The sequence below is a fragment of the Rhamphochromis sp. 'chilingali' genome, assembly GCF_963969265.1.
Source record: "Rhamphochromis sp. 'chilingali' genome assembly, chromosome: 20".
Lineage (NCBI taxonomy): Eukaryota > Metazoa > Chordata > Actinopteri > Cichliformes > Cichlidae > Rhamphochromis > Rhamphochromis sp. 'chilingali'.
This window is the reverse complement of record NC_137947.1, coordinates 10,081,020-10,145,211: the sequence shown is the minus strand read 5'-3', so window position 1 is coordinate 10,145,211 and position 64,192 is coordinate 10,081,020. Positions and strand designations below refer to the sequence as shown.

The 64,192-nt window shown below is 40.8% G+C and overlaps 2 protein-coding genes and 1 long non-coding RNA gene across 5 annotated transcripts; all 3 read left to right on the top strand.

Annotated features, from left to right (window-relative positions):
• Positions 1-5,797: 5,797 nt before the first annotated feature.
• LOC308388772 (uncharacterized protein) lies at positions 5,798-13,537 on the top strand (the record flags this gene model as incomplete). The annotated part of the gene is made up of 8 exons (XM_080869666.1): positions 5,798-6,026; positions 6,866-6,917; positions 9,776-9,914; positions 12,067-12,230; positions 12,354-12,486; positions 12,571-12,638; positions 12,726-12,768; positions 13,445-13,537. 8 exons carry the CDS (start codon positions 5,798-5,800, stop codon positions 13,535-13,537), a joined length of 921 nt encoding a protein of 306 aa, XP_080725792.1.
• A 4,797-nt stretch (positions 13,538-18,334) lies between these two features.
• Positions 18,335-19,592, top strand: LOC308388822. Its single transcript, XR_013970171.1, has 5 exons — positions 18,335-18,486; positions 18,610-18,742; positions 18,827-18,894; positions 18,998-19,093; positions 19,320-19,592. It is a non-coding gene; the product is annotated as an uncharacterized lncRNA (long non-coding RNA).
• Positions 19,593-34,741: 15,149 nt separating this feature from the next.
• Positions 34,742-59,135, top strand: LOC308388820 (interferon-induced, double-stranded RNA-activated protein kinase-like). 3 transcript variants are annotated; one of them, XM_080869762.1, is made up of 13 exons: positions 34,742-34,936; positions 42,397-42,529; positions 42,630-42,719; positions 43,706-43,770; positions 43,964-44,027; positions 46,207-46,280; positions 46,383-46,499; positions 46,619-46,744; positions 46,816-47,017; positions 47,289-47,432; positions 52,722-52,817; positions 52,910-52,972; positions 53,444-54,486. In XM_080869762.1, the coding sequence occupies exons 1-13, from the start codon at positions 34,836-34,838 to the stop codon at positions 53,579-53,581; spliced, it is 1,413 nt and encodes a 470-aa protein (XP_080725888.1). In that variant the 5' UTR covers positions 34,742-34,835; the 3' UTR covers positions 53,582-54,486. The 3 variants fall into 3 exon arrangements, with proteins under 3 accessions (XP_080725888.1, XP_080725887.1, XP_080725889.1); XM_080869761.1 differs by having other exon boundaries at positions 52,719-52,817; XM_080869763.1 differs by lacking the exons at positions 52,722-52,817; positions 52,910-52,972; positions 53,444-54,486 and adding an exon at positions 58,984-59,135.
• The last annotated feature ends 5,057 nt before the right edge of the window (positions 59,136-64,192 follow it).

The following is a 64,192-nucleotide window of genomic DNA, read 5'->3' as shown; positions in this document are numbered from 1 at the left end:
TATGGACTTCTGCATTCAGGACACCTTTGGGTGAAATTTATCTTAATTTCCAATATGCAGATTTGATTAAACAGGTTCTGCTTACCTTGTTTTTTGCCGGCAATAACCTCAGTGTCCATTCCGCTTCAGCCAAGGTCCAAATGGAGATCAACTACCAAGATCCGGGTCACGGCACCAAATTGTTGAGACAACGCCGGTCTCTGCCATTCTTTTAGTCCTGGTAGAGATCACGCTGAGATGTTTCCATGTTTTACACAATCCTTTTATTACCCATTATTCTTACAGATGCATCTGGAGATCACCACACTGCATTCTTATGCAGTCCTAAAGGCTGATCTAAAGAACTCCACACAACAGTTACAGTTATAACCTCTGGTCTCCTCCCCCCTACAGTAAACACCCCCACAATGGAAATACACTAGTACAGTGGCCAAAGGTGCTGACACCTTGACCCCCATCTCCTTCTATGGTAGTGCCCGTTTACCCTTTGTCTGCTCCTCACCCTCAGTAACTCTTTCTACTGTCCTGGGGGTGGGGGTTGATTGTCCTCCTGCCCTGTACCTCAGTTCTTTGTTCCAATCCCAGGCCTTTTTTTTCCCTATTTTGTATTCTTACACTCATTAACCGCAATATTATAATGTTGCAAGCAATCACAAACTATATTCTCTTTAACTTTGATGTACATGTTAATTTTATGAATACATTTAAAAGTTGCTTCGTCTGATTTATTTCAATCCGTGTGTTTTGAGGAGGGCATACAAATCTCGACAGGTACAACACCTGTAGGTGCTCATTTTCAGTTTCGTTTGTTATAAAATGTGAAAATCCGCGTAGGCTATGTGAAAACGAAACCTATACATACACAAGCTAGCTGACTCAAAATCAGATGGTGATTGTGTAATAAACGTATGAACATGTATTTATAAGTTACACTTTTGTTTGAATCGTGCAGCTTATCACATTTGAGTTCCATGTGTGACTGAGGGACCCACTGCTGCACATCATCTGTGAGGCTTTGCACCCCTGATGATCCACCAGGACAAACTCAGCAGTGTGTGAGGAAGAGGAGGAGGAAGAGCCAGCAGCAGCTGACAGATGGAGAGAATAGACAGACTGTTCCCTGTTTGTGAAGGACTGCTAGAAAAGTTTAAAATCACTAATTGTCTGTCCTGAATCAGTCTTATTAGGTAATGTTCAAATAATTTTACCATTCCAGTGTTTTCAGTGTGGGAGAAAGTACTCAGGGCCTTCAAGTTACACACTATGAAAGGCAGCAACAAGTTTAATATTCAGAAACCTAAAGTATGTATCAGCAGCAGAATGGAGCTAAAAATAAATGTTTGTTTCAGTTCTATGAAGCTTTGAGTATTTTGGATTAGTAGCACTGCTGTGTTTGTTGCATCATATTACTGTAATTGTTTATATGCTTTATATATTCTGAGGTAAGTTGATCTATAGTGTTACATCATATTCTATAAGGATGTTATGTGTTTGTATACTTTCTGCCCAGTTTGACCCATTTAGCAGAAGTCAGCCTGTTTAAGGCTCTGATATCTATTCTTTATGACTTAAAGCAGTTATGACATGGTGTGATTTTCTCACCCAATAAAGGAATATTCAATATTTTCTCTTCATTTTATCAGACACAGTTATCACAGCTTGTACATTTTATTTTTACACATATATGTAAGCATTGAGCCAAATGTAATAATGCCAACAAATTAAACGAACAATATTTGTCTGTTATATATGATACATCTATATATACACTGTCAAAAATATTTGTCTTTGAGTGAAGATTTAAGGTGATAGGAAATATAAATAAATGCAATTTGAATCTTTACTGAAGCTCAGTATTTGACACAGAGTTCAAGTTCACTGCTGTAATAACTAATAATGATTACTATAATATTGGCCATATTATATTTACATTACCAAAGTGAGATGACCTTAGTCTCATGAACAACATTAGCTAATTGTTATTTACTAACTAATCTTATATGACTGTTCAGTACAGAAATGAAGCCCAACAATCATGTTTTTACAGTCCTGTGGTCTCAGCCTCAGATACTCAACAAATCAAAGTGATGCCATGACAAAAATGAATGAACAAAAAAAACATTTTTTGTCCTTCATTTCTGTCAAACAATGCTGTATGAAACGTTACTCGTGGTTAGTATGGTTGTTAGGCAACCTGAGCAGCGCAACGAAGGCTAGACTGTCCCATTTCACAAGCCTCTCACCAGAGGTGGGACCAAGTCATTGTTTTGCAAGTCTCAAGTAAGTCTTAAGTCTTTATCCTCAAGTCACAAGTCAAGTCTCAAGTAATGTCAGGCAAGTCAGAGTCGAGTCTTAAGTCACTGGTGTAAAAGTCCGAGTAAAGTCATAAGTCTGAAATTTTGAATTTCAAGTCCTTTCGAGTCTTTAAAAAAAAAAACGAAAAAATAATGTTGCAGTTATGCTAAATGTAAATATTAGACCATGTAATTTTTAAATCTGTGTTTTTCTCAACACATGACGAAATAGTGAACGTAGAAAATATACACAAATTGTGAAATTGCACCTCTTTAAAATGCAGCTCAATTAAACTTAGCTCCAAGAATAATTTTCACCGACGGTTCTGAGATAAGCTGCATGTTATTCTTGGATGCGGTTGTAGGACCAGCTTTAAAATCGCATGACAAAAATATCATACACATTTAAAAAACTGCATCACCAACGTAGCCTGGACAACATTTGCTAGTTAGATGAAGTCAGCTATCTCATCGTAGCATATTTATATGCATATTTATAATCATACGGTTCTTGGAGTGAGTGCATACACTCGTGAAGTTTAGTAACTTCAGGTCACTGCAACAAGCCCAGGTACAGTTTACCGACGGATGGGTGCAGGACCTTGAAATGCACCGTGTAGAACGAAAGACCATCGTACGTATCATAAGTTTACCAGTCTCACAAATCGTCGTCATAAATACACATTCGTTAACCGTTTATTAATATAACCTTTGAGCTCAATGGTAATTAATTAGCAGTGGAAATAATTTCTGGTACGCGTTACAGAAATGTAGCAGTGACAATAATACTGTATGCTGTAATCGTACTGGGCAATTGGTGATACAAAAAACTGTTTTATCCTGTGAATAAAAGTATATGTTTTTGTCAATGTACCATAATAACAGAAGCGAAACGCAATATTGTGTCAGGACAATTCACTATTTATGCACAATAAATAAAGGAGCATAGCGCGACAATTTCTGTTCAGCGCCAGACTTGCTTGTAACCTATATCACCAATTATGTTAAGAAAAATGACGCATTAACTACTACAGCAGACTGACCTTTGTGGAAATGCTTGGAGCAGACTAACCTGTGAGCTGGAGTGTTCTGGGACGTTATAATTGGTCTTTGAATGGCTGCAATCCAGGCCATCCGTCGCCTCTTTGTTACTTCGGAAACATGGCTCGAACAATTTCTCTTCAACGACGTAATCCGATAACAACCGATCTCTTTACCCGTCGGCTTCCCATGGCTGTCATGCGACCGGCTATTGCAGTTAATAATACAACAGCTTCTTGACATTTTTGTGTTTCTTTTTATCGCTGTGTAACTGATTTCAATTGAAAGCCTGCGTACGCTAGTACCTCTTGCCACGAGTTCCCAGAATCCTTTGCGATTTTACCCCTGAATGACGTCACATTTTCAATCTCTATATAATATGCATGTTAAATTTTATATTTGGGGTGAAATATCAAGTCTTTTCAAGTAAACCGGTTCAAGTCCAATTCAAGTCCCAGGTCATTGGTGTAAAAGTCCAAGTCAAGTCACAAGTCTTAGAACATTTTTTCAAGTCAAGTCTAAAGTCATAAAATTAATGACTCGAGTCTGACTCGAGTCCAAGTCATGTGACTCGAGTCCACACCTCTGCCTCTCACTTCCGCACTTCCTGGTACACGCCGTAACTAGTACACGAACTGCGCTTACTCCAGAGCGTGAAGTCGCTGGATTGGGACACAGCCTTTGTGAAGAAACTGTAAGTTTGCTTTTTTCCTCCTTTAACAGTTTGACTCTTTGCTTCTGTGATGTCTGGACCAGATGTTCAGCTCTTAGTTCAGGATAAACTTTGATCACTGTTGTGTTTGAAGACAAATCCACATGATTATAAATTATTGATTGATTTGAATCAAACAGTTTTATTTTATTCGCGTGTTTGATTGATTACTTCATAAACAAACGGTGCCTTTTTATTTCTTGGAACGAAAACATTGTCTCACTATTAAATCACATACATCAGTGTCCAACTGTTTTCTGTCAGGCCTTTCAAAATAAAATGACATAAACGTTAGTTGTAATGTATTTGATTGCAATCGGGTTATAAATCATTGTGTTCCTGTTTGATTTGCATCAAAGAATCAGCCAACAAACTGGAGTAATAGCCTCTGAAAATCTGAAAACAAAGACAAAGTTGCTCCACACTGATAGGCCCAGATGAGGCACATCCTCATTTTTCAGGTGTGAGTCAGACAGTCAGACAGTTGAAACCATATCAACAACAATCTTTATTTATAGAGCACATTTAAAAACCAGCGGTATACCAAAGTGCTTAACATAAGAGACAGAGAAGTAACACGAGTATTATAAGGCCTTAGCAAAGTATCAAATATACTCACAGGTCAATGCCACTAATACACAGGGGTAATATAAAATGCATATCAAATAAAAACATAATTAAAGCGAAAGCCATAAAAAAAATATATATATATAAGGAAAAATAGAGTAAGTCTAAGAGTCAGGTGCGAGCATTAACAAGCAGGAAAGGCGAGATTAAACAAATAGGTTTTTAACCGAGATTTAAAAGATTGGATGGAATCGGATGCCCGGATCACAATCGGAAGGTTATTCCACAACTCTGGTGCAGCCAGGGCAAACGCCCGGTCACCTCTAGACTTCAGCCGAGATCTAGGCTGCACCGAGAGTAACTGAGTAGATGATCTTAATGCTCTGGCAGGAACATACGATTTAAGGAGTTCCTTAAGGTAGCTCGGTGCTGTGTTGTTGGTAATTTTTAAACGTAAGCAGCAGTATTTTAAATTGGATGCAGTATTTATGTCAAAACAACTTAGCTCTTATCATGTTCCTGAACCTCCTAAGCTGGCTCTCTGAGAGGGTGCTCAGGTTTTTTGAGAATACCAACACAGAGTGGAAAAATCCTCTCACTCCCTCTTCTCCCAGCTGGCTGGGTCACTTAAATACTCAGCACCAATCCATCTGTCAATCTCCTGCATCCTCCCCTCACTCGTAAACAAGACTTGAGATACTTAAATTCCTCCACTTGGGTAGTAACTCATTGGGTATTCCACCATTTTGGGTGCTGAATCTCATTTCCATTACAAATGAGAGGTGAAGGCCACCACCTGATGAAGCCAACAGAACCACACTAACTGTGAAAAGCAGAGATGACATTCTGAGACCACCCAAGCGGAAACCTTCTGCCACTTGGCTACACCTAGAAATTCTGTCTATAAAAATTAAGAAGAGAATCAGTGACATAGGGCAACACTGATGGAGTCAATCACCCACTGGGAAATAGTCTGACTTTTTGCCAGCAATGCGGCAAAAAGGCCACAAAACACATGTAGACTGGTTGGTGAAACTCACATACACCTAAGTATCCTTGAGAGAATAAAGAGCTGGTCCAGTGACTGGGACGAAAACTCCGTCTTTCCTCCTGTATCCACAGTCAACTGATACTCTCTTGTTCTTTCAGATGAAAATGCCCTCTCGTTTTTTACAGATAAATGATGGCGACGTCTGTTGCATCACAACTCCTGGAAATGCTGGAGAATCTGGGAGAGGGAGAGCTGAAACTTTTCCACTTTTACCTGCAGAATCAACCTGTACGTGGTTTCCCAACCATCAGAAAGTGTCGTTTGGAGAATGCAGACAGGATAAAAACAGTAGATGTGATGATACAGAGTTATTCAGATGATGCACTGGAGGTGGCAAGGTCGATAATTATGATAATAAATGGTAAGTGAAAAAAAAGACATGAAAACAACAAAATAAACACAGGTTTATTTTAATAAGCATGTTGAGAGTCAGGTTGTGTCAGTTTATGTTTTTAAATTTCTCACGTTTCTCCTGAATTAGAGGAAATGTCCTAAAGGTTTTTTTGTTTGTTTTTTGTTTAAGCCATGCAGGTTATTTCTAGTTTTATTTATTTTTCACCAATCCCAGTTACTCCCTTAATAAATAGCATGCCATTAATTTGTTAATTGTCCAGCCAAACTTTTAATACATTAAATAATAACATTTCTAAAAAGATTATCCTGTTATCCCTGTTTTACCTTCACCTCTCCAAAAACTGCATCAAGAAATTCACACTTTTGATTTCTGATATTTAAGAAATTCATCTTGCTTTTAATTTCATTTTCATAAACTGACTTTCTTAGAAAACATGCTATACCCAATGTTATGTTTTTACTTTGTCTACTTTTTATTATTGAGCTTAAATAAAGTTATAAAACAGTTAGTTCAGTGGTTCTTAACCTGGGTTCGATCGAACCCTAGGGGTTCAGTGACTCAGTCTCAGGGGTTCGGCAGAGCCTCCGCCATGACATGCATGGTTCATTTTGTGCACCAGTAAAAAAAATCACATTTTATTTTTCACTAAAGAGGGGTTCAGTGAATGCGCATATGAAGCTGGTGGGGTTCGGTACCTCCAACAAGGTTAAGAACCACTGAGTTAGTTACTACTGCAGTTCTCTGTGCTGTACATAGTTAGCAATTCAATTGAAATACCTTTTTTAGGTGTTGCCCACTGACTAAATATTTTTCTTTCTATTTTCTTTTTAAATTTAAAAATTAAGGAAGGGTGCTGAATAGTGGTCTCACTCAGGGCAGCAAAGTAACCCAGAAACGGTAAGTAAAGTTCAAAAATCCATTTTCTCTGTCACTCAATAAACTTCTCAGATGCAGACGTGGACAAAATCGTTGGTACCCTTCAGTCAAAGAAAGAAAAACTCATAATGGTCACAGAAATACCTTTAATCTGACAAAAGTAATAATAAATAAAAATTCTATAAATCTTAGCCAATGAAAGTCAGACATTGCTTTTCAACCATGCTTCAACTGAATTTGACAGGTACAACACCTGTACGTGCTCACTTTCAGTTTCATTTGTTATAAAATGTGAAAATCCGCGTAGGCTACGTGAAAACGAAACCTATACATACTCAAGCTAGCTGACTCAAAAGCAGTCACAGAGACAGGGAGGAAGAAGAAGACAAAATTTAATCTTGGGTGGTGAAGCGTTTTTGAGCCTTAACATGTGGAAATACATAAAGACTCAGCAGGGATGAACCGTTTCTGAGCAGACACGATATTTGTGCACCGCCAATTTAAGTTTGCCGATGCAAAGATTTTTCACTAGAAGTGACCAGAAAGGACAGTATGAGTAAATCAAATGAGTAAATCAGAGGGACAGGGCAAGGTTGAGATGGTTTGAACATGTACAGAGGAGGAGGATAGTGGATCTACAGTGGCTTGCAAAAGTATTCGCCCCCCTTGAACTTTTCCACATTTTGTCATATTACAGCCACAAACATGAATCAATTTTATTGGAATTCCATGTGAAAGACCAACACAAAGTGGTGTACACTTGAGAAGTGGAACGAAAATCATACAAGATTCCAAACATTTTTTACAAATAAATAACTGCAAAGTGGGGTGTGCGTAATTATTCAGCCCCCTTTGGTCTGAGTGCAGTCAGTTGCCCATAGACATTGCCTGATGAGTGCTAATGGCTAAATAGAGTGCGCCTGTGTTTAATCTAATGTCAGTACAAATACAGCTGCTCTGTGACGGCCTCAGAGGTTGTCTAAGAGAATAATAGGAGCAACAACACCATGAAGTCCAAAGAACACACCAGACAGGTCAGGGATAAAGTTATTGAGAAATTTAAAGCAGGCTTAGGCTACAAAAAGATTTCCCAAGCCTTGAACGTCCCACGGAGTACTGTTCAGGTGATCATTCAGAAATGGAAGGAGTATGGCACAACTGTAAACCTACCAAGACAAGGCCGTCCACCTAAACTCACAGGCCGAACAAGGAGAGCGCTGATCAGAAATGCAGCCAAGAGGCCCATGGTGACTCTGGACAAGCTGCAAAGATCTACAGCTCAGGTGGGAAAGCCATTGTTAACAGAAAACCATAAGAAGTTCCGTTTGCAGTTTGCCACAAGCCATGTGGGGGACACAGCAAACATGTGGAAGAAGGTGCTCTGGTCAGATGAGACCAAAATGGAACCTTTTGCGCAAAATGCAAAACGCTATGTGTGGCGGAAAACTAACACTGCACATCGCTCTGAACACACCATCCCCACTGTCAAATATGGTGGTGGCAGCATCATGCTCTGGGGGTGCTTCTCTTCAGCAGGAACAGGGAAGCTGGTCAGAGTTGATGGGAAGATGGATGGAGCCAAATACAGGGCAATCTTGGAAGAAAACCTCTTGGAGTCTGAAAAAGACTTGAGACTGGGGTGGAGGTTCACCTTCCAGCAGGACAACGACCCTAAACATAAAGCCAGGGCAACAATGGAATGGTTTAAAACAAAACATATCCATGTGTTAGAATGGCCCAGTCAAAGTCCAGATCTAAATCCAATTGAGAATCTGTGGCAAGATCTGAAAACTGCTGTTCACAAACACTGTCCATCTAATCTGACTGAGCTGGAGCTGTTTTGCAAAGAAGAATGGGCAAGGATTTCAGTCTCTGGATGTGCAAAGCTGGTAGAGACATACCCTAAAGGACTGGCAGCTGTGACTGCAGCAAAAGGTGGTTCTACAAAGTATTGACTCAGGGGGCTGAATAATTACGCACACCCCACTTTTCAGTTATTTGAAAATTTGAAAGTTATTTGTAAAAAATGTTTGGAATTATGATAAATTCGTTCCACTTCTCATGTGTACACCACTTTGTATTGGTCTTTCACATGGAATTCCAATAAAACTGATTCATGTTTGTGGCTGTAATGTGACAAAAAGTTGGAAAGTTCAAGGGGGCCGAATACTTTTGCAAGCCACTGTACTGTACAACAGATGTTAAAGATCGAATTGACAGGCAGGAGGAAAACAGGAAGACCATAGAGAAGATTCATGGATGTAATGAGGGGCGACATGCAGAGGGTTGGTGTGATAGAAGAAGATGTTTCTGACAGGGGAAGATGGAGGCAGCCGATCTACTGTAGTGAGGGCAGCCAAAAGAAAAAAAACATTTGTGCAATCGAGATTCAGTTTTTCACACAACTAGATATATTGCTTCCCAAAGGCTGAAACTTGCAGAAGAACACCTCTGGGACATTATGTTTCAGTGGATCTGTTACCACCAGGTTGCGCCTCAAACTGTCCAGGAGCTCAGAGATCTGGTGACCTAGTCCACATGTGAGAGGAGAGCCCAGAGGACACCAGCCGTTGTATCATTAGGAGCATGATGTTGTTTGTGCATAAGAGCATACAAACTACTGAGTTCCATTTTGAGTCGCTGCAGTGAAACTTCAGTAAGTTCACTGGCGTGCTGCATTATTTTTTCACTTAAATTTTCTGCATATCTATGAATTCAGCTCATCAAATGATGTGGCATCCTCTCGTTCTTAACACCTTGCCCAGCCCACATCAGTATAAATATGCAGCATGTTTTTTTCCTTTGAGACCTGGTGTATTTTCAAATTGTTCCTATACTTTATTTGAGCAGTATATAACAAAGCTCTCATGTCTTTACAGATTCAACCCGAGTCCAGTCACAGATGGTAAAGCCTACCCCAGTGGTGAGGGGAAGACCAAGAAGGAAGCAAAGCAAAATGCAGCAAAAAATGCTCTGGAAAGCGTGTCTAAGCTTGGTCATCGGGATTCAGTGGAATCTGTAAGATAATGTTCATTTTTGCTCGAGAGAAATGAAAACCCAACCTGGGGCAATTGTCTCTCTGATGCATTTCTTGTTTTCTTGACAGAGAAACAATGCAGCTTCAGTTCAGATGGTTCTTAGCTTTACAGAGACAGATTTCAAAGGCCTTGTTAACCACTATTGTCAGAAAACCAAACGTTCCTATTCATATGTTGAAGTGAAGAAAGATGGCCCGTCTCACGTTCCTCAGTGAGTATACGCCAAACTCTGTCCTTTCAGTTGAATCTTCAGACACCAACACCGGACTGATGTTCAACAATATTAAACTGTCAATGTAATGATCTAAAACATTCCCATTTTTTCACAACACAGTTTTTTCTACAAATTAATAATTGACGACAAGGAATATCCTGTGGGTGAAGGGAATAGCATCAAGGAAGCCCAACAGAAAGCAGCAGAGTTAGCCTGCTCTGCTCTTCAGGAACAGCCAGACTGGGACATCAAGGTATTTTCATATATTTCATCTTAATTAAATGCTTCCCTTTGGAGGAAATAAGCATAAAATAAAGGATTTTGCTGTGTGTTTTAGGTGTCCATCAGGCCAACAGCATCGGAAGATGGTGCTCCACCTGAATCATTAGCCTCATCAGTTACACAGTAAGGCACTTACTGACACCAGCACTATATTATAACTATATAAAATGAGCATAGCATGCTAACAATGCCCCTCTTCTTCTCCCTAAGGGAGTCCATTGAGTCCTCATTGCAGGGCCTGACTATAGACCAGGTTTGTCATTTCTCATAATATTTAGTAAAAACTATGATACTGAAAGATTAAACGACATTTATAAAAGCCTACTAAATTTAAAAAAAAAAAAAAAGCAATGCAACACTAGTGAGTATCATTAATCTTCTCTCATAAGTGGAAAGATGCGAAGTTGGTGTTATATTCAGAGTCAGGACTTTTCCACATTTAAAATCTATAAAATATCTTCACTTTATTCCCTAACAATGCTGTTGAAAATGAGAGCAATGAAAACAATACAAGGAACACATCAACCGAGTCAAGGTATGAAAAGCCTTTGGTGCAAGGCTTTAATATAAATGATGTACAATCATGTGCAAGACACTGCTTTTCACCTTCATGCCTAAACAACTTTGTATTTGCCTGCAGATTTTTATCAGACTTCAACTCTATAGAGCATCTCTTGCTGCAATACTAGGCCGGATTGTTAACTTTACTCCTGTTGTAGGTCTCATCATTGTTGCTGATGTGACCTACCACAGTTGTGTCATCTGCAAATTTGATGAATAGGTTGGATCTATGTGATGGTGTGCAGTCGTGCATCAGCAGAGTGAAGAGAAGGGGGCTCACCACACATCCTTAAGGAACCCCAGTGTTCAGTGTTTTAGTGCTGGAAGTGTTGCTGCCGACCCGTACTGTCTGCTGTCTTCCTGTCAGGAAACCCAGCAGCCAGTTACACAGCGAGGTGGTGATGCCCAGCAGATCCAGTTTGTGAATGAATTTATGGGGAATGGTCGTGTTGAATGCTGAACTGAAGTCTATGAACAGCATTGTAATGTATGAGTCTTTAGTGTCCAGATGTGTGAGGGCTGAGTGAAGGGCAGATGAAATTGCATCATCGGTCGAGCGGTTTGACCGGTATGCGAACTGGTATGGATCCAGGTTGGGGGGAAGAGAGGTCTTGATTTGATGCATGAGTAACCTTTCAAAGCACTTCATAATGATGGAGGTGAGTGCGACAGGATGGTAGTCGTTAAAGACAACTTCTTTGGTACAGGAATGATGGTGGAGGCTTTGAGGCAACCACAACCTGGCTCAGTGATGTATTAAAGACATCTGTGAGATCCACAGCGCAGTCTCTCAGTGCTTGTCCAGGGATGTTACCAGGACCAGGGGCTTTGTGGGTACTGATCCCGAGAAGGGATCTCCTCATACTGTCTGGGGATAGTGTCACCACCCAGTTGTTGGAGGGGGGAGTCTTCTGTGCAGGGGCGGAGAGAGAGTCTTCTGCGCAGGGGTGTAGCTCTGTGCCTCAAAGTGAGCGAAGAATTGGTTTAGTTTTGCCTAACTAGAACATGCTTGAGAGAAATGAAAAACCAACCTGGGGCAATTGTCTCTCTGATGTATTTCTTGGTATCTTGACAGAGAAACAATGCAGCAGAAGCTTCAGTTCAGACGGTTCCTAGCTCTGAGGACACCAGCTTTACAGAGACAGATTTCAAAAGTCTTGTCAACCGCTATTGTCAGAAAACCAAACGTTCCCATTCATATGTTGAAGTGAAGAAAGATGGCCCGTCTCACGTTCCTCAGTGAGTATACGTCAAACTCTGTCCTTTCAGTTGAATCTTCAGACACCAACACCGGACTGATGTTCAACAATATTAAACTGTCAATGTAATGATCTAAAACATTCCCATTTTTTCACAACACAGTTTTTTCTACAAATTAAAAATTGACGACAAGGAATATCCTGTGGGTGAAGGGAATAGCATCAAGGAAGCCCAACAGAAAGCAGCAGAGTTAGCCTGCTCTGCTCTTCAGGAACAGCCAGACTGGGACATCAAGGTATTTTCATATATTTCATCTTAATTAAATGCTTCCCTTTGGAGGAAATATGCATAAAATAAAGGATTTTGCTGTGTGTTTTAGGTGTCCATCAGGCCAACAGCATCGGAAGATGGTGCTCCACCTGAATCATTAGCCTCATCAGTTACACAGTAAGGCACTTACTGACACCAGCACTATATTATAACTATATAAAATGAGCATAGCATGCTAACAATGCCCCTCTTCTTCTCCCTAAGGGAGTCCATTGAGTCCTCATTGCAGGGCCTGACTATAGACCAGGTTTGTCATTTCTCATAATATTTAGTAAAAACTATGATACTGAAAGATTAAACGACATTTATAAAAGCCTACTAAATTTAAAAAAAAAAAAAAAAGCAATGCAACACTAGTGAGTATCATTAATCTTCTCTCATAAGTGGAAAGATGCGAAGTTGGTGTTATATTCAGAGTCAGGACTTTTCCACATTTAAAATCTATAAAATATCTTCACTTTATTCCCTAACAATGCTGTTGAAAATGAGAGCAATGAAAACAATACAAGGAACACATCAACCGAGTCAAGGTATGAAAAGCCTTTGGTGCAAGGCTTTAATATAAATGATGTACAATCATGTGAAAGACACTGCTTTTCACCTTCATGCCTAAACAACTTTGTATTTGCCTGCAGATTTTTATCAGACTTCAACTCTATAGAGCATCTCTTGCTGCAATACTAGGCCGGATTGTTAACTTTACTCCTGTTGTAGGTCTCATCATTGTTGCTGATGTGACCTACCACAGTTGTGTCATCTGCAAATTTGATGAATAGGTTGGATCTATGTGATGGTGTGCAGTCGTGCATCAGCAGAGTGAAGAGAAGGGGGCTCACCACACATCCTTAAGGAACCCCAGTGTTCAGTGTTTTAGTGCTGGAAGTGTTGCTGCCGACCCGTACTGTCTGCTGTCTTCCTGTCAGGAAACCCAGCAGCCAGTTACACAGCGAGGTGGTGATGCCCAGCAGATCCAGTTTGTGAATGAATTTATGGGGAATGGTCGTGTTGAATGCTGAACTCAAGTCTATGAACAGCATTGTAATGTATGAGTCTTTAGTGTCCAGATGTGTGAGGGCTGAGTGAAGGGCAGATGAAATTGCATCATCGGTCGAGCGGTTTGACCGGTATGCGAACTGGTATGGATCCAGGTTGGGGGGAAGAGAGGTCTTGATTTGATGCATGAGTAACCTTTCAAAGCACTTCATAATGATGGAGGTGAGTGCGACAGGATGGTAGTCGTTAAAGACAACTTCTTTGGTACAGGAATGATGGTGGAGGCTTTGAGGCAACCACAATCTGGCTCAGTGATGTATTAAAGACATCTGTGAGATCCACAGCGCAGTTTCTCAGTGCTTGTCCAGGGATGTTACCAGGACCAGGGGCTTTGTGGGTACTGATCCCGAGAAGGGATCTCCTCATACTGTCTGGGGATAGTGTCACCACCCAGTTGTTGGAGGGGGGAGTCTTCTGTGCAGGGGCGGAGAGAGAGTCTTCTGCGCAGGGGTGTAGCTCTGTGCCTCAAAGTGAGCGAAGAATTGGTTTAGTTTTGCCTAACTAGAACATGCTTGAGAGAAATGAAAAACCAATCTGGGGCAATTGTCTCTCTGATGTATTTCTTGGTATCTTGACAGAGAAACAATGCAGCAGAAGCTTCAGTTCAGACGGTTCCTAGCTCTGAGGACACCAGCTTTACAGAGACAGATTTCAAAAGTCTTGTCAACCGCTATTGTCAGAAAACCAAACGTTCCCATTCATATGTTGAAGTGAAGAAAGATGGCCCGTCTCACGTTCCTCAGTGAGTATACGTCAAACTCTGTCATTTCAGTTGAATCTTCAGACACCAACACCGGACTGATGTTCAACAATATTAAATTGTCAATGTAATGATCTAAAACATTCCCATTTTTTCACAACACAGTTTTTTCTACAAATTAATAATTGACGACAAGGAATATCCTGTGGGTGAAGGGAATAGCATCAAGGAAGCCCAACAGAAAGCAGCAGAGTTAGCCTGCTCTGCTCTTCAGGAACAGCCAGACTGGGACATCAAGGTATTTTCATATATTTCATCTTAATTAAATGCTTCCCTTTGGGTGAAATATGCATAAAATAAAGGATTTTGCTGTGTGTTTTAGGTGTCCATCAGGCCAACAGCATCGGAAGATGGTGCTCCACCTGAATCATTAGCCTCATCAGTTACACAGTAAGGCACTTACTGACACCAGCACTATATTATAACTATATAAAATGAGCATAGCATGCTAACAATGCCCCTCTTCTTCTCCCTAAGGGAGTCCATTGAGTCCTCATTGCAGGGCCTGACTATAGACCAGGTTTGTCATTTCTCATAATATTTAGTAAAAACTATGATACTGAAAGATTAAACGACATTTATAAAAGCCTACTAAATTTAAAAAAAAAAAAAAAGCAATGCAACACTAGTGAGTATCATTAATCTTCTCTCATAAGTGGAAAGATGCGAAGTTGGTGTTATATTCAGAGTCAGGACTTTTCCACATTTAAAATCTATAAAATATCTTCACTTTATTCCCTAACAATGCTGTTGAAAATGAGAGCAATGAAAACAATACAAGGAACACATCAACCGAGTCAAGGTATGAAAAGCCTTTGGTGCAAGGCTTTAATATAAATGATGTACAATCATGTGAAAGACACTGCTTTTCACCTTCATGCCTAAACAACTTTGTATTTGCCTGCAGATTTTTATCAGACTTCAACTCTATAGAGCATCTCTTGCTGCAATACTAGGCCGGATTGTTAACTTTACTCCTGTTGTAGGTCTCATCATTGTTGCTGATGTGACCTACCACAGTTGTGTCATCTGCAAATTTGATGAATAGGTTGGATCTATGTGATGGTGTGCAGTCGTGCATCAGCAGAGTGAAGAGAAGGGGGCTCACCACACATCCTTAAGGAACCCCAGTGTTCAGTGTTTTAGTGCTGGAAGTGTTGCTGCCGACCCGTACTGTCTGCTGTCTTCCTGTCAGGAAACCCAGCAGCCAGTTACACAGCGAGGTGGTGATGCCCAGCAGATCCAGTTTGTGAATGAATTTATGGGGAATGGTCGTGTTGAATGCTGAACTCAAGTCTATGAACAGCATTGTAATGTATGAGTCTTTAGTGTCCAGATGTGTGAGGGCTGAGTGAAGGGCAGATGAAATTGCATCATCGGTCGAGCGGTTTGACCGGTATGCGAACTGGTATGGATCCAGGTTGGGGGGAAGAGAGGTCTTGATTTGATGCATGAGTAACCTTTCAAAGCACTTCATAATGAAGGAGGTGAGTGCGACAGGATGGTAGTCGTTAAAGACAACTTCTTTGGTACAGGAATGATGGTGGAGGCTTTGAGGCAACCACAACCTGGCTCAGTGATGTATTAAAGACATCTGTGAGATCCACAGCGCAGTCTCTCAGTGCTTGTCCAGGGATGTTACCAGGACCAGGGGCTTTGTGGGTACTGATCCCGAGAAGGGATCTCCTCATACTGTCTGGGGATAGTGTCACCACCCAGTTGTTGGAGGGGGGAGTCTTCTGTGCAGGGGCGGAGAGAGAGTCTTCTGCGCAGGGGTGTAGCTCTGTGCCTCAAAGTGAGCGAAGAATTGGTTTAGTTTTGCCTAACTAGAACATGCTTGAGAGAAATGAAAAACCAATCTGGGGCAATTGTCTCTCTGATGTATTTCTTGGTATCTTGACAGAGAAACAAGGCAGCAGAAGCTTCAGTTCAGACGGTTCCTAGCTCTGAGGACACCAGCTTTACAGAGACAGATTTCAAAAGTCTTGTCAACCGCTATTGTCAGAAAACCAAACGTTCCCATTCATATGTTGAAGTGAAGAAAGATGGCCCGTCTCACGTTCCTCAGTGAGTATACGTCAAACTCTGTCATTTCAGTTGAATCTTCAGACACCAACACCGGACTGATGTTCAACAATATTAAATTGTCAATGTAATGATCTAAAACATTCCCATTTTTTCACAACACAGTTTTTTCTACAAATTAATAATTGACGACAAGGAATATCCTGTGGGTGAAGGGAATAGCATCAAGGAAGCCCAACAGAAAGCAGCAGAGTTAGCCTGCTCTGCTCTTCAGGAACAGCCAGACTGGGACATCAAGGTATTTTCATATATTTCATCTTAATTAAATGCTTCCCTTTGGGTGAAATATGCATAAAATAAAGGATTTTGCTGTGTGTTTTAGGTGTCCATCAGGCCAACAGCATCGGAAGATGGTGCTCCACCTGAATCATTAGCCTCATCAGTTACACAGTAAGGCACTTACTGACACCAGCACTATATTATAACTATATAAAATGAGCATAGCATGCTAACAATGCCCCTCTTCTTCTCCCTAAGGGAGTCCATTGAGTCCTCATTGCAGGGCCTGACTATAGACCAGGTTTGTCATTTCTCATAATATTTAGTAAAAACTATGATACTGAAAGATTAAACGACATTTATAAAAGCCTACTAAATTTAAAAAAAAAAAAAAAGCAATGCAACACTAGTGAGTATCATTAATCTTCTCTCATAAGTGGAAAGATGCGAAGTTGGTGTTATATTCAGAGTCAGGACTTTTCCACATTTAAAATCTATAAAATATCTTCACTTTATTCCCTAACAATGCTGTTGAAAATGAGAGCAATGAAAACAATACAAGGAACACATCAACCGAGTCAAGGTATGAAAAGCCTTTGGTGCAAGGCTTTAATATAAATGATGTACAATCATGTGAAAGACACTGCTTTTCACCTTCATGCCTAAACAACTTTGTATTTGCCTGCAGATTTTTATCAGACTTCAACTCTATAGAGCATCTCTTGCTGCAATACTAGGCCGGATTGTTAACTTTACTCCTGTTGTAGGTCTCATCATTGTTGCTGATGTGACCTACCACAGTTGTGTCATCTGCAAATTTGATGAATAGGTTGGATCTATGTGATGGTGTGCAGTCGTGCGTCAGCAGAGTGAAGAGAAGGGGGCTCACCACACATCCTTAAGGAACCCCAGTGTTCAGTGTTTTAGTGCTGGAAGTGTTGCTGCCGACCCGTACTGTCTGCTGTCTTCCTGTCAGGAAACCCAGCAGCCAGTTACACAGCGAGGTGGTGATGCCCAGCAGATCCAGTTTGTGAATGAGTTTATGGGGAATGGTCGTGTTGAATGCTGAACTGAAGTCTATGAACAGCATTGTAATGTATGAGTCTTTAGTGTCCAGATGTGTGAGGGCTGAGTGAAGGGCAGATGAAATTGCATCATCGGTCGAGCGGTTTGACCGGTATGCGAACTGGTATGGATCCAGGTTGGGGGGAAGAGAGGTCTTGATTTGATGCATGAGTAACCTTTCAAAGCACTTCATAATGATGGAGGTGAGTGCGACAGGATGGTAGTCGTTAAAGACAACTTCTTTGGTACAGGAATGATGGTGGAGGCTTTGAGGCAACCACAACCTGGCTCAGTGATGTATTAAAGACATCTGTGAGATCCACAGCGCAGTCTCTCAGTGCTTGTCCAGAGATGTTACCAGGACCAGGGGCTTTGTGGGTATTGATCCCGAGAAGGGATCTCCTCATACTGTCTGGGGATAGTGTCACCACCCAGTTGTTGGAGGGGGGAGTCTTCTGTGCAGGGGCGGAGAGAGAGTCTTCTGCGCAGGGGTGTAGCTCTGTGCCTCAAAGTGAGCGAAGAATTGGTTTAGTTTTGCCTAACTAGAACATGCTTGAGAGAAATGAAAAACCAACCTGGGGCAATTGTCTCTCTGATGTATTTCTTGGTATCTTGACAGAGAAACAATGCAGCAGAAGCTTCAGATCAGACGGTTCCTAGCTCTGAGGACACCAGCTTTACAGAGACAGATTTCAAAAGTCTTGTCAACCGCTATTGTCAGAAAACCAAACGTTCCCATTCATATGTTGAAGTGAAGAAAGATGGCCCGTCTCACGTTCCTCAGTGAGTATACGCCAAACTCTGTCCTTTCAGTTGAATCTTCAGACACCAACACCGGACTGATGTTCAACAATATTAAACTGTCAATGTAATGATCTAAAACATTCCCATTTTTTCACAACACAGTTTTTTCTACAAATTAAAAATTGACGACAAGGAATATCCTGTGGGTGAAGGGAATAGCATCAAGGAAGCCCAACAGAAAGCAGCAGAGTTAGCCTGCTCTGCTCTTCAGGAACAGCCAGACTGGGACATCAAGGTATTTTCATATATTTCATCTTAATTAAATGCTTCCCTTTGGAGGAAATATGCATAAAATAAAGGATTTTGCTGTGTGTTTTAGGTGTCCATCAGGCCAACAGCATCGGAAGATGGTGCTCCACCTGAATCCTTAGCCTCATCAGTTACACAGTAAGGCACTTACTGACACCAGCACTATATTATAACTATATAAAAATCCTTGCAGCACTGTGTACAGTGCAGGCTATGAAGTAATTGTATCATCTTTTTCTAGGAACAACAGTGAATCATCTTCACAAAACACCAGATTTGGCCTGACGTCAAAAGGCAGAGGTTCCTCGAAGAGTTTTCAGTGACTTTTACCAAAGAGGTAAATTACCATATTCATAACGTACTTAAATTTCGACAGGATGGTCATCAGCAGAGTAGTGCTAAAACTTAGATTAATTGGTTTACTCAGTTATAAAAGATCTTGTTTGATCGCTGAGTTGTCTGGACACAACATATGCATTTTTTAAAATATATTTATTATTTATCAGAGGTTTCACTGCACAAGACATTACACATACACTGTGTTTTTTCTTGTTTTTAAACAGAAGCAAATTATTAACTCATTGCTGTCTGAGAAACCAGAAGACCGACCTGATGCAAGTGCTGTAAAGGAAAAGCTTGAAGAGTGGACTCAGATATTCAGCACACAAAAAGCATCTCGCCAGGAAAATCAAACTGTCTGATAGTCACAAGAGAAAAGTTTCAAAAGTCACAGGAGCCTTTACAAATCTGTCTTGTTGCATCTGCTTAATGAAATGATTTGATGTACTGTGTAATATTATGTTGGGTAACTGTTAATGTGCAAAGTTAATATATGGAAGAGGTCACATCATGAATCCCGGCTATTTTGGGGAAGTTTGTATTGGATTTGGAAATGAAATGTGAAATCACGATTTTAAAATCTAACTATTCAAATCAGTTTCCCGGTGTAGGTCGTCACTTTGTAACTGTTGTTAACCTGCTGCTGTCCTGAGGAGGAGGAACTGTGATGCTACGTGTACTTCTGATGGATTCATGTTGAATGTCAGAGATGAAAAAAGCACACTCCATGTGGCTCAATTTTAGAAACTTTCCTAAATGTTTTCAATCATTTTTAACCCATGAAATACAGTTTAAAATATTTTTCTTCCATTTTTTTCTTTTGTTTATTTTAATCTGATTGATTGCAATATCAGTCAGCTACGTGTGACTTGGAACAGCAGGAGAAAGGTCATTAATACTGTACTAGAGGGTTGAAATAATAAAAAGGGTGTATAAGAAACTGAACTAGTAAATGTCTCTCATTTAGCTCTGATTTTTCTTGCAGAAGCACTTGGTATATAATAATTAGTGTTGGGCAAGTTACTTTGAAAAAGCACTTAATTATAGTTTCTAGTTCTTTTAAAAAGTAACCGAGTTAGTAACTGAGTTACAATATTCTAAAAGTAATTAATTACTTGAAAAGTAACTATTGCGTTACTTTAAAAAACGTTTAACCCTCTGGGGCCCAGGGTATAATTGGCCATTTTTAACTACTTTTGATTTTCCCTCCACATTTTACCTTTAAAAACTATTTACTTTGCCTTGTTTGGTATCATCCTTTCAGCACAACCTAACATGTCTGAATTTACGGTTATGTTTTCATTTTGACATACTGTATTAACTCAATTGATCTAAAATCAGACAAAAACATAAAATCAGAGTAGAAAAAGTTATATTTTTTACTGTAACAACCACAAACATGTTTAATGAATCATATTTCATAACTTTAAATGCAAATATAAATTGTCAATTTTAAAATCCTATGCACAAGTTTTGCAAACAACAAAGTTATTTGCATCCATTTAACTTTTACCTTGACTTTTTAAATAATCATTTCAAACTATTTACAGAACAATCCGCTGTTCTGCATTCAATAAGATGCCACACAAATTATTTGTGCCACTCCAAAAAAGTACTTTCTGTCCACTATAAAGGAGAAAATCACAGCCTGATACCTGCAGGTCTGACAACAGCAGGTGTATCACTCCTGTTTCTACCAGGAGACAGCAGTGATAATAATTACCAAAGATTTTCGTTTTTGGTATTTAAATAATGAGCAGAGTGGCAGCAAGAATAAACTCAGTCATGCATTTTTGATAACTGGCAATGAGTCACATAACTGCAGAGGAATTTTGACCCATTCTTCAATGCAGTGTTATTTTAATTCAGACACATTGGAGGGTTTTCGACTATGAACGGCCTGTTTAAGATTGTACCACAGCATCTCAGTCGGATTTAAGTCTGGACTTTGACTGGACCACTCCAAAACTTACCTTTTGTTATTTTATGACCATTCAGAGGTGGACTTGCTGGTGTGCTTTGGATGACTGTCCCATTGCACAATCCAAATGTGCTTGAGCTTTGGGGCACGAAATGATGGCCAGACATTGTCCTTTAGGATTTACTGATTGTGATGGCCAAACCCATGGTCACACTCTAAAAGTCGGTAACTCTTATGTATTCTTTATTTTTTCATTTAAAATAACACACTTAAGTTTGCACTAAGATTATTGATTGGTTTAAATACCTTGGTTCTATTTGTAAGCGCGCACATTTATTTTACTTATGTATTCATAACATTCCATTACTTTTGTTTTATTTGTGACTGATCTATTTCTTTTACCTGTTTCTTACCTGCCATCATTCCTGGGAGCTGCCAGAAAAAAAGATTGTGGCCAGGGTTTAAAGCAGTTATATACAAAGAGGGGATGGTTGGACCACACCACCACTTCCTGCTGAAGGGGGAAGAATGTGTATTTTCTTTCATTTAAAAAAAAAAAGCTTTTGTATTTAACTAAATATTTGAGTTTAGGTTTAGTGGTTTTGATTTTCTTCTTTGGTGTTTAGTTTATTAACAGACTGGACTGTGCTCCATTGTTTTTGTTGTTTTCGATTGGTTTTTGTTTAGTTGTGTGTTGTGTCCAGTGTTGGGTAAGTTACTTTAAAATAGTAACTTAGTTACATTACTAGTTACTTCTCTCAAAAGTAACTCAGTTACTTCAAGTTACTCGTTACTTTCAAAGTAACTAGTTACTAGGGAAAGTAACTTTGGTTTTACTCAGAATTCTCTTGTTAATGTGTTGCTTCCATAACTTTGCCAGTCTTCTAGCTTGCTTACTTGCCACAAGTGCACTGTGCCACCTACCAATAGAAAGGAAAAGATAATGTGCATATTTCCACGAGAGAAATCCCACGCCTGGACCGTCATTGACTGCTGCCATGATTCTAGCCTACGTCACAGCGTCATGTGCGCCTTTTACATCCAACACAAAAACTGCAGTCGTGGTGCTTTCGATTGTACTCAGAACTCGGAAATTCTGCCTTCTGAATAGGAAGATGTTGGTAACACCAGACTGCAGATGAGCTGCATACAGGGCTGGACTGGGACAGAAAATTGGCCCGGACATTTTGACTAGAGACCGGCCCACCATTATAGGAAAAATCATAAAGCCTTTGAATGAAAACAAACGCTGTTGTGACAGTGATGTACACTGTTTTGATGGTATATATGCATCAATCTATCAATCGTTTTGTTGTAAGATTCAGATAATTATTTTTTAAAAGCTAGATATTTTAAATGAGAATAACATAGAAATGTATTTCTTTGTGCCCACCTCTCCCTGTTAATGCCCTACCTGGCCCCCCTGGCAAAACTTTGCTAGATCCGCCCCTGCACAGTTACCAGCTGTCAGCTACCTAAAAAAGGATCCTGGTGTTATTTGTCTCTCAGAAACAGTTCATAACTTCCCTTCAACTCATTCATGTCACCTAAAAGGTAAACCTGTTTCTCCATCACCTGTTCAGCTCTGATGATCCAGTAAGGACATCTCCTGGTTTCATCTTCATGTTTCCCTCTCACCAGATAAACAAACCGATATCATGACCAGCAGCTTTTTTGCAGCTGTGGCTCCAGCAAACATCAGCTGATACTAGAAATTAATATTAAATTCTAACAACAGCTGATCAAGCTTAAACATGCTGCTGTTGTTTAGCGCGACATCCGCTGGTTTCCTCTTTCGGCGCAAAGTGAGCGATAAACAAACAAGAGAGCCGATCAGCTGATCATTGATCAGTTTTCATGATTGAAATAGAAACAGGAGAGGGAGGGGGGAGAATGAGAGGAGAAGAGGCAGCTGTGCAGCAAAGACACAGAATAACTCCAGCTTTGTGCCTTTTTCATTGTAGCTGAATTACGGGACAAACTGTTCCTTTTCACCTCAATAAGAAACGCGTAATATTTTCTCTGAATACCAGACGGGACGGTTGGCAACTCTAACAACTTATGAACAAAATAAAGTTCAACAACATTAACTTCATAGCACCCACCCAGCTGTATAGAAACTCCGTCATGCTAGCTAGCACGCAGTACGGAAAAAGTCAGAATAACGAAAATACACTCCCTAGCAGATCATTACATGGAGAAACCTTTGGAATGCAAGCATGCTGATCCACACAGGTATGCACACAGGTGTACACATGGGTATTCACAGACGCGGACTACAGCTTTCTTAGCTGCTGCCTCAAAGCACACTGTGTGCTGTCTACCTTGCGTGCTGCACAATATCGTTTATTATTTAGTAACTATTGATATCTACTGCTAGCTAGTTTATTGTGATGGTGGGTTTTTTTTCTTATTATGTTGCTCTTTGTTGTTTGCTGTCTCCTCTGTTTTTTTTTTCTCCATACAGGTGACCCAGGAGTTTTGTTTTGTTTGTTTGTTTGTTTTTTTCTCTCTTCCCCCCCTTCTCACCGTCTCTTCTCCCCTTTGGTTTTCTTTCTTTCTCTCCCCCTCTTTCTTTCATTCTTTCTCCCTGTCCTATCCCACAGTCATGTCTGTCCCGTTTGTAGCAACTGAAAATAAAATAAATTCATAATTATAATAAAGGTCAATCAAATGGACCAATATGGCAAGGCCATGATGATCCACTTGGTAAAATAAATCCGCTTGGCATCTTTCTTGGCCTCAAGACAACAATTCTGATGGCTATAGATCCAAACGGGACAAAAAAAAAAAAAAGAATAACGAAAATAAACTCCACCTAAACTTGGTTTATATCTGACCCAGAGAGACTGGAGGTCATAACTTCTTACCTGAAGTTCAGTTCTCTTTTCCTTCTGCGTCCCCTTTCTCCAGCCCGAGAACGTGTTGCTTTCTCTCATCCACCTGCTGGCCTCCACCACTTGCTAATGTTACTGAATCTGTGGAAGCTCCGCGATAGCCACCACACGAAGTAACGAGTAACGACCCTATCTAAATCCCAGTAACGACTAACGCGTTCCTGATTTTGGCATAATAACTAGTTACCGTGCTCGTTACCACAATAATAACGTAGTTACTGTAACGCGTTACTTAATAACGCGTTAGTCCCAACACTGGTTGTGTCATAGTGGTCTGATCAGCCATTACCCTTGTATTTCATTTCTTGTTTTATGTCCGTATGTTTGTTTGGGCAGTCGTTGAGTTTAACTTCACAGTTCTTTGCCTGAGTTTAGTTTTGTTTCTTTGACCTCTTTTATGAGCTCAACATCTATTGTTTGTTAATATAATATTTCTGGTTAAATAAATGAAAACCCTCTTTTTCTTAGAATTCCCGTGACGACTCCTGCTTTTTCAACTCGGTCCATCGCACTGATATAGAGCAGAATTCACAAGTCATCCTGGAGCAGCAAAGCAGCCAGACCATCACACAACCACCACAATGTTTGACTAATGTTAAATTTGTTTGATCTTAAATATTTAGTTGTGACAAATATTCAAAACACGAGAAGTCAGGAAAAGGGCAGATACTTTTTAAAGCACTTTATATTTACTCTGGTCAGCAGACAGTAATGAGAGAAACCTTAAAGCCACTTATGGAATATCCTTTCCTTTACCACCCTGATAGCATGATGGCATCACAAACCTATCAATAAAACAGGAAAACTACTGCAGGAATTTCATTTAGCAAGCAGAAGCAAATAAGTAGGTTAATGCCATTCAAACCTGGCCTGCAGTCATTAAGATGAGCTCACAGAAACACCAAAGACCAAAACATAGTGTAATGTTCTTGGTTAGACTAGTAGAAGTGATCAGGAAGGAAGGACATGGATACATGTTTTATTTTAAACAGAAGAGCATAACAGTAACCAACTTTTTCCTTACTCATCAGGGATCATTTAAGGATTTGTACTGAGCTCTCTGCTGAGATCTTTCATGATGTTCATGATGCAGGTTTTCCAGTATTGGTGGAATGATGACTTTTTGTCCCCAAAGAATAAATCTTTTTTCTGCTGACAGCTGTTGTCTGCGTACAAAATAAGGCTTAAGTGCTTTATCTTGCCCACCGCCGTAGGGTGATGCATCACAAACTAACTTCAATGGCAGATTTGTGCTGTAATGCACCAACACTTTGTTTTGCAGCAGTAGACTTTTTGCATCTTTAAATGCCTTTGCACATTCCATGGTCCAAAACCATTTAGCATCTTTTTCTCAACAGGTTATGCAAAGGCTGAAGAATCTTGGGTGGATTTTCCAGAAATTCACTGGAGTAATTTAGAAGACCCAAGAAAGACTTCAGTTCAGTGACATTTGTTGATTCTGGTGCACCAGAACTGCTACTTTTTCCTCTAAAGGATGCAGTCCATCTTTCTCAATATGATCTCCCAGGTACTCCACACTGCTCTGAAGAAGATGGCACTTGGAAGGCTTCACTCTGATGCCATGCTTCTCCAGATGTGTGAATACTTCCTCCAACCTTAAATTGTTTCCTTTCAGATGAAGCAGTGATGAGAATGTCATCCAAAAAGCAGGTCACATGATCCATCCCTTGAAGGATTTGGTCCGTCACAGACTGGAAAAGAGCAGGAGCACCGGAAACACCATAGCTGAGGTGACTGTACTTATAGACACAGTTGTGTGTGTTGATGACCAGATACTTCTCTGACTCTTCATCTAATTGTAGCTGCTGATAGGCACGAAAAAGGTCAGGTTTAATGAAAGATCTTCCTCCAGCTAAAGTAGCAAACAAATCTTCAGTATTAGGAAGTGGATATCTCTCCTCTTCAATACACTGGTTGACACTGACTTTGTTTTAGCCAACTGACTGATTTTACAGGAAAATGAGTGACATGCGTCTGATAATACTTGTCTGATAACACCGACACAGCTGCACCAGCAACATGGTGGTGTTCTTGTTTCCCAGTGCAACATTCACTGTGTATCCGTATTCACTGGAGGTGATGGAGTAGACTGAATATACTCCAAAAAGCTCAGCTTCATCATTCCTACTTAAGCATTCATCCTGTGTTTCAACATACTGAGTTTGCTGATTTTTTTTAATTTCAACAAGCACGTGCAATGTGTCCTATTTTTGCACAAACATGACACTTTTCCCTTTTAAATTTGCACTCATGTGCTGAATGTTTTCCCCCACATCGATAGCATGGTTGCTTTGATCCTGTGTATTTTTTAGGTCCCTTCAAGATGATTATTTTGTTATTACCCTCTTGTCTGTTCTGTCCTTTCCATGCTTTGTTGGAAAAATTTGGAGCATTTGTCAAGGCATTTGCATAGTGATGTTCATGGTGTCCTGAGAACTCTATCGTATTCTTCGAAGCAAGTTCATTTTATTCGTCAACACGACCCACATGCATTGCCATGTTAGCTCCTCAATGCTACTGCTAAAATCTATTTAGTTGCAGAAGAATACATCTTTTTTTCTTACGTTTGAACACAGTCCCTCTACAGCAGAGGTCTCAAACTCTGGTGGCAGTGGCGTGTCTAGAAAAGTTTTGTTGGGGGGGCCAGGTAGGGGCACAGATTTGGAGAGGGGTGGCAGGTGTAATTGGCAGATAATGTTTAAAAAAAATTCTACCAACCGTTAACCATAATTCAATAATCCTGTAAACCTAATAACTGAATGCACTTTTAACTCTTATTAGAATGAGATTTTAACCACTACAGTGCAAAGTTTTTAGATACTGCGTTGATAAAGTACAAGAGATTTAATCAGTGCTTTGTCAGTGTTTACTCAGCATTCAAGGACAGCAATATTTGCATAGTATTTTTACTGACATATAGTGCACATATGTTTTGGGCAAAAACATTTTTTAATATTAAAATATGAACATTTGTAACAAACAATTGACAAATTAGCCAATTCCAATGTAAAACTTTATCTGCCTGTTAAAAAAAGAAGATAATCTTCTCACAAACTGGTGTTTGATTTTGAAACAGGAAAAAAGTGGAGAAACAACTGAAAAGACTAACATTTGAATAAAACCTGAAAGCAAGTAAATACTTTCTATGCTGGCTTATGGTCAACTTTGGTAATATTGATAAAGAACAACACTGGCTGATGATGAAATACAGTCAGCTGGCATGGTGACACTGCCAGTATTAAACTGCAGGGCTGGACTGGGACAGAAAATCGGGCATTTTGACTAGAGACCGGCCCACCAGGTATAGGGCTTTGGAGCGTGATGTCACGGGGGTGGGCGTGGAAAGGATTTTGGCCCGATCCGCCATTTTGGGGGTCTAAGTGTGGTCGGCTGCAATGTTCGATCGCACGACCGGCACGGGAATAAGCTTGAAAAGGGTTTATCTTTTAATTCTTTCCCAACCTGGAAGCAACATGAGCAGCTCGTGTATCGATGTTACCAAACGAAGGCGTCCAGCCTGGATAGCAGCTGTGAGACGAGCTGACGTGCAGCTCTCTTCCATCTCCAAATATCTGTTGGTGCTCCAGACATTTTCATTCCGGTAAGTTCTCAATATGTTCATATCTCTCTTTATAGCCTATTAGTTTTATTTTTGATGCGCTCTGAGGTCATAGCAAATTAGAACAAACAGCCTACTGAGTGCAGAACTACCTTCTATTTATAGAGTTGCTAATTATTTGGCATTATTGCAGCAAACCAGCCGATGAAATGGATGAAACATCGTGACTGGTTTCCAGCGCTACACGAATTAGAATTAGAATTAGAATTCAACTTTATTGTCATTGCACATGCACAGGTACAGGGCAACGAAATGCAGTTTGCATCCATCCAGAAGTGCTTTAGTGATATAGATATATTACAATATATATTAGCAATAATATAGATATGTGAGTATATTACAGAAATGGGTCTATTATGGTATGTTATAATGTACACGGTATGAAGTATGTTGTGAATATTCTATAACTATAAGTATGTACAGGCTGTAGTGAGTACAAGCTATGTACAGGATATGAACAGGATATAAATATGAAAAACTATACAGAATATGAAATAAATAACTTTACAGAATCTGGGATATACAGCTATACAGAAATGGGAACTATGCAAGTTGTAAACAGTTGTAGGATTAAAGATTATCGAATGTACAGAATGATTATTTACACAGAGCTATACAGTAGTGCAGTTAAGATAAGTGAGGGTGTAGATAGTTTCTACAGAGGCTATATAAAGTGCTAGTGGTTGTGAGTGGTGGTTCAGTCCATGTTATTATTGTGTTTGAGGGTACAGTTGTCCATTGTGGGTGTGTGTATGTTCAGTCCATGAGTTTAACGTGGGTCAGATGTCAGGAGGTAGAGTTCAGGAGTCTGACAGCTGTGGGGAAGAAGCTGTTCCGGTACCTGGTGGTCTTAGTCCGGAGGCTCCTGTGGCGCCTCCCAGAGGGCAGGAGGGTGAAGAGTCCATGTGATGGGTGACTGGGGTCTTTGATGATTTTCCCAGCCCTTTTCAGACACCGCTTCCTGTAGATGTCTTTTATGGCAGGAAGTGGTGCTCCGGCGATGCGCTGGGCAGTTTTCACGACCCTCTGCAACGCCTTCCGGTCCGAGGCAGAGCAGTTCCCGTACCAGACTGTTATACAGTTGGTCAGGATGCTCTCGATGGTGCAGCGATAGAAGTTCACCAGGATGTCTGAGGACAGGTGGTTCTTCCTCAGAGTCCTCAAGAAGAAGAGGCGCTGGTGAGCCTTCTTGACCAGCTTGGAGCAGTTGGTCGTCCAGGTGAGATCCTCGGAGATGTGGACTCCCAGGAACTTGAAGCTGCTCACACGCTCCACAGCCGTCCCCTTAATGTGGATGGGTGGATGTGGGTCAGCATTCCTCCTGTAGTCCACAATGAGCTCCTTGGTCTTCTCGGTGTTAAGCAGCAGGTTGTTTCTGTCGCACCACTCAGCCAGACGATCCACCTCCTCCCTGTAGGCGGCCTCATCGTTGTCACTGATGAGGCCAATCACCGTGGTGTCATCTGCAAACTTAATGATGGTGTTGGAACCATCAGCAGGTCTGCAGTCGTGGGTGAAGAGGGAGTAGAGGAAAGGGCTCATCACACAGCCTTGTGGTACACCGGTGTTCATTGTGATGGTAGATGAGCAGCGGTTATCCAGCCGGACATGTTGGGGGCGGTTGGTCAGGAAGTCCAGTAACCATTTGCAGATGAGGGAACTGATACCCAGGTCTGTCAGTTTCCTGATGAGTTGTGAGGGGTGGATTGTATTGAATGCTGAACTGAAGTCTATAAACAGCATTCTGGCGTAGGTGTTGTTGTTGTCCAGGTGTGAGAGGACAGAGTGCATTGCGATGGAGACTGCATCCTCTGTGCTCCTGTTCCGGCGGTATGCGAATTGGTGGGGGTCCAGGGTGGGGGGGAGACAGGATTTGAAGTGTGCTAGGACCAGTCGCTCTAAGCACTTAGTGATGATGGGGGTGAGTGCTACTGGGCGGTAATCATTGAGGCAAGATGGGTTGGAGTTTTTGGGTATCGGGACGATGGAGGTGGATTTGAAGCAGGCCGGTACCACAGCGTGGGCCAAGGACAGATTGAATATGTCTGTGAGCACTCCTGCAAGCTCCCCAGAACACGCTCTGAGAACACGCCCGGGGATGCCATCAGGGCCTGCAGCCTTGTGGACACGAGGGACCTGCTTCAAATATACCACCATGCCAATCAGATTACTTCTTCCATGTGAGGGTGAAGAGGTGACCCTTCTGGATAAGATGGTGAAGGTTTGCTGCGTTTGGTGAACAGTGTCATAATAAAACCAGGGAAAATGAAACCTGCTCCTGTTAAATATTCTTAAGTCTTTTGCTGTATAAATAGCAGTATTTTTTCAAAAGATACAGTAAATAAAGTAATGTTAGTAGTGGGTGATATTATGTAAACACTCATGATTTTGTGTGAACATTTTGTCATTTGTAAACTATCAATGACATGGATTCTACATTGTACCTGATGTGATGTTCTATAAAGTGGTTTCAATAAAAAATAAAAAAGAGGCAAAAATTAGTTTGTTTCTTTATTCAACATTTGAACAGTGGGACTCAGTCAGTACATATTCAGTAAATGCAAATTATTTACACAGCAGTGCACTACAGGCATAAATCTAGACCCCTAGATAAAACATCATGGCATTATAGCAGTGACAACTCCTCCACAGTAGCAGGTGGGATTTTTCTGTTTTGAGGCTCCTTTTACCTTTCAATACAGATGGTCTGTCTATGTTTTGATCAAGAGCCTTTTTTGGGCAGCTGAAGAGGAGAAGTCTATCTTATGGCCAACCTCTGGCTGTATCTTGGTCATATTACCCAGCAAAACCCAGTATGCAGGTTCATCTGTAACAGTCCTTGTGCCACGGATCAACACTGTTGCGTCTACTTTAGACAGAAGAGCAGCGACGTGGGTGCAGGTCTCCGCGACTCCGGCCATACAGGTGCAGCGGGCGGCTTCAACCTTCCCTGTGATGCTCACAGTGACCCATGGCTGCAATGCTGGTTCATTCAGTCTTTGAGAGTGCAGCACCTGAAACACACACAGACAAAGTTCATTTAAAGACAAGAACTATGAGCCAAGGCCGACACAAATGTGTTTTATCTACTTTATCATAAATGTAACAAAGTGTCTAGAAAGTTAGCACACACATGTAATTATGCATTTCTTTATGTGTCCATCTATAGAACGCTGCATGTTATAGTGTAAATCTGCCTGTTCTGTCAGAAACCTGCCAGCAGAAAATGAACCTAAAGTATGTAATGCAAGGATGTCATCACTTTAGAGATGGAGAAAGCATAAAGTGACAATTATGAATCACTTAATATGATAAGGAGATTCTGCAGGTCATTAATCAATGTATAAAACTAAAATAAAATGTATTTTTAGTGACACAAGATACAAATATGGAAGCAAGATGTATAATTAGAATTATAATAAACATTAATAAATCATAAGATAAGATAAGATAAGATAAGATAAGATAAGATAAGATAACCTTTATTAGTCCCACATTGCAATTTCTTTAACCATAAAGAATAACTAAATCCTTCAGGACAATGTCACATCAATGCACTGAACTCACTATGTTATCCCTCTAACAGCCTCCACATGTGCTCACTGTAATTTCCCCTCATGAATGAATTTATGCTGCACTAATGTGAATGTTTGCAGGGAAATCAAACGCATTTCACACGCAGTACTCGAGCTGACTTACCTTTGTTTGAATGACGACTTGTACGCGCTGATTCCACAGATAAGGTATGAAATATATCAGGCTACGTCAATAGCGGTTGGTCTTCAGGGTTTCTACTCCACGGCCGTATTTCATACGGGCCCACATTTCCAATGCACGCTATTTTCTGCAAGTACCGCCGCTTCGCCTCTGGACGCAATCGGTCTCTATACAGTCTATTCTCTATTGAGCTGCTTTTAAGCATCTTGTAATCGTCGTTCCAACACAGTGTGTTTGATTTGATTCGTAGACCCCGAAAATGGTGCCGTGCTCCCACAATGCATTGCGGCGTGACGTCAACTCCAAAGCCCTATTAAAGCCATAAAGCCTTTGAATGAAAACAAATGCTGTTGTGACAGTGATGTACAGTCTTGTTGGCATATGTATGATTTCTATACATTTTACGTCAGATAAAAACTTTGGTTGTAAGATTTAGAGTTACCAGCTGTCAGCTGCTTAGAAAAGGATCCTGGTGTTATTTGTCTCTCAGAAACAGTTCATAACTTCCCTTCAACTCATCCATGTCACCTAAAAGGTAAACCTGTTTCTCCATCACCTGTTCAGCTCTGATGATTCAGTAAGGACATCTCCTGGTTTCATCTTCATGTTTCCCTCTCATCACATAACCAAACCGATATCATGACCAGCAGCTTTACAGCTGTGGCTCCAGCAAACATCAGCTGATACTAGAAATTAATATTAAATTCTAACAACAGCTGATCAAGCTTAAACATGCTGCTGTTGTTTAGAGCGACATCTGCTGGTTTCCTCTTTCTGGCGCAAAGTGGGCGATAAATAAACAAGAGAGAAAAGCCGATCAGCTGATCATTGATCAATTTAATGATTGAAGTAGCAACAGGAGAGGCAGGGGGAGAGAATGAGAGAAGAAGAGGCAGCTGTGCAGCATAACGACAGAATAACTCCTTTGTGTCTTTTTTTCATTATAGCGAAAGTCCGGGACAAACTGCGTCTCTTCTCAGCTCAATACGAAACGTGTAATATTTTCTCTGAATGAGGGACCATCCCATTTTTTTAAGGAGCCGTTGGCAACTCTACTAACTAACCTTATGAATAAAATAAAGTTCACTATCAGTAACATCATAGCACCCACCCAGCTGTATAAAAACTCCGTCAAGCTGGCTAGAACGCAGTACGAGTTATTGTAACTGACGGTAAAAAGTCAGCACAACGAAAATAAACTCCACCTAAACTTGGTTTATATCTGACCCAGATAGACTGCAGGTCATAACTTCTTACCTGAAGTTCAGTTCACCTGACACTCTGACTGGCGGCTGCCTCGGGTCTCTCCTCCTGCCTCCCCTTCCCTCATCCACCAGCGCCACCGCCATAGCCACCACCAAACAACTGAGTTATTTTTACACATCAACCTGCATCTGGCCAATCCACCACCTCTCATTGTTCATGCCATTACAAAAAAAAATAAGTCACCGGGCATATGCCCGGTATGCCCGATGGCCAGTCCAGCTATGTTAACCTGCAACCAAATCTGCAGCTCCATACAGTAGTGATGTGTCCTGTGTGTCGAAGCTTCGAATCGCGCGTCGGGTAATCGCGGGGGCGTTTTTCTGAAGCGCGTATCGAGGCTTGCGTTGATTACGTATGCAGTGACGTTCGAGGCCTCGCGGGCAGTCCGTACCACGTGACTGATTCGGGAACTGGTTCACCGGTTCGCGCCAGATTCGAAATAAAATGGGCAGCAAAACACAGATGATTCCCCCATCACATCGTGTTGTGGAATTGGATTACGTATGTGTTACATAGCTACTGGAGTACTGGACACAAATTTCTTTATCCAAACTTGTATAAACTTGCTGTGGTTTTTCTTGCAACCCCTGCTTCATCTGTGCCCTGTGAGAGGATATTTTCAAAAGCAGGAGAAATCCTCTCAAAAAAGAGGAACCGTCTTAAGCCCAGCACTGTGGAAAAGCTGCTATTTTTGAATAAAAACAAATGAAAACTTTTCCCTAGTGTCATGAGCACTGTTATAAAGTCACAAGCACATTCACATCACAACTCCCTCCCTTTTTGTTTCCATGTACATTCCTGTGTTAAGCTGCCAATTTATTATACACAAACATTAATTAAATTAATATAATATAAAATTAGTATAATATTAAATATAACTAATATTTAGAGTTCAGTTATTGGTGTCATGAACAATAGTAATTCCTTTATTCATTCAACTTGAAGTGCCACACACTAGTTTGTGTCATTATTGAGATGTACATAAGCATGATTACGCAGTTACACAATCATCCCAAAACCTGTGTACTGATAGTTTCCACTTTCTCTTTTGTATCAGACATACTGAGACAATATTCGGGATAAATAACCATGAAAAACAATTTATTTATTCAGTTTAGCGGTTTACACATCACATCATTATAATCATTGAGCCCGTTTCACTTGAATTGTCCACTTGATGGCGCAGTAGAGCAAATGAATCATCACAGTGCTTCGAACCATGAGTCGACCAGTTGGATGGGAAGCTTCAGTTCATCATGAGGCTTCATCTCACCATCACTACCATACAGCAATGTTACGACTTAAATTATATCTTATAACTCATAACTCTTATGTTAGCTGCCCTCAGTAGCATACTGTCTGAAATATTCGATGGCTGCAATAATTCTTTAAGTGTTATTTTTTCCTTGGTATTCTAATTTCACCGAAGTTTACTAAACTCAACAAACTTAATATTACTTACCGGGACATTTATTCTGTCCTCATTTTCTTTCACCGAAAAATTGTTTCCTGCAGTGCCGTCTTTCGTGCTTGGCTCTCCTACCTTTGCTAACGTGATGCACGTAGCGCAGAAGCCGATGCTGCATTCACTTACACTCGGATATCTCAGCTTCACCGTGAAAACATAATCGGACATTTGATATTTGATTGAATTTTATTGTTTTGCCTTTGGGGTGGCACCTGGGGTGGCCAGTCTGGTTGGGGGGGTGGCCTGTGCCCCCCCCAGGCCACCCCGCTGGACACGCCACTGTCTGGTGGCCAAAAACATGAAGAGCAGCTAGAATCTAATATTCATAATGAACTGCTTCATTATGATTGCCCACTCTACACAACAGAATTGACATTTTTTGTTTGATATCATGTGACAGTTCTGTTTGACATTGGGCTGATATTGTGCTTTAAACATGTATCTTTTTTGGGGGGATGAAAAATTATGTTATGTCTTTTTTAATAATAAATCATTTTTATGAATATACCTTACTTGTTTAAACATGTGCCATGGTGTGTTTTCATTTTGCTTGTGACTTGTTGATGTTTTTTAATAATAAAAAAACACACAATATATAAATGCTTATGCTGTGAGATCCCTGCCCCCACGTGATTATGTAATTAACCAGTGGGCAGGTACGTTTGTCTTCTGACATAATTGATCACGTGACTCTCCGACGAATCAAGTCTCGAAGTGTGTCACGTAAGGAACGTGCCCTCACTAGCCGGCGGTGGTGGGAAATTTAGATCTGTGTGTGAGCTCTGCTGTACTATAGCAAGTATTTGTCCGACCAGGGTTTCGCGATTTAAGATGGGCAAGAATAAGTACACAACACGATTGAAAAAGTTTGCACGGAGGAACGATTTGAAGCTGGAATATGAGAACGTTTTAGAGAGACCTGGTGAGAAAAGGTGAGCTAAAACCGGATAAATGTGTTCGGCAGCTGCAATATATTAAAGAGGGTATGCTGCCATATTGTGCATTGGGCCATGCAAGTGCTAAACCAACTACTAAGTCCTTGTAGTCTTATATTAGTTTAATAATAGCTATTTGGTTTAACTTGGAATACGCGGGACTCGCTGTGATACACAACGGCTGTGTTGTCGGAGCCCATTACTTCGCACAGTCCCGAAAAATCACTGCGGTCAAGTGAGCCCTCACTTACGAAGTCGCAGTCAAGCTAGCCGCCCCGCCAGCCGCACCTAAAATGTTGTTGCACTACTCTTACGCATATTACGGTATAGGTGCCGACTGGCTTAGAAACGCAGTGTTTTCTGTCCTGACACTATTTTACTTCACAATCCACTCCCAGTTTTGGTTAATCTCCACTTTCACCCCTGTGATCCACAGCCCAAATTACTGTATGATTCAGAGAAAATTAACAATAAAATTTACCCAATTTACTCAACTATACTTTTAATGTCCTCATCTTTGAGCTCAGATTACAGGAAAACTGAAAGAGGTGACGCAGATATTTCACTGGATTCTGACTCTGGGTGACCCCCACTCTGCATGCTGTGATCCACAGCCAAAATTACTGTACAGTTTTTGAAAAAATTGATAGTAAAATCTTCCCATTTTGCTTTACTGTACTCTACATATTGACATCTTTGATCTCCGATTACAGGAAAACTGTAAGAGGTGACGCAGATATTTCACTGGATTATGAATCTAGGCCATCTCCACTCTTCACCCTGTGATCCACAGCCAAAATTACTGTACAGTTTTTGAGAAAATTCATGGTAAAATCTTCCCATTTTGCTTTACTGTACTCTACATATTGACATCTTTGAGCTCCGATTACAGGAAAACTGTAAGAGGTGACGCAGATATTTCACTGGATTATGAATCTAGGCCATCTCCACTCTTCACCCTGTGATCCACAGCCAAAATTACTGTACGGATTTTGAGAAAATTCATGGTAAAATCTTCCCATTTTGCTTTACTGTACTCTACATATTGACATCTTTGAGCTCCGATTACAGGAAAACTGTAAGAGGTGACGCAGATATTTCACTGGATTATGAATCTAGGCCATCTCCACTCTTCACCCTGTGATCCACAGCCAAAATTACTGTACAGTTTTTGAGAAAATTCATGGTAAAATCTTCCCATTTTGCTTTACTGTACTCTACATATTGACATCTTTGAGCTCCGATTACAGGAAAACTGTAAGAGGTGACGCAGATATTTCACTGGATTATGAATCTAGGCCATCTCCACTCTTCACCCTGTGATCCACAGCCAAAATTACTGTACGGATTTTGAGAAAATTCATGGTAAAATCTTCCCATTTTGCTTTACTGTACTCTACATATTGACATCTTTGAGCTCCGATTACAGGAAAACTGTAAGAGGTGACGCAGATATTTCACTGGATTATGAATCTAGGCCATCTCCACTCTTCACCCTGTGATCCACAGCCAAAATTACTGTACAGTTTTTGAGAAAATTCATGGTAAAATCTTCCCATTTTGCTTTACTGTACTCTACATATTGACATCTTTGATCTCCGATTACAGGAAAACTGTAAGAGGTGACGCAGATATTTCACTGGATTATGAATCTAGGCCATCTCCACTCTTCACCCTGTGATCCACAGCCAAAATTACTGTACAGTTTTTGAGAAAATTCATGGTAAAATCTTCCCATTTTGCTTTACTGTACTCTACATATTGACATCTTTGAGCTCCGATTACAGGAAAACTGTAAGAGGTGACGCAGATATTTCACTGGATTATGAATCTAGGCCATCTCCACTCTTCACCCTGTGATCCACAGCCAAAATTACTGTACGGATTTTGAGAAAATTGATAGTAAACTTTGCACAATTTACTCTACTGTACTCTATATATTCTCATCTTTGAGCTCAGATTACAGGAAAACCATAAGAGGTGACGCAGATATTTCACTGGATTATGAATCTAGGCCATCTCCACTCTGCACCCTGTGATCCACAGCAAAAATTACTGTACAGTTTTTGAGAAAATTGATAGTAAAATCTTCCCATTTTGCTTTACTGTACTCTACATATTGACATCTTTGAGCTCAGATTACAGGAAAACTATAAGAGGTGACGCAGATATTTCACTGGATTCTGAATCTAGGCTGTCGCCACTCTTCACCCTGTCATCCACAGCCAAAATTACTGTACAGTTTTTGAGAAAATTCATGGTAAAATCTTCCCATTTTGCTTTACTGTACTCTACATATTGACATCTTTGAGCTCCGATTACAGGAAAACTGTAAGAGGTGACGCAGATATTTCACTGGATTATGAATCTAGGCCATCTCCACTATTCACCCTGTGATCCACAGCCAAAATTACTGTACGGATTTTGAGAAAATTGATAGTAAACTTTGCACAATTTACTCTACTGTACTCTATATATTCTCATCTTTGAGCTTAGATTACAGGAAAACTGTAAGAGGTGACGCAGATATCTCACTGGATTATGACTCTGGGTGACCCCCACTCTGCACCCTGTGATCCACAGCAAAAATTACTGTATGGATTTCTGATAAAATTAAATCCTATTCCATTACCAAACAAAATGAGTTCATTGAAGTATTTGCTTAACTACAAGAAATGTCTTTCCACACACAATTTAAATTTTTCAAAATGTCATTCACACACCACCTCAAGTATCAACTTCAGTTTTAGACATTATTTATTCAGTGCTTAATCACAACAATAGTCAACTTAAGGCACTTACATAATAAGTTAAACCTTACAATAATACATACAGAGAAAAACCCAACAATCATATGACCCCCTATGAGCAACAGTGGGAAGGAAAAACTCCCTTTTAACAGGAAGAAACCTCCGGCAGAACCAGGCTCAGGGAGGGGCGGCCATCTGCCTCAACCGGTCAGGGTGAGAAATTACATTTCTCAGATTACTGATTTCTCATATTACTACTACACAGTTTAGATACACTCAACAAAAATATAAACGCAACACCTTTGTTACTGCTCCCATTCCCCATGGGATGGACGTAGAGACCGAAAATTCATTCCAGATACACAATATAACCATCCCTCCCAAACAGTGGTCACAAATCAGTCCAAATGTGTGGTAGTGGGCACATCTGCCATATTGAGATAATCCATCCCACCTCACAGGTGTGCCACATCAGGATGCTGATCTGACATCATGAGTAGTGCACAGGTGTACCTCAGACTGCCCACAACAAAAGGCCACCCTGGAATGTGCAGTTTTGTCTCACAGCAAAATGCCACAGATGCCACAAGCAATGAGGGAGCGTGCAATTGGCATGCTGACAGCAGGAATGTCAACCAGATCTGTCGCCCGTGCATTGAATGTTCATTTCTCAACCATAAGCCGTCTCCACAGGCGTTTCAGAGAATATGGCAGCACATCCAACCGGCCTCACAACCGCAGACCTCGTGTAACCACACCAGCCCAGGACCTCCACATCCAGCAGGTTCACCTCCAAGATCGTCTGAGACCAGCCACCCAGACAGCTGCTGGAACAATTGGTTTGCACAACCAAACAATTTCTGCACAAACTGTCAGAAACCGTCTCAGGGACGCTCAACTGCATGCCCGTCGTCCTCATCGGGGTCTTGACCTGACTCCAGCTCGTCGCCGTAACAGACTTGTGTGGGCAAATGCTCACATTCGATGGCGTCTGGCACGTTGAAGATGTGTGCGCTTCACGGATGAATCATGGTTCACATTGTTCAGGGCAGATGGCAGCTGAGAATGTCCCAGTTCTTGCATGGCCAGCATACTCACCGGACATGTCACCCATTGAGCATGTTCGGGATGTGCTTGACCGGCGTATACGACAGCGTGTACCAGTTCCCACGAATATCCAACAACCTCGCACAGCCATTGAAGTGGAGTGGACCAACATTCCAAAGGCCACAATTGACAATCTGATAGACTCCATGCGACGATGTGTTGCACTGCATGAGGCAAATGGTGGTCACACCAGATACTGACCGGTTCTGGGTCCCCAGACCCCCAATAGCGCAAAAAACTGCACATTCCAGGGTGGCCTTTTGTTGTGGGCAGTCTGAGGTACACCTGTGCACTACTCATGATGTCAGATCAGCATCCTGATGTGGCACACCTGTGAGGTGGGATGGATTATCTCAATATGGCAGATGTGCCCACTACCACACATTTGGACTGATTTGTGACCACTGTTTGGGAGGGATGGTTATATTGTGTATCTGGAATGAATTTTCGGTCTCTACGTCCATCCCATGGGGAATGGGAGCAGTAACAAAGGTGTTGCGTTTATATTTTTGTTGAGTGTATCTAAACTGTGTAGTAGTAATATGAGAAATCAGTAATCTGAGAAATGTAATTTCTCACCCTGACCGGTTGAGGCAGATGGCCGCCCCTCCCTGAGCCTGGTTCTGCCGGAGGTTTCTTCCTGTTAAAAGGGAGTTTTTCCTTCCCACTGTTGCTCATAGGGGGTCATATGATTGTTGGGTTTTTCTCTGTATGTATTATTGTAAGGTTTAACTTATTATGTAAGTGCCTTAAGTTGACTATTGTTGTGATTAAGCACTGAATAAATAATGTCTAAAACTGAAGTTGATACTTGAGGTGGTGTGTGAATGACATTTTGAAAAATTTAAATTGTGTGTGGAAAGACATTTCTTGTAGTTAAGCAAATACTTCAATGAACTCATTTTGTTTGGTAATGGAATAGGATTTAATTTTATCAGAAATCCGTACAGTAATTTTGGCTGTGGATCACAGGGTGCAGAGTGGAGACAGCCTAGAGTCAGAATCCAGTGAAATATCTGCGTCACCTCTTACAGTTTTCCTGTAATCTGAGGTTAAAGACGAGGATATTAAAAGTACAGTAGAGTAAATTGTGCAAAGTTTACTATCAATTTTCTCAAAAACTGTACAGTAATTTTGGCTGTGGATCACAGGGTGAAGAGTGGCGACAGCCTAGAGTCAGAATCCAGTGAGATATCTGCGTCACCTCTTACAGTTTTCCTGTAATCTGAGGCCAAAGATGTCAATATGTAGAGTACAGTAAAGCAAAATGGGAAGATTTTGCTATGAATTTTCTCAAAATCCATACAGTAATTTTTGCTGTGGATCACAGGGTGCAGAGTGGCGACAGCCTAGATTCATAATCCAGTGAAATATCTGCGTCACCTCTTATGGTTTTCCTGTAATCTGAGCTCAAAAATGAGAATATATAGAGTATAGTACAGTAAATTGTGCAAAGTTTACTATCAATTTTCTCAAAATCCGTACAGTAATTTTTGCTGTGGATCACAGGGTGCAGAGTGGGGGTCACCCAGAGTCATAATCCAGTGAAATATCTGCGTCACCTCTTACAGTTTTCCTGTAATCTGAGGTTAAAGACGAGGATATTAAAAGTACAGTAGAGTAAATTGTGCAACTTTTACTATCAATTTTCTCAAAAACCGTACAGTAATTTTGGCTGTGGATCACAGGGTGAAGAGTGGCGACAGCCTAGAGTCAGAATCCAGTGAGATATCTGCGTCACCTCTTACAGTTTCCCTGTAATCTGAGCTCAAAGATGAGAATATATAGAGTACAGTAGAGTAAATTGTGCATATTTACTATGGATTTTCCCAAAAACCGTACAGTAATTTTGGCTGTGGATCACAGGGTGCAGAGTGGAGATGGCCTAGATTCATAATCCAGTGAAATATCTGCATCACCTCTTACAGTTTTCCTGTAATCTAAGCTCAAAGATGAGAATATATAGAGTATAGTACAGTAAATTGTGCAAAGTTTACTATCAATTTTCTCAAAAACTGTACAGTAATTTTGGCTGTGGATGACAGGGTGCAGAGTGGCGACAGCCTAGATTCATAATCCAGTGAAATATCTGCGTCACCTCTTATAGTTTTCCTGTAATCTGAGGCCAAATATGTCAATATGTAGAGTACAGTAAAGCAAAATGGGAAGATTTTGCTATGAATTTTCTCAAAATCCATACAGTAATTTTTGCTGTGGATCACAGGGTGCAGAGTGGGGGTCACCCAGAGTCATAATCCAGTGAGATATCTGCGTCACCTCTTACAGTTTTCCTTTAATCTGAGCTCAAAGATGAGAATATATAGAGTACAGTAGAGTAAATTGTGCAAAGTTTACTATCAATTTTCTCAAAATCCATACAGTAATTTTGGCTGTGGATCACAGGGTGAAGAGTGGCGACAGCCTAGAGTCAGAATCCAGTGAAATATCTGCGTCACCTCTTACAATTTTCCTGTAATCGGAGCTCAAAGATGTTAATATGTGGAGTACAGTAAAGCACAATGGGAAGATTTTGCTATGAATTTTCTCAAAATCCGTACAGTAATTTTGGCTGTGGATCACAGGGTGCAGAGTGGGGGTCACCCAGAGTCATAATCCAGTGAAATATCTGCGTCACCTCTTACAGTTTTCCTGTAATCTGAGGTCAAAGATGAGGACATTAAAAGTATAGTTGAGTAAATTGGGTAAATTTTATTGTTAATTTTCTCTGAATCATACAGTAATTTGGGCTGTGGATCACAGGGGGGAAAGTGGAGATACACTAAAAATGGGAGTGGATTGTGAAGTAAAATAGTGTCAGGACAGAAAACACTGCGTTTCTAAGCCGGTCTTCACCCATACCGTAATATACGTAAGAGTAGTGCAACCACATTTTCGGTGCGGCTGGCGGGGCGGCTAGCTTGACTGCGACTTCGTAAGTGAGGGCTCACTTGACCGCAGTCGAAAAATCTGGGCTTTGACAAGTCGTGTTTTGACGTAGTTGACTGTGGCAATGACCTCGCTTATTACATTATTTAACTTGGGATTCAGTTCTTTCTTTTCATAACCAAACCATGTAAAGAGAGAACTTTAAGAACTTAATATAGCCACTACACTGACCATCAAAACGATGAAAAAGCCTCCGTGGCTTCACATTTCTGCGATCGGCATGATCAAAATTTCGCCCTTCTCTGACAGATTTGTCATGTTGTGCTCACTCCTGCAACATCATCATCCCCAGAAGTTTCCCCGCGGTTATGTTGCCATGTCCTCGCATAGCTCTAGAAACATTCAGTTATCACTTATTGCTATTTCAGGTGACTACCTTATGAAGCTCATAAAGTAATCAAAGCAAAGGGTGGCTATTTTGAAGAATCTAAAATATAAAACGTTTTTTTTGAGTTGTTTCACACTTCTTTTTTTTTTTTTGTTTACTACACAATTCCATATGTGTTCATTCATAGTTTTGATGCCTTCGGTGAGAATCTGCAATGTAAATAGTCATGAAAATAAAGAAAAACTGTTAAATGAGAAGCTGTGATCAAACTTTTGAGTTGGAGTACATCAGCAATGTTAATTAGAGCTTTTAAAATTCTTTGTCAGAGTCATCATGAGGGCTGTGATCAATGGGCAAAGGTTTCCTGATGGTGAGGGGAAGAACGCTGAAAAAGCAAAGCAGAACGCAGCTCAAAATGCCCTGGAAAGTTTGAATGAGAAGGAAAATCTAATCGTGGAGGTAAGATGGTGCATGTGCCTGTATATGGAACACGTTTCACAAATTTGTTGCTCTATTCTTAACAATGATGTCATTTCTGAAAAATCTGTTTTTCTTTCAGATGAAGAAAAAAGATTCAAATGCGCAACGTTCTCACCCGAAATGCAGAAAAACTCTGTTTGATGGTATATCTGAACGCAAAACTAACGGGGTGAGTAGCAATACATTATAACCTGTGCTGGTTTAAATCAAACACTAACTTGTATGCATGGTGGAGCATGTAACTTGGAGCAAACAGTGGATCTTATTATTACTGTAAATGTTAAGGGGTCAAAATGAAGTACCAGGAAATACTGTCTGACTTGTTAAGATCCAGTGACTACGAAGGCCATTTGAGTCTGAATTTGCACACAAAATTACCTTCCAGTTTACAATGCATGTGTGACCCAGAGGAAGTACTGTTTAGATAGAGAAGAGCCATAGGCATAGTCAGTTCACAAAGTTTAATGCTAGTACAAAACAAACGTTTTATACATGTAACAGTAGCACCAAGAAAACAATGAAATTAGTAATATTTAGCCTTTTTTTTCTTTTTCTTTTTTTTACAAGCTTTTTTTTTTGTAATTCTGAGCATTTTGTAGTCTGTGGTGTTTTGGAAAACTGTAAATGACCAAAAGTAATAACGACAAATAAAAATAAAGTCTTTATTATTGTTATTTCTTTTTTTGCATAAAACTTTCCTACTCCAAATTTGCACACACATTTGTTTGTGCACACTGTTTGTAAATCAGGCCCATTGTCATGTTCAAGAAACCAGTTTGAAATTGGTTTAATCTTGATGGGCGTGGCTACCAGTGTGGTCTTCTGCTGCTGTTTCAGAGATGCTCTTCTACCTTTATGCTTATTTGAGTTAATGGTGCTTTCCCTTCAACACAAAGCATTATTGACGTTCTCCCCTGGCATCAGCTAGACCTTTTCAGAGAACTACCACTCACTGGATATCTTCTCGGTTCCTGGCGGTTCTCTGTAAACCATAGATGGTTGTGTAGGAAAATCTCAGTAGATCACTTAAATTATAAGACCGACCATAAATAAATGCATTGAGTTGTTGCCTGCAAATGTAATTAACATAACATACAAAGATTTTAAGGAGGACGATATGGTACAGAAGTTAAAGACTTTCTGCTTGTGTTTCAGGTGTCGCCCTTCGAAGTGTTTCAAGATGGCGCCTCAGCCACGCTGCCCACGCCACAGACTGAACCGTAAGTCACAAACTGAAAGCAGTGGTAGATTTGTGAAAATGGTAGACTAGACTGGTACCTGTCCAGGATGTACACTGTCTCTCGCCTTATGACAGCTGGGTTAGGCTCCTGCCTCCCTCAACCCTGATGAGGATAAGCAAAAGAGAGAAAAAGGATGGAGTGTTTACTAATTTACCTCTTTGTTTTCTCCCAGGGATTCCTGTGGCACTTCATCAGAACCTGTGGCACAGACCTGTAAATCGTCAAAAAACTCCAAGGTTCAGGTCTTGTATTACCTTTCACACTAACAGTGCTATTTTGAGTAAAAACTTTAAAAGCGGCCAGTGTGTCTGAGTGACTCCAAGGTCCAGTCTGAAATCCTCCTAAAAACAAGATCAAAAATTGAGTGAAACCTGAAGAAACTGACAGTAAAGCTTGACAACACATTTGATGTTTCACGCACACTGTCCTATTTTAAATCAAACGTGAATATTAGAACAAAAACAAGTTCTTTTTCTAACTTCAGTGTTTTACTATGGGAATTGCCTTGGCAGAGCAGGTCAGCCACTAATCAGAAGATCGGTGATCCCACGCTGCCTCCTGGCTGCATGCCAAATATCCTTGGGCAAGATACTAACCCCATGTTTGCCTACTGGTGGTGGTCAGAGGGCCCGGTGGCGCCAGTGTCCGGCAGCCTCGCCTCTGTCAGTGCGCCTCGGGCAGCTGTGGCTACAACGTAGCTTGCCATTGCCAGTGTGTGAATGTGTGTGTGAATGACTGAATGTAGTGTAAAGTGCTTTGGGGTCCTTAGGGACTGAATAAAGCGCTATACAAATGCAGGCCATTTGCACCAGCGTGCGTCTGCTCTTATATAACAATCATTAGCTTACAGCTTTATGTGTTTAAGGTATGTGCTAACTAAAAATAAAGACAAGATGATAGTTTATTAAACTTTTAATGAAATTTGCAGATTGTTTCAGTGGAGTTTAATAAACTCAGCCGTCTGCTCCTGACTACCTAAAATATAACAGGACACTGGAGTAAATTCTCGATCATCTCACTCTTCTGTTTAATGTTTATTTAACTGTGAGAAAACTATAACTTTAATCTCAGCCAAACCGATTTACTCAGAAACTAATAAAACACTGAAAAAAGCCAAACACCAACATTTTTAAATGATCTGAACGACTTACATTCTTGCTTGTAAATATCTTAAGTTTATTTTGTGACCCAGAAAGATTAATATTTAAACTAAGTAGCTGACGCCATTGTTGGAATTGGCTGGGCCACGCTATGAATTCTGGGATAGGTTGGGCCATGAAGGATACACCCGACCCATCCTTCAAATCTGGGGAAATGAAGGCCGCATTTGGAGGAGTCTTCAAATTTGGACAGTCTTCGTTGTGTTGCTGTAACGTAATCGGCCTACAAATGCGGCCTCCAAAGGATGCGGCCCCTGAATTTGGGCACAGCTATGATACCGGAGACTGCTGCTTCTTTTTCTTCTTTCGTGTTTGGTGGCAGCTGGCATCCTTGTACATGCAGTGCTGCCATCTTATGTTTCAGTACGTTATTACACTTTTAAATCCTACTAGTTATTCCTGCATTTTGCAGGATCTTACAAAGCTTCAGACACGTCGACTATTAAATTAGTGGTTGACGATTTTGATAGTAGACGTAAATGTGACAAGTCGACTAATCGTGGCAGCCCTACTGGATTTTTGCATAGTTAACCCTGGCTCAGGCAGTGCTGGAATCTAGTGCCTAAGGTCTGACCTGAGATCCTTTGCTATACCTGGTGTAGTCCTGGAGCGTAGCTTCAGGGGGCTGGTGCAGTTTGGGAATGGGCTATATCTCCCATAGTGAAACACCGAGCAAAGGTAGAAAAAGAGCGCTTGGTTACTTAACGTAATCCCTGGTTCTTTGATAACAGTGTTTCACCAGCACTTTCATCCTTTACTTGCGGACCAAAAGAAATCTACTGAGAATGAGTCAGGAGGGGCACGGCTCGACAGATCTGTCATGGACAGACAGGGTGTCACTGGAGCTTCCATAGTTAGTCACACCAAGGTGATTCCCATAGTGAAACATCTCACTCCATTATCAGAGAATCAGGGATTACGTTAAGTAACCCAACATTGCTATTTATATGCAGCAAATATTGATTTACTTTAATTTACTGTTGCTTTATATTTTCTAGCAAAATCTTCTGTATTTACTCAAATTTGCAGAGCAACAAAAAGCTTATATGAAGCCCAAAATCTGTGAATATCTATTCAGACATGCTACTAAGCTGCAGTTCACAGTATTTTAAAAAAGATACTGTGAACTGCAGCTTAGTAGTTCAATGATGTGAACAATGAAAGTTCATTGATTTAATTCATGCTACATGCTTTGGTGTCTTTTCTTTCTTTCTCTTTTTTTACACTATGCATTATATTGTATTGTTTTGTCAAGGATATGTTGTGTCCTGAAGAAAACAGTTCAGGAAGCTCCCCCAGTGATATGTCAGCTGATTCAGAAATCTTCAGGTGTGGAAAATAAAAATATGAGAATGCAATATTATCAAAATTATCACCTTCTGTTCAACTGCTTTAAGAAATTGATATTTAATAAAAGATTTCTGTCAACAGTAATTCACAGTTTGACTACGTAGAGAAGCTGGGTAAAGGAGCTTTTGGTCGAGTAGTCAAGGTAAAAGATAAACTGGTGGAAAAGTATTACGCAATAAAGATCATCCGCTGGAACGAGTAAGTGAAGTGTTCTGTAATATTGCATGATTTCACTGCGTGCTTTATTGGTTTATATTGTTACAGTTAGTTATAGTAAAGTTGTATGATTCAGTTTTTTTCCCCCCTCTTTGAATTAGAAAAGCTCTACGAGAAGCCATGGCGTTGTCAGACCTCGAGCACCCTAATATCATTAGATACTTCTCGTGTTGGACGGGGTATTCAGGATACCAGTCAGACAGCACTGACGAAAGCTGCAGTACACAGTAAGACTTGTGAAAGTAATTCTTCGCTTCTTTTGTATCATTTCACTGTTTGATCATTCATCCTGTTTTAGGTCTTCCACTGGTTCACCCAAGAAGTACCTCTACATTCAGATGGAACTGTGTGACACCAGAACACTTCTAGACTGGATAGAAGACTGGTATACGAAGAAATCAAACTCCAAGAGAAGAGAAGAAAGTCTGACCATTGCTCAGCAGATGGTCGGTGGTATCGAATACATTCACTCCAAGAAGCTCATCCACAGAGACCTGAAGGTGAGCCAGACGAAGCAGATAACGGGCTAACCACAGGTAGCGCACAGCTGTGTGTGTGTGTGTGTGTGTGTGGGTTAAAACCTGACAACAAGGTGTAATGTTCGTATGTGACTTTACGTTTCTAAAATTATTCGGTTTACTCTTTTACCGAAATCCACAGAAACCCAGAGATTCTCACTCGTTACTGTTTATTGCAACACCACACCAACACTCCCACAGCCTCACAGGATGTAACAATTGGTCACATGTTTGCTTTGTTTCATCCGGCTAGCCTGCCAACATCCTGTTTGGGCAGGACACAAAAGTGAAAATCGGAGACTTTGGACTGGTCACTGCTGAGAACGACGACGATGACAAGTCCCCAATCAAGAGAACTGAGGAGAAGGGAACACCATCATACATGGCTCCTGAACAGGTGAGTCCGTCGACATTATTATGCTAATTTCCAGCTGCTCCATTTTATTTTTGGGTTCTACTAGAGCTCTGCATTTTGAAAAAGTATCCTCTCTTCCTGCAGCTTAGTTCAGTTCAGCCTTCACTTCTGATTGGCTGCTCCTTGCAAACAAAATCAACAGCTAGTTGGGCACACAGATCTGCTTAAAGGTCTGTGTGCCCAACTAGCTGCACACAGATCTGCCTTTAAGCAGATCTGTGTGCATGAGATGACCGTATCAGGAATAACCCTGCTCACTGACATCATACAGAGCAAATAATCTGTCTTAATTAATCCTAAAATTGAATTTCTGTCTCAAAGGGATAACTTCTATATTTCGTAGTATCATAATAATCATCAGTTTGAATATATCTGTATCATTGTTATTCAAATTTATTCTACTCTTAAGTGGTATCTGTCACTGAAGCCTTTGATGACTGGATTAGTGAAATGATGGTGACTTCATGAGTACAGGCTGTGTTGTAATAAGTCATGGTGAAGAAGAATTCAGTGTATTGTTTCCTCCACCAAGGAGGTTCTGTTTTTGGTAGCGTTTGCATACATGTTGTTCTGTCTGTAAACACAACAGCTTTAAAACGTTTGAATATATTCTGATAAAACTTTGTAGACGTGTAGAGTGGAGTCATCTTAACAACCCATTCAAATGTGGCATACATCCACCAAGTTCAAGTTTATGATTTATTGCGATGTATTTAAAAATTTACAAAAAGCCTTATAACTATGATTCTTATAAGTGTGGTGTGTATCGTCAACATAAAGTATTGTAAAAAGATTAAAAATAAATCATTCTTGACCTCTGACCTCTCAAAGTTCAATAGAGTGATCGGATGTTCAATTGATGATATTTCCATAGAGCTATTTCTTGAAACTATGTTTTTATGGACAACATATAGGGAATCATGCAATATATTTGCCAAAAGTATTTGCTCCTCTGCCTTGACTCGCATATGAACTTGAGCAATATTCAATTCTTAATCTATAAGATTTGATATGAAGCCGTTCTTTGCACCTGGACAAGCAGTGTGTCTATAGGAGTGTGTTTATTGAAAACTGGCTCGCATTTACCGCTCTCATCTTTGTATGGGGGTTGAGGTCGGGACTCTGTGCCAGCCAGTCAAGTTCTTCCACACAAAACATGCTCATCCATGTCTTAATGGGCCTTACTTTGTTCACTGGTGTTGGAACAGGAAGGGTTTATCCCCAAACATTTTCCACAAAGTTGGGACCATAAAATTGTCCGAAGTTTCTCATTATGCTGAAGCATTAGGAGTTCCTTTCACTGGAACAACTTCCTGAAAACCAACCCCACGCCTCCACCAGACTTTACACTTGGCACAGTGCAGCCAGACAAGTACCATTCTCCTGGAAACCACCAAGGTGTGATTCGTCACACCAGAGAACACGTCTCACTGCTCTAGAGTCCAGTGAAGGCGTATTTTACACCACTGCATCTGACACTTTACATTGTCCCTGGTGATGTAAGGCTTGGATGCAGCTGCTCAGCCATGAAAACTTATTCCATGAAGCCGCATTGATTTTAAGCTAATCTAAAGGCCACATGAAGTTTGGAGTTCTGTAGAAATTGACTCTGCAGAAAGTCAGCAACCTGTGTGCACTGTGTGCGTCAGGATGTGACTGGAACATCTGAATTCAGTGATTTGGATAAGTGGTTTAGTACTTTTGGCAATACAGTGTATAAAGAGATTCTAAATAACCCATTACTTGATCTCCGATTCCTTCAAAGTCAAATGAGGTCAGACTTTTATAAAATGTCTTTAAAAATATTTAAAACGTTGCTTAAAATTGTACTGTTTGTTTATACGTTTTCCATTTAGGAAATGATACTGGTATATGTGGCTTCTAAATATCACATTATAGTTTACATCCAAATATGTCACATTTAACCTTTTGACCTCACTTTTGCATTTTACATCTGCATTTCTTTCACATTGACCCCACAACATATTATATCTTTAAAGAACACGTCAAGAAAAAGATTGAACTGCTTAGTTAGTTAGAAAATTGTATTATTACATAATAAGCCCGGGGCTCTAATTTCTCAATGATGCAACTAAAAAAAATCATCCAGTCATTCGATTAAAAAGAAGAAGAAAAAAAAAGTCTCTGCTACTCTGAAAATCTCCATGTAATCAACAACAAACGCACATTATGCCCCTATCGTGGTCTAAACCAATCAGAGATAGTAAGGGAGAGGACCTCTGATTGGTCCTGGGGTCCGTTCTTCGTACCTCGCTAAGTAAGTTAGCTGGATTTGATTGTTGACGATTTTGCGTGATCCTGGATCAGTCGGTTCTCCGAAGCTCATCCGGGACTTGCTGTCATAGCAACAGATCCGTAAGCGTAAACCTGCTCGGGAGCAGGTTTACTTTATGTAAACAGGATTAGATCGCGGCCAGTCGGGTATGTCCGCTTCATTTATACGAAAGCAACAGCGATATTTTACCACTGTTTTGCCATAAATAAATATTATCAATGTAACTAAAGGTAATGCAGTATTTGATTCTTTTATTGATTCCATACAGATACATACAGGTCATTTCCTAAAAAAGGGAAATGTGCTATTAATCATTCTATTTCATGTATTTGATTATTTCAGATGTAATTCATATTTCAGAGTAGTAATTGTAAATTACGTCGTGTAATCAAGATGAGAGACCACGGCTATAAAAGCGAAGGTGGATTTGGGAAGTCTGCCGCAGCCATGTCCTGTCCGTATACGCGAGCAGCCCATTGCGGAAGGTGCAAGATTGATAAGGAGAGTTCTCAGAATTCAGCGTATATTGCGGGATAGACAGGATCCTTTAGCTCAGCGCGACAGTGTGCTCATAGAGAGATATCGATTTTCCCGTGAGGGTATTATTTACTTAACCAACTTGTTGACGAGGGGGTGCAGGACCACCACCTGTCTTTTTTTCCTCTGCCCTTTTCCTGGTTGCTGTTATAAACAAACAAACAGATTATTTCAGGGTCTCTTTTCAAGAGACTAAAAGCAATATAAGTGATAAATATTACCATTCTGTAGAATATTCTTATATTTCACTTTTACTTGTTCCCATGTTCTAGTGGGTCCTGTTGTGGCTCTAATGTGAAAGAGGATATAATGTAATATAATAAATTTACCCTACCGCCTACTGGTGTTGGCCAGAGGGGCCGATGGCGCGATATGGCAGCCTGGCTTCTGTCAGTCTGCCCCAGGGCAGCTGTGGCTACAACTGTAGCTGCCTCCACCAGTGTGTGAATGTGAGAGTGAATGAATAGTGGCATTGTAAAGCCCTTTGGGTGCCTTGAAAAGCGCTATATAAATCCACTCCATTATTATTGTTATTAAATTACTTACGAGTTTAATTTGTCAGCAACTTTCTGCCAGCCCTCTCTCCTTGCTTTTGCAGCCTTTGCAGTGTTCCCTTGCGTTTTAATTAAACTCTGAAACTCCTGAAATCCCTCACTCAAGAGTTCTTGCTCTGCTGCCGGAAAATACTGAGCGCGCTCCTTCGACATTTTCGCCGACCAATCAAAGGGTTGCCGATCAATGTTTCTACTATCGATGCGTAGCCCCTGTTAAGCCACCCAGTGATCTCACATTACTTCATCCAGCTGTACTAATCGTCAACAACGGGTGTGTTCGGAGAACCGGGATAGCGAGCTCAAAGTTAGCGCGATGATTTGATCTTGGATGTAGTAAGCGAGGTACGAAGAACGGACCCCTGGTCCAGATATTCCTTTCGGCCTACGTGTGTGTACGTTTGAAAGTTTAGGTGGATAGACGGGTGAGTAGTAGTCGATTTTCCAATTAAAGTGGATTTTAGCTTGAATAACGCGATGTTGATTCATTAAATCCTGAATCAATTTTTAAATATTGTTTTTTTTTTTTTTTGCCAGAAAAGCCAGGAGCTCACAAAACTATTTGAACAACCACCAAACAGATAAAATAGTAAATGAGAGCAAGTAAACAGATTCCACACAAAGCCATAAACGGAGCGTGGAGCCGACGTATCAGTGAGATGACGGCTTTCTTACCTGATGGCACGAACCCGTTGGGGTTGAAAGTCGTCAGCTCACTGATTCTGAGCAACAAGTTTTGTCCCTCTTCGACCAAAATGTATTTCAAGAACAGTTTCCCATCTCAAATCTGTTTTCTGTATTATTCATTTGCTTATTTACCGTTGTTTACAGCGCTGTCGGGCGCTGTTTTTCTCTTTTCCCCCAAAATGACCTCTGACCAGAAATCCTTAATTTTGCTGTTTAATACTTCGGTATATTTCTAAAAAAAATAAATATATTGAAAAACTCTTAGCTTGCAGAATATTTTTAAGGTGGTTATCTGATATAAAAAGTCAGGCCAGGAAAATCGCTTTCATGTTTTCTGTGTTTTATCCTCAGTTACTTTGACACAAAGGCATCTGCTGTGATGCTTACATCCCTGATGAAGTCTCACAAGTGTCAGTACTGATAAATGATCAGATTTATAATATTTCTGACTGTGAGTCAAGATTGAATTTAATCAAATCAATTATAGAAATCAGTGACAATACCCAGCCCTAGTGAGTAGCCTAAGCCCTACAGAAGTGGATGTAGCTGTTGGGTAATGACAAGATGAAAAATGACTGAAAACACATTCTATGCCGCGATAAATGCAAGTGTCCCCTCTTCCCACTGCCTTTAAACTGCAGGCAGCAGCGAAACAGGTCGTCAGAGGAGGCCGAGATGATGATTAAGTTTAACATTACCTACAATACTGCCAAAGCGCTTTAAGCACAAGCACTTTTTCAGTAACTTATCTTTCTTGTAGAATTGCGCTCCAAAAAAAGAACTTTGTGTTGACAAGATTGTTACAAATTAATATTGCCTGTATGGACAGCAACCCCCCCCCCCCCCCCCCCCCAAAAAGTGCACATGTAAAAACTGCAGTGTTAATTGATGCGGTTGAAAAATTTGGGTGTGCCTAACTTTTGTGTTGGTGGACCTAAGAAGAACAAACGTTAGGCACACAGTGCAACCGTGGGAAAAAGGTTAGTCTAGAGCTCTGTAAGCTCAGGTTATTCATGCCCAATTATTTACAAATCAGTACCGATTAATACTTATTAACCATGCTTACAGAATTTCTATATGCAAAATACAGTACTATTCCCTTAAATGTAAACACTGACCAGAGAGTGAGCTGCCTTGGTGGAGGTTTGTGCGCTCAGTGCTTCTTGTTATTAATGCTGTTTAACTGCTTTAACACAGAAGGGCAAGAACTACGGCAGAAAGGTTGACATATTTGCTTTGGGGCTGATCTACTTTGAGCTTCTTTGGAAAATCTCCAGTTGTTATGAAAAGTACAAGGTAGGTTGCTGTGCATGGTAGCTCATGATCTGTAGGAGGTCAAATGTTTTGTCTTTAACTATTCATTAGAAATTTCCTGAACTATATTTCAGACATGGGAAGACATCAGAAAACAGGAGCTTCCCCAAGAATTTGCATCCACTTTTATCTCGGAGGTACATCAACATTTTCTCAGTGTATTAGCAAATTTCAGTATGCATTTCTCACGACATGTGCTGGCAGAGTAAAGGCTGTGATCCAAAACCTCTCTATTTTTTAGGGTCACTTAGAAATGTATGTGTTTGATTTTAGATGGATTATTTATATCAGCTAACAGAAGACAATTTCCAGCAAACACCTCTCCAGTATTCCAGTGTCTGAAAGGCTAATTAATCATTAGAAAAGGCCTTTTTGTTTTTAGTTGTCACAGAAGCAAGGAAAGTCTGTGGAGCATCAGGACGTTCAGGTTCAAACATGAACATGATGGCGATGAGAACAAAATCAGAAAGGGATGATCATCATATTTAGGGAAATAAGACTCTGGATTTAAAAGATATACACTTAGTGGAAAATGTCTAAGTTGAGCTCTAGAAATGGTGCAAATGAAAGATTGTTTCTAATATTTTATTACTCTTTTTATGCTACAGTACATCACCATCAGATCAATGCTGAGTATGAATCCCGAAGACCGACCTGAAGCGTCTAAGGTCATAACAGACCTGGAAGAGTGCGCTAAACAGATAAACGCTGAAGAAATAGCGCGTCGTGGAAGGGCCACTGTCTAAATAGCGGGAATACAACAGAAGAATTTCATCTGCACATGTGGGGGGGAAAAAGATCCATTGGTGCTCTTGAATGACTTTCAGAATGATGTCAAATATTTACATGCAACTTACAAATCATAAATGATCGTTTTTAGAACATACCACCAAACATTGAAGCTACAGAAACCTGTAGTTTTCATTTTAAAATTTAAATGACCAGTTCTGCCCATCCTTCCAGGAAGTGTGCAAACCATGCCATTTGACACATGACTAGATATTTTATTGATCACATATTGAATTTACAGTTGCAGGATAAAGAATAAGCATAATATAATATTTTATATTACCACCGGTCCATACTGACTTTTCTTAAAAGTAATGTAGTACGTTACTTAATTACTTGCCAGAGAAAGTAATTTGCTGCACTGCTAGTTGCATTACTTTCGCATTACACCATAAACACACCAACACAAATTTGTGCCCTAGTGAGGACACGTGTACAGCCTCATAGTTTTTAGGTATGAACAAAAAGCCGACAACACAAAGCAAAAACATTTCTACTGATTCTATTTTAAAATCATGAACAGGTAGAAACAGAGCTTCATGATGAGACTAACTGCTCATCGATGTCTGTTACTTGTTGAAGTTCAGGCTCTGACCTCTGAGTGGGGGTCGGCAAACTCCTCCATTGCAGTCTGAGGTGCACTGGGATGTGAAGCTTGGAGAAAAATCCTCAGTTTTTCTGACAATCCTTTCTTTTTTCTGTCTTTCTTCTGTCTTAATTTATGTCATTTGCATTTTTAAAAAAATCTTTTTGTCCTTTGTATACTTTCTATATGCATTTATGTCTGTGCGTCACCTGGTGATTGCACCGTTTCCTCTTTTGAGTAACGTTTTCTAAGTCAAATAAAAAGAATTTTTGTTGTTGTTGTTGTCTTTTGTTCTTTGGCCTGTAGGGGGAGCTGTGGCACTGCATAGGTCAGGCAGTTCAAATTGCGGCTGCAGGCTCCAGGCCCTGTCTGCCTGTGGGTAAGAGAGGTTTATTCACAGTGAGAGGGCCAAAGCTGAGGGCGCTGCGTGACATTTAATCATGCCCCTGGCGCATGCTGGATGATTAACATCTCAGTGGAAAACCGCAGTAACAAGTGCCAAACGCAGGATCCCACACAATCACCTGGACCCGGTGCCCACAGTCACATGGGCCCGCTAATCAGCACAAATCAGCTCCTGCAGCTCAGTATGTTACCTCAACAATCTCCACAGTGCAAAGAGCCTTAAAATTTGCTTGCCGCCTGTGGAGAGGCCATAGGTGAAGGACTGATTTCTGTCTTATCAGCTACAGCACTACCTCATTGTGACAGCAGCAGTAAAAGGGGGGAAAGCTCCTGAAAGAAACCACGCAGATCCAGATCCTTATCCTCTCAGCAGTGAACATGGGATATTTTAAACCTCCCTCACTGATCTTCCCCCCTAGACCTTGGGAAGACTCTCGTAGCCTGCATGAATGACTTACAGTAACTTGCAGCTGTTGGTGTTTGCTGAGAAGTGTTAGTAATGCTACTTAAAAGATTTTTAACCACACAAAATGGACACGAGTAATATTACAGTTCCTTTTTTCACAATGTGATAACTTCGGATATAGAGGCACGTTTGTCTCAGCCCGATAAAGCCCAATATGTTGCATCTCCTGTGAAATATTTGGCTCTTTATTTATAGACACATGTTCACAACTGACCTGACTACAAGGACTAAACGGGTGCTGTATGGAAGCAAAAAAAGGCCTTAAGTGAACGTGAGAAAAACATTTTGTTGGAATCCATTCAAATGCATAAAAGCATCACGATCTGTGATATGTAACTCAACCACACTTAGTGAGCAAATGGAAAAAGATTTGCACAAATAGCAGTATGCAGTATTGCAGGTTCATTGATAAAATCAGTACACGCAAAACGTGTACGTGTGTCCATCCAAAAGTTAAAAAACAAAAACATCACTTCACTATCAGATCACAGAGCTGAGGTTGGGCCACCTTCGCAGTGTGTGGCTGCAATCAGGCTTCATCTTGTAGTGAAAAGTGTGAATTCACAAACCCAAACAACCATCTTATGTAGTCTGCATTTTACAAATGTCTCTTATCATCAATAAAATCATTACTTCTTTACTGTGGATTTTAGCACGTAGACACAATTAGAAATTTGTTGCTATTTTCTATTCATTGCCTTTAAATTCTTATTTTTTCAATTACAATCCAAAATTATTCAAGCCAGTCGACTTTTCTTTTTTTACTCTGCAGATGTCATTTAGATAGCGACTGCATGAGAAAACTTTGAGCTGTTCTTCCTGTGACATTTACACCACCAAAACAATGTACTTTCTCATTTTAGCAGCATCTAAGATAAGAAACCTGGTGTGTTTCCAATCTTCTGCAGCTGTCGCGCTCCTGCGAGCAGGCTTATTGGATGTATTGAGGTCACTTCCTCTGAGAGCACTGTGGGCATTGAAGCAGTGCTTCTAGTCAGTGGCTTGAACCATGTTGCCGGGGGTAAAATGGACTCACAAGTCAGAGTGTCTCCCCACAGTCCCTGGGGGTCGGGCCAAACGATTACTCTGTGCGTAGCCTCATTTCAGAAGCAGCAACCGGAGTTTGCTTTGCTCTGTGCGCTTTAGAAATCAGCTCTGCTGCAAAGACAACGCTGTTGCCCACCTGCAGACCTCAAAATGAAACGTGACAGTTCAGAATACATGTGACCGGTGAGATATGGATTTGTCATCTCCCCCTGCCTATGCATATATTTCAGAAGTTCCTGTTAAATTATAGCTCACTTAACCTTTGGTGCACTCAGGTTAACTGGAGCATGAGCGCATGCTGTGTCTTGCCCGAGGCTCCACTTGGCTTTTACGCTGTGCTTTCCACCTCTCCAGAACCACATCCAGCCACCGTCCACTCCACTCAAGGAACGCTGTAGGGTTTAAAGGGCCACACCTGTGATTTTTCAGCATGCTGTTATGTTACATGCTGGCAAAATATTTAAATGACTATACAACTTGCAAGAACTTTGCTGCTCTGAATTCTGTACTATGTATACATACACGTACATCCTGGCAACACTTTTCCAGTCTTGTGTTTCCCAGTTTTGGTGAGGTTGTGTGAACTGTAGCCTCTATTTGTGTTGTGCATTGACAGATGCTCTTGTGCCTTCCTATCAGCTCAAAGCAGTGTGGCCATTCTCTAACCTCTGGCATCAACATCCACATCCACAGATTTTCTCTTTTTTGGACCATTATCTGTAAACCTCAGAGACGCTTATGTGGGAAAACCCTTTATTTTCCATTCTGATGCTCACATTCGGATTTCCTGTTGCTGTCTCAAACGTGTCTGCCTTTTTGCAGTCGGCTGATTTGATATTATCAGTAACAAGCAACTGAGAAAGTCTATTTAGTGAAGTGGCTGGTGAGCAGGGGGAAATTATAATGCAATGTAAGAGCAAATTATTAGCACTCAGCACTTTTTCTTAACATGTACATGATTTCTGGCTCTTCTGGTTTTAATGGACCGTTTCAGTTCATGTTTATTAGCTCTCCTAGCAGGTCACAACAGGCAGCTGCTTCACACCCTGAATCCTTAGATAACCACATTTAAAGTCCCAGGTAATAAATTCACAAGTTGAAGTAAATGAGTTTAAACATGGAGTCTCTCTGAGAGTCATTTTAAGTTACAGTGTAACCCTTTAACTGGGTGTCAAACAGGGACAGGGCTACAGCTGGGAACATCAGTGTTTTGTCTCCTGCACATGTTCTAATTTAACGATTTCATCCGGTTACTTTATAAAAAATACTACACATGGTGAGCACCTCCTGTGGTACTTTCCAGGGGCTTTCCGGGCAAATCTGAATCCTAGAAAGTGTTCCATCTTCACCATAAGTAAAGTCATATATAAAAATATGTAGTTCTGTATCAAGATGTGTTGTGTTATTCAGTATCATGGTCTCGGTATGAAATGTCTTTCCAAACCCCGGCTGTTGTCAGATTTACCCTAGGTGTCATCAGCTCAAAGGTCGCCCTAATTAGAAGTTGTGAGGGGACCTGTTTGCGTCATCATTGCACAAAGTCAAGGATTTTGTTGTTTCCTTGCAAAAGTTGAACTACTACATGAATGAGTACGGTGACCTCGAGAAGTCAAACGGACTGCACCTTAAGAAAACACCAGCAAATAGAAAAATACTGTAAAAGGACACAAGACTCAACAGAAGTTGAAAAAAAAAACCCCACAAATAAATGAGAATAAAATTGAACAAAATCTCACAAAACACAACAGAAGTGTTTTTGGGGACACAGCAACAGGACGGAGCGGCTGCGGAGGTGACAGAAACCAAAACGTGAAGGATCGCATTGAGGTACGCTTAAAAGAAGGGAGGGTCTCATTGGCGTCGTAAGGGAGGAAAAGATGGAGGTAATGCGTGTTTTAATTACATGATTCATATCATACCGTTAGCTTGTAAATTCCACCGCTGTTCCCTCACGTTATTGTCGCTTCCGTTTAGTTTCGGGTTGTTTTCTTTCTGTTTCCGTTGTGTTTTGTTTGCTTTTGCAGAGTTTTTTCCATTTGCTGGTGTTTTCTTAATTTCCCACCATAAACGAGCGGTTATACTGAACACAGGACAAAAGTTCTGCCATTCTTTTATGTTCAAGCCGTTACATCTGAGCTGCGATTTGAAAGGAAAACACCTCATTCACTCAGACCCACCTGATTCAGCTCTAACTGGCAGGTCCGCGCATTACATCCTCTTCCCAACGCCTACAGTGAATCCTCCCCCGAGTTCTTGTACTCTGGTTACATAAAACCTACTCACAGGAGAACTCCCAGACGGCCTGTGGCGGGTCCATAACTGCGCTGACAAATCAAAGACAACTGACTTTTCAGATCTGGCTCCACGTCAGCCAAATATTCAGTGGAGATTTTCCATCCATTCTAACTTGTTATATTTATCCCTCCAAAATACCAGCCCGCTGTCTCCTGAGAGCAGGCCTGTCAGAGGTAATAATGCACGTCACATGATTTTAGCTGCTGCTATTTATCACTGCTACAGAGACTTCTCTTATACCTCTTGACTTGGTTTGAAATTTTGAAAAGTCCCTAAACTCTAAGGTATGTTCACTGTAAAGAGTTGTGATTTCTTTTTTACAATGATTTTCTAAAGATGGTCCCGTTGTTGCAAAAAATGAATACCCTGTTTGCGTAAATTTGGTGAAATTGGTCTAACGGTGTGTTTTGTTGCTTTTATGGGCACGTGGATACAAGTGAGATGCATGTGTGGGCATGCGTCCTCTTTTCTTGGCAGGTGTGCGTTTGTGCTTCAGCTGAAGGGGCTCTGCGTGGGTTTGTAATTTACTACAAATGATAGTGCTTTCTCTCTGTTGACAGCCACCCCACACAGTCCATCCAACAAAGTCGTTTGGTGGCTTCCTGTCCTCAAATGCTTGGCATCTTGGTGCAGCGTCCCCCTCATCTTGCAGCTTTGAAGGTCAAGAGAATGATGCCAAACTCACCTGGTAAATCTTTAATAAGTCAAAGAGTCAGCCCCATCTGGAGTTCAGCAGTTCATCGTAGAGCAGCAGGAGGGGGGGTAGGCGGCAGCGTGTCTGGAGGATCCTCTGAAAGCCTGCGCAGCCAGTTATTCCCCTGTTTCCTTTTTGCAAAAACGACACCTTCTGACAGCCCAGCTGTTGTGCTGATTTCATGCCCACAGGAAAGACGTGTGTGAGGTGATGCAATCATGATGTTAGAGTGGATTTCTCATGCAAGCACAAAGAAAGAGAAGGCAAAACCAGAGAACAAGAAGAAAATGAAGGTTTCTTAAACCACAACCAACGTGCTCTGCGGAGAAAAAGGCTTTATCAAACAAGGTTCGAGCTGAAGATTACAACACTGCATCCACTGCAACCGCCAACGCTAATGTTGTTTACGGCTAGACGGATTCTTCCAAATCGAGGACAGAGACATCCTCCTCGTTGCTGTCATAAATATATCACAGCCGTGGCGAAAACCAGACAGCCTGCACTTCTTCAAAGACTGTGAAGTTACAGTTTTATTTGCCATTAAATGATTCACAGGGAAGTATCTGCTTCTGCTCCCCGCACCTGCAGACTGAAGCCGTGAGATAGGATTCAAGCTTTTCCTCTCCGTGCTATTAAAGGCTGTGTGGTGAAGTGTTTATAGTTGACAAATTAGAATATTCAGAGCTGAAAGGATCAAGCAAGGTGACTTTGTTGCGTAATTTGAATGATAAGTGACAATAAATCTGGGTTTTCTCTGTTCTTTTATCAGGCTTTGCAGGGGAAATAAGACGGGGAGGTGGGGGGGAGCAGGCAAGCTCATCAAACCGGCAGATGAATCGAAAGATAGTGAATCGACGGGAATTAATTACTTTAGTAATGTTTGCGGATTCATGTTTGCTTCCTTCTCTTTGTGTCAGTAGTAATTACGCAGGCACCTATGGGAGAGGCAGGGAAGGGAGATGAAAGGCGCCGTGAAACCAGGACACGAACAAAGCCAGAAACAGAAAGAGGGGGCCAACGCTTGAACACCATGCCATGACAGACAGCCTTTGGGGCTGTTTTATTCAGCTGCCAGGAGCTTTTTAGGATTCGTTTTATCTGCTCTGCCTTCCCACCCACCCACACGCCCACCCCTCTGGATGGTGCTCCAGATGATTTGTGTCCAGTTTGGCTTCACTTGAGCCAACACAGCCTCTAAAAGCAGACACACTCTGCCTCCTTCCCTGCAATCAGCCCTGCCTGTCTTGCGTTTGAGAGCTGTTAAACCTCTTTTCTGCGTGAGTGGGTTAGCTCGTGTTTAAGTGAAAAGGTCCCCTTAGGTTGTACGTTTTTAAAGATGAATTTAAAATCGACTCCATTTTTTTCCCTTTCCTTTGAAGGGTGTCTCACACGGAAAATATTCAGCAGTGCACATCACGACTTACTTGCAGATGCAATGCATGTTATGATTAAAGGGCTAACCACAATAGCGGAGGTTTTTGATGGAGGAGGTAATACCACCAGCAATTTTCATCACACGGTCACGTATTTACACAGCGTTGCCTGTTTCCTTGTTTTTCCTCCTTTAAAAAGTGATTTCTCATAAATCGGCCCTAACTTGTTGGTGTAATTTGATAGTTGAGATGCTTCAGAAGCCGTGGACCGAAGGACAAAGCCAGACTTAAGATTTCAAACGCTGCAAGTAATTCACAGCGAGGGTCGGGGAATGACGCTGATCACATATCCATTCAGAGACAATGCTGCCCTAGACATCTGTATTGATCTTTATTGGAAAAGAAGCCTTTTCTGTCTGGTACCTCCAAAAACAACAAATCAATTGTTGTGTGAGTGTGTACATCACTTGAAGGTTGCATTTGATTCCAGCGGGGTTAGTTTTAGTTGCTGATATTTTTCAGGATCTTTGTAAATTTCTTTTTATTATTTTAATTAGTAAAATAGTTGCCTATGTGTTGCATTGGAAATTTAAAGCATCAAACTATTGCTAACCTCTGTTCTTTATATTTTTATTAACAAAATAAATAAATCAATTCTCATCAAAGGTCATAAAAATGAAATGAATTCAAGGGCAGACAGTCGCTCCCGTATATAAAAGTCAGCGTATAACCTGATAAGATGCTCTTTAGGGACGAATGCAGTCGAATTAAATTCATTGCACACCACATCTGGTCTCTCAAAAATCCTTTTAGAGATGGCTGAAAGTCTCCGCTGCTGCCACACGGCTCCTGTGTTCTTCATCAGACCCAAATTAGTGGCATTACACTCAGAGAGCCATCTCATAAATAGATTTCTTGTTGTGTGTGAAGCCTCATAGGGGAATCGGTGCACCATGTTGCCATCTGTCTTTGTACTTCCAGCCTCCGGAGCCACTTTCCCAGAAATCAACACCCTGTGGTCTGAATCACACTTGGCATTCTTTTTTGTCCCCCCACCACCTCCCAAATTGAGGTTTGTAAGCACTATCAACAGAGAGCATGCTGTGCTTGGTCATTACAGGCATGTCAGTCTTCAGAGAACATTGGAGATAATGTCATCCCTAAGAGTCTTTTTGTGCCGTATTATCACCAGCAAACGACACACAGAGACACGAGCGGTACCTTGTTTCACTGGAAGGGGGCTTGCTGCAGTGCATGTTGGGCGATTAGTTAGTGACATCACATCCATGTCTTTGGAACATTTTTTTGTTTGGATCCTCTTTATAAGGGCTCAATAAAAATCAGCAGGCTCTCGAGGTGTGGGTGGCAGATGTGCATTCAGAGGTTGAAGCTGTGAAAAGCAGATGCATCACTTCTTTAGCTACACTGAGGCATATTTTATATTACCAGTATATTACATTGTTTATGTAAAAGACTGAGTCATTTAAATGCAAATCCAATGCAACATTTAAAAATAAGTTTGAACATCTGTTTACAAAGAAGCAGCACTAGCGAAGAAACTAGGTCTCTCTTCTGAGGAACCATATCCCAGTTTGGATTCGGGAGAGAGTCACCATGTGAGAGTTGATCGAGTGGTGGAGGCGGAAATAAACTGTTCAGAAGGCCAGTATTTTTATTATATCCTTCACATCTGTGATCTAATGTGTCATATATGCAGTGCAGCCAACTAAAGAAGAAATCAAAGACTTTACAAAGGGAAAAAAGGAAAAATAACTCAAAGATAATCCTAAACTAAGCAGAGACAGCTCTGCACTGGGCTGAACCCCTTTAACGAGGGCTCCTGACAATAAGCCATTATGATCGATGATAGTCCCATGAGTGCTTCTAACCCTTTTTTACTCTAGGTTTATAAACCACTTTACATTCAGTCATTAGTTATTGGTAACCTCTGCCTACCTTCCAGTCTGTCCTTTGTCCCGTCTTCCTCTCCTGTGTTCCTCCCCTCACCACTTTTAACTCAAAAGTACAGTTTTTAAATTTAATGTTGCTGTAACAACAAAGTAATAAAATAATAAATCTATCTGATTGAGAAATCACTCATCTTTGGAAAAGAGAGTTTATTACAGAGAAATGGCTCTTTCCAAAATAAAAGCTATGCTATACGCTTCTTCTGGGCTATATTCTCTGCAGGGTATTAAACATATCAGGTCCCCATAAGGAGAATCATGTGCTAACGGCTGTCTAAATGACTCGGGTAAAGTTTGTAGCATGCGTGCTTGTTGTTTTTGTCTGCTTCCACTTGTCTTTGCACTAGGATAATGTCGGCGTAAATGTGTAGTCATATCCGTTGTGTTCCCACTAGTGCTGTCAGCGTTAATCTGAAATGACGTTAACGCCACAACACGGCAAATCTCCGTTAACGAGCTACCGCGGATCAGCCCGTGAGTGGGGCTGGACAGCGTCAACACGTTAACGAGCTAACTGCGCTAATGCACTATAGTTCCCACCAATGTAATTGAGCATTGCGTGGCACATCCAACATACTGTTTTACTTTTGTCCATGACGCGCTTACCTTCAGGGTCATACGTCACATGAAAACCAAAATAGTTCCAAACGCCAGATCTGAATGAGGGTGGGGGAGGTTCAATTTGCCATGTTGCAACGAGCTTAGCTTCTATCTTGCTAGCTTGCGCTGCGCTCAGTGGATCTGCGCTCGACAGTGCAGCCTAGGCGGAGTAGTCGAAAGCAGATCCACTGAGCTCTCAACACAGACAGCATCGTCAGAAGAAAAGTTGATAAAATAAATGAAAAAATTTGTATTGTTCGATACATATGCGTACCGAACCGAAAGCAAGCTGGATTTCCTCAGATCCTACAATCTCCCTCCATGAATAAATATCATACTATCACTCCATCATTGACCTCTCAGCACCTGGTTACATTGCTGTTCTGGGTGCCTGTGAGGACAATGTCTGGCTTTACTGAACCTCCCGGGAAGTTACTGGCCAAATTGGCCGAGTCCATTTGGAACCACACACCAACTTGGCCTCCCAGTGGAGTGGCACTCGGATATTTGGTGTGCTCACTTCTAACTGTGCAATAGCAAAGAACGCTTTGGCAACAAAGACCACCCCCCATCACTCCATTGTGCCTTTTTTCTCTCTATTTTACCAGTGCCAGCGCCAGCCTGGTGGGACTACAAGGGTACAGAAAAGCCATATTTGGACTGCCTCTCTTTGTTTTTTTTTCCTTAACACAGTTAGACTAATTCAGTGCAGCAGCTGTAATCAGACAAATCTTTATTTAACCTCCTAAAACCTGAACTCTTCCATGGCATGAATTTTTAATTTCTCTTTGATATTTGGGCACGTTGGGACCTGATGAATGTAAAAACAAAGAATTTCCAGATTTTTTTTTACCTGATTTTTGTTTCTGAGAGATATGAGATCCACATATAAGGACATTTATTTTAAATTTTGATAGAACAGTTGCAGTATAATGTCCTCGTATCTGGATATCAGGCCCTTGTAGAGCAAAATGTATTATTTTGGTCTAGACAAGCCAAAATGTGATGTCCACATACGTGGACGCCAGGTCCTAGGAGGTTAAGGGCACCATGCAGATTACATTATATAAACATTATATTCTGAATGATGTTCAGTTTAGGAAAAAACACCTGGGTTTACTCACTGCAGCAGGTC

What these genes read in the sequence shown, in the direction of transcription:
- LOC308388820 (XM_080869761.1), top strand. Translation starts at nt 34,836, where the DNA reads ATGGGCAAGAATAAGTACACAACACGATTGAAAAAGTTTGCACGGAGG. An exon ending in CTGAACGCAAAACTAACGGG is followed by an intron (nt 42,720 to 43,705) that starts GTGAGTAGCAAT and finishes CTTGTGTTTCAG; the next exon opens with GTGTCGCCCTTCGAAGTGTT. An exon ending in CCCACGCCACAGACTGAACC is followed by an intron (nt 43,771 to 43,963) that starts GTAAGTCACAAA and finishes GTTTTCTCCCAG; the next exon opens with GGATTCCTGTGGCACTTCAT.